The sequence below is a fragment of the Salvelinus namaycush genome, chromosome 9 (genome assembly GCF_016432855.1).
Source record: "Salvelinus namaycush isolate Seneca chromosome 9, SaNama_1.0, whole genome shotgun sequence".
Classification (NCBI taxonomy): domain Eukaryota; kingdom Metazoa; phylum Chordata; class Actinopteri; order Salmoniformes; family Salmonidae; genus Salvelinus; species Salvelinus namaycush.
This window is the reverse complement of record NC_052315.1, coordinates 22,248,958-22,309,905: the sequence shown is the minus strand read 5'-3', so window position 1 is coordinate 22,309,905 and position 60,948 is coordinate 22,248,958. Positions and strand designations below refer to the sequence as shown.

Sequence of the window (60,948 nt, the reverse complement as noted above, 5' to 3'; positions counted from 1 at the left end):
TGATCTTTCTTTTGCTAGAAAAAATATTATCTTATGTGTTTATTTGTACACTTGGGACTTTTGAGTTCAATACCATTAATAAATAGACTAGGTTCTATTCAATGTGTATCTTGAAAACACATATGACTTTTCATTATCTGGGAAATACCTGAGGACATAGCATTAACCACAGAGCGATATTCTTTGTATGTAACAGGAAAGGCTTTGACTCTTAAAAAGACCTTGTAACTTAACATTTGGCCACCACTATCAAACATGTCACCTACAAAGATGATATTTTAAAAATAAATATGAAAAAGTAATTGAAAAATAATTTCCATGCCATAAAGGCTTGCTGATTACATTTTGATAACATTAGTGGCAGTTTGGTTATGTTGTAATTACAAGACAACCAAATTGTGAACCCCCAATTTTCTTACAAATATAATGAGGAATAATGAACCTGTCACGTTCCTGACCTTATTTCCCTTGTTTTGTCTTTATTTAGTATGGTCAGGGCGTGAGTTGGGGTGGGCAGTCTATGTTATTTGTTTCTATGTTTAGGTTTGTTCGTTTGGCCTAATATGGTTCTCAATCAGAGGCAGGTGTTTGTCATTGTCTCTGATTGGGAACCATATTAAGGTAGGCTGTTTTCAATGTTTGTTTGTGGGTGATTGTTGCCGTGTCTGTGTTTGTTCGCCACACGGTACTGTTTTCGTTTGTTATTTTGTCAAGTGTTTTTCGTCTTCGTTGCTATAATTAAAATATGTATTCAAACCACGCTGCGCTTTGGTCCGATCCTTGCTCCTCCTCAGACGAGGAGAAAGACGAGCGTTACAGAACCATAAAGATTCTGGAGATTCTATGCATTTTTCAAACACTTAATCTTAAAGATATTATTCATATCGACAAAATCACATAACTCCAAACCTTTTTTTCCCCTAGTTGCCCTAATAATTCCCCTAATAAAATAATATCTGCATTGCTACGTCTACTGTAAATTAAAATTGCTTTCCTTTTTATGCTGACACGTATTCCTCTAACATTGAGTGAAGTTACTTTCAAAGAACTGAATTTGGAAGTCTGTCATAGATTAACAAAATATGATTGAACTAGATGTCTGTACAACAAATTAAGGATTGTAACTGAGATAATCTGAGAGTAAAGGCACTTGCGAGAATAGAAAAAACCTCTGAAAAAAACGAGGTACCACATATAGACCAAAAATTAACCATGTAACAAAATGGTCATTATCAATGTGAATCTTGCCTGTCTGCGCCTGCTAGGTCATCCTGGGTTGGTTGGATCTATTGCTGAGGTCGTCAAATTATCACGTTCTTCCCAACGATTATAGGCGTATCCAGCCCTTTTCCCTTCCTTACGTGCCTTATCGACCAGTGGCCATAGTTTGTACCTTAGCTGCCTCAAGATGGAAGATCCTTTCACACAAAGCTTTCTCTTTCAGGATTTCTGCGTCACGGAATGCTCTCCACATCTTGTTTCTGAATGTGCGCATGGTGAATTGCATGATAACTGGCAGGGTTGTCTTGTCGTTTCGGGGGTATCCGACTCTGTGCACAGTGTCCACCAGGAATCCAAGTTTTTCCCTGTCTTTGGAGCGATTTTGGCCAAAACATTGAAAACCTCTTTCCTCACATCTTCATTGCGGGTCTCAGGAAGGCTGTATAGAGCCGTAAATTCCACCTCCTACTGTACCTTTCAGCCTCCTCACTTCTTTCTTGCAACTCTGTAACACGGCTTGTAATTTTCTTCACATTATCCTAATTTATGTTAACTTTAATTTCCACCCCTTTCAGCTCATCACATATGTTGGTAATAGCCTCTGTTCTTTGATATCTTTTGTTTGAGGGCTGTAAAATGGGTCAACAGCGCCGTGACCGCTTTCAGGATGTCAGCATTTGAAACGGTATCCTTCATAATCTCGCCCTTCTCCCTAGTGCAGCGCACTTTCTTTGGGTTAGGACTCTTGATAGGTGTGTCAGTTAAAGGAGTACAAAGTCCTTCAAAAGCAGCTTTTCTGACCTTACTAGAATCCCTCTTTGGCATCATCACTCGCAAAGCTAACGTTAACTAAACAAATAGCTAGCTAAAAAAATAGTTAGTTTTTTATAGTACAGGCAGTAATTTAGATATCTAGCTACTTGGCTAACCAGACTGGCTAGCCAACAGATGCACAGAGAAAGTTTGCTTTTGGGTCTCAACCAGCGCTTAAATCTTAGTGATTTTGGTTCAAAAGTCACATTGTTAAATTCCTTTCATAATGTAAATATGTTTGTGGTTCAATAAATCAATGAAACATGTGGTACTCCATAACTGTCTCAGAGTTCACAGGGATGCTGCTGCTCTCGTCGCCATCTTGTGCGACTTCCTCCTTCTAGAGCTTCAACTTTCCGACCTGTAGATCACTGAAATCATGATTTGACATCGTATTTTTCTGAGTTCCCATTTGTCTTGAAAGCACCCTCAAAACGCATGGTACCCTTCACCAGCTCATATCTGTGTGAAGCTGGATTCAGTGCTCTCAGCTGCATTAACACCAGATATCAATCCAGGTTGGATGTGACAGCAGAGATGAGTTGAACACTGTTGACCACGCCCCTTGACTTTGAGAATCTCCGAGGCGACATACATCAATCACACCCATCTCATTAGTGGTGGTGAGAAAAGATACATTAATTCAGACTAATTTGCAATTGACTGTTAGAGCCCCACATTAACATTATGTTTGAATACTGTTTGAATGTGTTTCAATTGACTGTCATAGCCCAAATAAAAAAGTTCACATTGGCTGTTAATTATCTTTTTAAATTCCACATGGTTGGGGTTGAGACCATTTTCAGATATCAAAATAGGGTCTTGGGACAAAAAAGTTTGCGAACCCCTGCTATAAGCTTAGCAGGTACTTCTATGCACACAACGCGCGAGTTCACACAACATTAGGCCTACCTGACTGAGAGCCAGAAAAATAAAAACATGTACAGATGTTATCGCAGGTACAGCGAAATGCTTGTGTTTCTGGCTCCAACAGTGCAGTAATAATAGCCTACCGAGCAATACAAAAAAAAATATAATCCAAAAAGTTAAAATAAATAGGCTATCATGCACACATGAAGCACTCCAAACCAAAGACAACTAAGAAATGGACAGAAAACTGGTAAATATAATTAAATAAACCTTATCTCCTTTCACACAAGTGTAGCACAGTTTGTGAGCTATCCAAATAACGTGTCCACTTAAAGAAATAAAGCCGTAGGCTAAATGAATGTAATAATATGAACTATGAGAAATGACTGGAAATGGCAAAGATTAACGGGATATTGGTTAAACATTAATAAACAAAGGACAAACAATTCACACCATGGAACAATTAATTCGCACGGATTGGCGGGAGATAGTGAGCGCATTTGTGGAGAAAGAGGCACGTACTGTTTCTTCGCCACAATGCCCTTTCTAGTATTACAATTCACTAATGCCTTGAGGGTACCAATAAAACCAGTTCAGCTAGTCTGGCAGTTTGGCCCTGTCTGAGACATCCTTTGAGGCCAAAGCATCACTAGAGGGCGCAAAAACTTTGGTCTCGCATTGTGCAGTATGTGGGGTGGATTTGTGACGCTGTCATGAAAGGAGAAAAGGAAGAGGCTGTCCTAGACAGACCATGAAGCTTTATACTAAAATCCTTTATACACAGAGTTCCGTTGACACAGCACAGAGCACGTGTTTCTGTGTCAGCATCGTGTCTTTGCGCTTCAGGAGCGACAGACAGGATCATAAACATTACATCGGAGAAGAAAAAAAAAACAAGGAGAGACACAGACACCAAGCAAAAAGCCGTGTCCCCACAGGAGCGAGCAATGTCAAGTTTAAAGAAAAGATATTCGAATTCGTCAGCCGAACGGGATGTGGAAGACAAGGAGGTTACGGAGAAGATGCTCTCTCCAGTCGGAGGAGAGAATGGAAACTCAAGCCGGATGGGAAGCCCGGATAAGGTACCCGGGGAAGAGAAGGTTGTCCTAGAAAGAACCATTACCCTGGTGAATGGCGTAGCTATCATAGTGGGTACCATCATCGGCTCGGGTATCTTTGTGACCCCGACTGGAGTGGTGAAGGAAGCCGGGTCCGTCGGACTGTCCCTTGTCGTTTGGGCAGTGTGTGGCGTGTTTTCAACCATAGGTGCACTGTGTTATGCTGAGCTGGGCACCACTATTTCCAAATCAGGTGGAGACTATGCTTACATCCTTGAAGTGTATGGTTCCCTGCCGGCTTTCCTGAAACTGTGGATCGAGTTGCTCATCATCCGCCCGTCATCGCAGTACATTGTCGCGTACGTCTTCGCTACCTACCTTCTCAAGCCAATCTTCCCTGACTGCCCTGTACCCGAGAATGGAGCGAAGCTGATCGCCTGTCTTTGCATCTGTAAGTTACTATTCGCAAACTCAGTGCTACTATATCAGGTGGTTGATACACACGTTGCATCTTCCTTTACGCATGGCGCCACGTCAGGATTTCGTAGTATGCAAATGTATCTTCCAACAGACACTGTTTTATAAAAGTATTTTTAATGAAACTTAATTTTGTAATTTCCTGGACTATGTTGATATATGGTGCCAAAATCTTGAAAACAGGTAGCCTAGGCCTACTCACTGCGACACTGTTCTATTGGCAGTGCGCACGCCACTCACCCAAACGGAAACTCTGTAGGCTAGGTCTACTGTAGTTGAATGGAACTGTTGAAAAAATAGCGCGTTATTTCATCATCTTTGGTTGGTAGAGGTCGGCGTTTTGGCAGCTTTACCCAGGCGCCATATGGTCTGATCACACTCACATGGACATTTTATTTCTCTCCAGATAATTAAAATTAAAATAAGGAAAATAATGTAAATACAATACAAATATAAAACATCATCTACAATAAATGATTGTTTCCCCATAATATGCAAATAACATTAATTCAGTTACACATCTTGCGCACATTATTCTCATGGACCCTTATTGCGCGGGGTATAAACGACAGTAATTATAAAATAAAAGAAAGGCGTGTGATGTGACTCACTATGTTCAATATCAGTATGATGAAGGGATGTATTAAGTTTTGACACTATACTTTATCACTTTGTTGATATCATATGCTCTGGTATACAAATAAACAATCTTGTATTCTCCAACGAACCAATTTGGACAGCTTATAGGCCTACACATTCAGTAAGAGTTGTTCTATAAATGTTTTTGTGAGTCAGGTGGCACTGTGAAGTTCAACACGTAGATGATCCAGCCTGAACTGTATGATGTTGTAGTTTCCAACAGGCCAATATTCTACATAGTTTAGCGCATAAAACGCATTTGTAGTCTGTGTTTATTTTATGCCTGCTACGGAAGAGGCAGAATAATGCACGATCGTGAGGGGATATAGAGAGCAGCTGTTGCTTCGCGAGGTACAGTATCTCTACCTGAAAAAACATCATCTAAGTGATTAATAGTTGTCATTCAGCAGTCATAAAAGCATGCCTTATTTACTTTGGAGTACTACAAAATAGTGATTTTTGTCAAAGTGCATATGCAGCAGCTCTATAGGGATGAGATGACTTGGAATGAAATAAGAAAGTCATCAAATAAAACAAATGTAATACACACAACAACTGAAATATTTGATTAAAGTAAAGTAATGTGAATAATGATGGTTAATAAGTGATAAGCAGCGGTGAGCAGTCACTACCATCATGGGACTTTGTTTTATTGTTGCATTCTGTGTTACAGCATTCAACCCATATAATAGAAACCGAAATGGATAACCTTTTTTTATAATCGAACCAAAACCGAACAGACCTTAAAAAGCACTTATCGCTCAGCACTACTGTTGTGCAGTGTTGGATAGTAGTTAGTCAGTTGGGATTATGGGTGGATTAGTTTGAGCTCTGCATTAATTAGCCAACAAATCAAAAACATTCTCACATTGTGGAGATTGCTAGTTATCTCAAGCAGACTTTTCTTTCTGTGCTCCAATTCCATCTCTCTGTTACAGACTTTTGCCCATTTTGTACCCATCTCTCTTGTAGCATACATTTCTCTGTTGGGGGTATGAATCAGTGGAGGCTGCTGAGGGGAGGACGGCTCATAATGAAGGCTGGAATTGAGTAGAATGGATGGAATGGAGTGAATGGTATCGAACACATGAAAACCATGTGGTTGATACCATTCCATTGACTCCATTCCAGCCATTATTATGAGCCGTTCTCCCCTCAGTAGCCTCCACTGGTATGAATGCCTGATTAAGGTGCAGGAATGTGTGTGTGAACGTCATATGGTATAGTGCCTGCTCTAGTCTCTAATCCCTTTTCTGAGTGTGTAATCCCCAACAGTGACCACATGATACAGACTGAGATAGAGTGGCAGCCAAGCCAGGGCACATATATAGATTAGAGATAGGGTTGAAGCCAAGATGTTGTTGGTCTAGACTCTAGAGTTGACATGGTCAGTCAGGATAGCTAAGCTTCTATTATCCACAATACTGTTCCATGCAGTTTTGCTAATCCATTGAGTTGTGCTAGGCTATGATGTTTGTCTGACCGTCTGTGTTATTGTTCCAGTGATTGATTTGGTGTTTAGTAGTTATTAGGTCGCCGTGCTTTAGTTTAATGTATAGTTCCACAGTAGTGAGGTTTAACACAGTGGCCCCCTGGCTGGCTCTGTCTGGCTTCTTTAGCGGGTTGTGGGTTGAAACCTCAGGTTCAGTCCATGTCATTTGTTTGGGAGGCTGAGACTGAAGCCTTTTTGCCTTGGTAGTCCCTTTACTCTGATCCCAGTGGCAGAAGGTCTGCTCTCTCATTCTCACTCTGTGTGAGTGTGTGTTTTCATGTCTGTGTGTGTGCCATTCCTCCCAATCTATACTGTACTCCCACACAGGCCCTCTTTGTTCTGTTTGGTTCCCCATTGTTGCCCAGGCTGATTTTATTTATGGTTTTTTGAAGTGTTCGTTAGTTAATCTTTTTTAATGGGGAGTCAGAGGGACAGGGGGAGGGCCTTGATTTTATTCCAACAAGAATCTGTTTACTGGGTCTCTGAACTATTCCACCCTCTGTGCCACATGACACACCTCACAGCGGTCCAGCGCACTGATCATTTACATTTTAGTTATTTAGCAGACGCTCTTGTACAGAGTGACTTACAGGAGCAATTAGGATGAAGTGCCTTGCTCAAGGGCACCTCAACATATTTTTCATCTAGTCGGCTCTGGGGGTTCGAACCAGCGACCTTTCGGTTTACTGGCCCAACACTCTTAAATGCTAGGCTACCTGCCGCCCGATCACATATATAATGTGGGCTGGGTGCTGGGGTTTCCCAACCCGAGCCTCAGGGTCCCGCTGTGCGTGCTGAGGGGATGCTACGCGAACATTTAGTACCTTCAGCAGGATTTATTGGGCTTACTGAGCTTAGAAAAGGTCGGAGAATTTGTAAAGATTTTTTTTAGCTCATTCATGTAGACAGTAATAAAAAGGCATAACTCTCACACACTGTCTCTTTCTCTGTCTTTCCCCAGTGCTGTTGACTGCTATAAACTGCTACAGTGTGAAGGCAGCCACGCGGGTCCAGGATGCCTTTGCAGCTGCCAAGCTCTTTGCCTTGGGCCTCATCATCATTATTGGTTTTGTGAAGATTGGCAAAGGTAAGATACAGCCACACAAAATCACTAACACACTCATCATAATGCACTTTACAGGAGGAGGTACACAGTGAAAACTAAACAGACAAGCCATAAAGTGCCATGCGACGGGAAAGGAAGTGGTCATTTGTAGCTCAGTTGGTAGAGCATGGCGCTTGTAACGCAAGGGTAGTCCGATTCCTGCTTCGGATAAAAGTGTCTGCGAAATGGCATATATTGTTATATATTATAAGTCAGGCCCAATAACGATGTGTCAGGTGATCCAGTGCAGGAAGTTGGCGTGGCCTTCATTGCCAATAAGGTGTTTCCCCATAGATGGAGGGTGTCCCCAAGAGAGTGAAGTAACTGGCTTAGCCTAGGGCCCAGTTTTTCTAAAGTTATCTATCCGGAATTCGGCTATCGGATAGGATTAAATGTATAGAAATAGAATGTAAAGAACATGAGTCCCCATTCAAGTCAATGATTCATCCGTTCTATTCATTCTATTGTTATGCATTTAATCCTATCTGATAGGTAACTTTTAAAAAACTGGGAGCTGGCAAATAGAAGTCTTCTTCCTGTTGACTAGCAGGATCAAGCATTATCATGATTGATTTTATTTCAGTTTCATATGACCTTATAAAACACTATATCTTGAAGAATCATGTGCACAAAAAAAAAAAAAAAAATTAAATACAATTGACATGCATGCAAAAATAATCATAGCAAGTACAGCTACCATTTTGTAACATTATACAAAATGGTAGCTGTAACATTTTTTTATGAGCAGTATCAAATACGCCCTATAATTTCTAGACGCACAAAGGCAGCTTCATATCTCAGCAGCTTAAACATGAGTCAGTCTTTGAGAGCACAGGAAACTGCTGCTATCACAGAACCAGGAAAAACACCTCATGTTGCACTAAGTAAGAACAGAATGGATAAAAGAAATGGCAAACAAATAATCAATATTATACCCATCCTGTTCCCAACTCAAGGGTCCCAACTGGGGTCCTAAGGAAAGTTATTTTCATAAGATTATGATCATTAACTTTTAGCGATATAAGTCAAACAGACATCACCATTCAATCCACTAGTGTTTTGGTTCAATTAAGATGTTCAGCCCAAATGAGAGGCATAAAAAACAACGTTATCATGTTCCAACAGTAAAACACTACTCCATTGTCCTGCGGGAGGAAGGAGAGCTGAGGGCCAGTCAGTACTGATTGAGAGATCAGTGTGGACTGATTCAGTGCCCAGACTGGGCTTATGGGCCACCTTGAAGGAAAACAAACAAGTCTTCCAGTCAGACTGATTTAATGTTATGTAAAAGTAATTATGTTAGAATAATAGGTACTGTTGAAGTGCAAGGAATTGCACTTTTTAAAACCTTTGTCCTGGAGATGCCTGAGATTTTGTAGCCTGATGTTTTACTGTAGCAAGTTAGCAAATGAGAATTCCTTTACAGAAGTGTGTGGTTAGTGCATGGGAGCAAATGAGTGATTCAAGCTTAACTAAACAGCTTCCAGAGAGGTGCCACCCTACTTACCAGAGGCATGCCCCCCCCCCCCTTCAGTGTACCAAGACTGCAATGTTTAAGATGCATACATTTGCAATGCTGCTCAGGGAACCGTTTCTGAGACTGCTAACCTTTCCCAGGTAACCCTGTGGCCTTAGAAGCCAGATACCCTCTGTTGGGTGAATATGTGTAGTCATGGCCTGCTGTGTAACCATGGCTGGTCCTGTTCTTTCCTGTTGGCCTCCTTGTTATCACATCTCTTTCCCTTCTCCTGGTTGTATATTTGGATGCATTTGAAGTTGAGCTGGCACATGAAGTTAAGGGTGAAGTGTATGAGAGAGAATTTCTTTGCAGGCCAGAGCACTGGGGGAAAAAATGGTTTAATCAACGTTGTTTTCATGTCATTTCAACCCAAGAAATCAATGTGATGACGTTAAATCAACGATGAAAACTCATTGGATTTGTAAAAAGTCAATGTAAGGTCATTTTGTGTTCTTTTTCACACAACTTTGAACCTAAATCCAATGGCATGGTGAAATGTTTTGTTGATTTCGCATTGAATTCACATTAGTTGAATGTAAATCAAAACTAGATGTTGAACTGACATCCTTGTCCAGTGGGGGAGCTCTTGCTTAAAGTACCAGACTAGATTGAATCAACCGTAACATTGGTGGTGGACTTTTAGCTATTTTTGTCAGACACTATAATACGGCTAGGTAGATTTAATACTATCAATCATTCAGAGTTAAATATGGTTCCCCGGCTCTCTATCTTCTGTCTTCAACAGCAGCCCCACTCTCCTCCCCTCCATCTGCATGGTCCTGTCTGACTCTGCCAGTGGTCACAGACAGATGAATGGCAGGCTCTAAGGGGGAAAAATATATTTAAATAAAGAAGAGCTATGGGTGTCTGTGTCTGCAGGGTCAATATGTTAGTGCTGGGTGGGAGTGGAAGTTGGTGAGGGGCTTATGTCAGATGGGCGTTTTCTCACAATGCATTTGTAAATTAATCTCTTGTAGGCCCCAATGATCATTGGTTACAGTCTGCTTTTCACAAAAAGTTTCACAAAAAACAGCAACTTTAAACACTTAATTGTTTCTTGTTCATTCTTACACTGACTGATCTTTCTAATAGAGGACATTTTTGATGGTTTTACTTGCAATGATCATGGTAGTGGTTGTCTTTACTTGAATGAACTTGTTGTAAGTCCCTATGTGTCAGAGCATCTGCTAAATTACTTAAGTGTGTCTATATCTGTATTTCTTTGTCTGTCGGGATGTGTGCGTGTGATAGTTTTATTGCCCTGTGACAAACTCAGTGTTGTGAAATAGCATGTATCGAATTATCACGGTCCTCCTGCTGCCAGCTCATGGCTGTGGTATGGAGGAGGCTCTTCCAGAGCTGGACTGCTCTGGTCTGGTCTTGTCTTATCTGGGTGGGACACCACTGGGTTGGAGAGATACATCTAACGACAGAGGTCAAATGAACACTCCTCTTGTCCTTTTTCTCTTTTCCTGACAGAGACATGCTCACTTCAGTGCATTTTAAACCACCTGTTGTCTATACTGGGCAGTCACCTAGGGTAAACGGATTAAGTATAAGATTCTGGGTCATTCCTTCATTTGGCAATAGGCTCAAGCAGGTTAATGGCAACAGGATTGTTAAAAACTAATCTGATTAGGCTACTGCAATAGTCCAGTTCCTTTTCAATCAAGTGTTTTTGTTTGTCTTTTGGAGCCAGTCAGGAGGCTCTGTAGGGACATTCCTTGTCTGCGTGTCTTTAATGTGTGTTTTTCATGTGTACATCTCTGTCTCAGTGCATCTCCCCTTGGCTGCTTATGAAATAGGCAGCACTGCAATAGTTTTGCCATCACATTTCTTTCTGCTGGCTCAGTTGAAGGAACGGTAGTCAGTATTGTAACGGGATCTCTTAATGGTTTTTTTACAACCTGACCCAGCTGCTCATTGTGCTGCTGTGACCAACTTTAACCCCTCCCCAAATACAACACACATACGCCCACTTCCTGGCGGGTAGGAGCGATGGGCCAGTAACCAAAAGATTGCTGGATCGAATCCCCGAGTTGACAAGGTAAAAATCTGTTGTTCTGCCCCTGAGCAAGGCAGTTAACCCACTGTTCACCAGGTGCCGATGACGTGGATGTTGATTAAGGCAGCCCCCCGCACCTCTCTGATTCAGAGCGGTTGGGTTAAATGCAGAAGACACATTTCAGTTGAATGCATTCAGTTGTAAAACTGACTAGGTATCAAATCAAAATCAAATTCCCACAGTCTCCCTGTAGCTAATCACGTAACTGCCAATCATATCTACCTGTCAAGCCACTCCGACATTGCTCGTCCTAATATTTATATATTTCTTAATTCCATTATTTTACTTTTAGATTTGTGTGTACTGTTGTGAATTGTTGGATACTACTGCACTTTTGTAGTTAGCGAAATGCTTGTGTTCCTACACCCGCAATAACATCTGCTAAATAAACTCAGTAAAAAAAGAAACTTCCCTTTTTCAGGACCCTGACTTTCAAAGATAATTTGTAAAAATCCAAATAACTTCACAGATCTTCATTGTAAAGGGTTTAAACAATGTTTCCCATTGAACCATAAACAGTTAATGAACATGCACCTGTGGAACGGTCGTTAAGACACTAACAGCTTACAGACGGTAGGCAATTAAGGTCAGTTATGAAAACGAAAGAGGCCTTCCTTCTGACTCTGAAAAACACTAAAAGAAAGATGCCCAGGGTCCCTGCTCATCTGCGTGAACGTGCCTTAGGTATGCTGCAAGGAGGCATGAGGACTGCAGATGTGGCAAGGGCAATAAATTGCAACATCCGTACTGTGAGACGCCTAAGACAGCGCTACAGGGAGACAGGATGGACAGCTGATCGTTCTCGCAGTGGCAGACCACGTGTAGCAACACCTGCACATGATTGGTACATCCGAACATCACACCTGCGGGACAGGTACAGGATGGCAACAACAACTGCCCAAGTTACACCAGGAACGCACAATCCCTCCATCAGTGCTCAGACTCAGCAATAGGCTGAGAGAGGCTGGACTGAGGGCTTGTAGGCCTGTTGTAAGGCAGGTCCTCACCAGACATCACTGGCAACAACGTCGCCTATGGGCACAAATCCACTGTCGCTGGACCAGACAGGACTGGCAAAAAGTGCACTTCACTGACGAGTCGCGGTTTTGTCTCACCAGGGGTGATTGTCGGATTCGCGTTTATCGTCGAAGGAATGAACGTTACACCGAGGCGGTGTGTCACAGCATCATCGGACTAAGCTTGTTGTCATTGCAGGCAATCTCAATGCTGTGCGTTACAGGGAAGACATCCTCCTCCCTCACGTGGTACCCTTCCTGCAGGCTCATTCTGACATGACCCTCCAGCATGACAATGCCACCAGCCATACTGTTCGTTCTGTGCATAATTTCCTGCAAGACAGGAATGTCAGTGTTCTGCCATGGCCAGCGAAGAGCCCAGACCTCAATCCCATTGAGCACGTCTGGGACCTATTGAATCGGAGTGTGAGGGCTAGGGCCATTCCCCCCAGAAATGTCTGGGAACTTGCAGGTGCCTTGGTGGAAGAGTGGGGTAACATCTCACACCAAGAACTGGCAAATCTGGTGCAGTCCATGAGGAGGAGATGCACTGCAGTACTTAATGCAGCTGGTGGCCACACCAGATACTGACTGTTACTTTTGATTTTGACCCTCCCTTTGTTCAGGGACACATTATTCCATTTCTGTTATTCACATGTCTGTGGAACTTGTTCAGTTTATGTCTCAGTTGTTGAATCTTGTTATGTTCATACAAATATTTACACATGTTAAGTTTGCTGAAAATAAACGCAGTTGACAGTGAAGTGACGTTTCCAATAAACGTGACCAATAAAAAGTTGCTGTTAACTATCCACTGATATTGTATTAAGAAGTTTTAAACTATTAGGCCACTTTTATCTTGACCAAATAATACAGCTGGCTCCAAATTAGGAGAACCTAGTGCTGTGGGCCAAGCCAGTATCTCTTGACAAAGAAAACAAAGAAAAGGATTCCAATGTTAGCCTTATCTGAGTGGGGTTTGTAGATGTACCTTCTCTAGTGATAAAGATGGGGGCAAATAGTGAAAAACCATTTGGCAGTACGTCCAACCGGATTCACAACCGCAGACCATGCGTAACCACACCAGCCCAGGACCACACCCAGCTTCTTCACCTTTAGGATCGTCCGAGACTGTGGGTTTGCACAACCAAAGAATTTCTTCACAAACTGTCAGAAACCAGGGACCTGACCTGACTGCAGTTCTGCATCATAAACGACTTCAGTGGGAAAATGCTCATCTTCGATGGCCGCTGGCACCCTGGAGAACCGTGCTTTTCACGTATGAATCCCGGTTTCAACTGTACCAGGCAGACGGCGTGTATAGCATCGTGTGGCAAGCGGTTTGCTGATGTCAACGATGTGAACAGAGTGCCCCATGGTGGGGGTATGGTATGGGCAGGCAGGCATAAGCTACAGACAACGAACTCAATTGTGAATTTTGGTGCCATCCTTGACGATGCCTACTTCCTGCCATGGAGAGAGGAACGCCATGGGCATAAGGATTGTACCAAACTTTCTAACCTGCAACTCGGGACACCTGCATTTCACTATGGAACATGACGAGGGAGGTCTGAACTTCCTGGATGTACACGTCCACAAAACAGGTGTAGACATTGACCACAGTACCCCTCACCCTGAGGACCAACCTGTATAGTCTACCACACTTTCATTTGCACCACCAGCTGAATAGCGTTTTCTTCCTAATTGTCTTCCCCACGCCCTTTATGAACTTGTCCATTCCCTTGTTCTGATTATTCTGCTGAAGGCCATTGAAGGCCGAAAAGTTTATTTTAACCTTGCTTAAATAAAACAATGAATTCTTAATGGTGAGCGAGCGTTGAGCATTTTCCTTTTCAATTATGATTACATTCTTTGCACCTTGACTCACGCTGGTAAGAAGTGGAGGGCGCGCAACCAATATATATTTGTGTCATAGAGTTTCAATGGACTAGCTGACGTTGCAGAACTTTGGGAAGACCCTTACCATGTTGGGACGTCATGCAGGCTTTAGGCTTAGAGTTGGGGGACAATAAAGGTGGTAGGTCATGGTCCTACACGAAGAGGGACATGGGGGTTCTCACGGCCCAGTGTTTGTCCTGGTTAAGCATGGGCCCCTGTCTGAAACAACACTCTGAGAATTGTTTGTTCACAGAATGTCTGGCTCTTTGGGCCAGCTGGTACTGTTGGAATGTCCATCCCTGGTGTGTTCCCTCAGGCATACGCTTCACGTTTACCTTTTTTTAACAGGTAGCCCCCTGAGTTGTGGAATCAGTGAAATCCCCATTACTGTTGACGGTAGGGGATTAAAGTAGAGGTCGACAGATACCGATTATTGGAGGACAAAAAAAAAGCAGATACCGATTAATCAGACGATTTTTCTATATATATATATATGCAATAATGAGAATTACAACAATACTGAATGAACACTTTTATTTTAACTTAATACGTAAAATCAATTTAGTCTCATAAATAATGAAACATGTTCAATTTGGTTTAAATAATGCAAAAACAGTGTTGGAGAAGACAGTAAAAGTGCAGTATGTGCCATGTAAAAAAGCCAACATCTAAGTTCCTTGCTCACAACATGAGAACATATGAAAGCTGGTGGTTCCTTTTAACATGAGTCTTCAATATTCCCAGTTAAGATGTTGTAGTTATTATAGGACTATTTCTCTCTATACCATTTGTATTTCATACACCTTTGACTATTGGATGTTCTTATAGGCACTATAGTATTGCCAGCCTAATCTCGGGAGTTGATAGGCTTGAAGTCATGTGCTTCAAGCATTGCGAAGAGCTGCTGGCAAACGCAGGAAAGTGCTGTTTGAATGAAAGCTTACGAGCCTGCTGCTGCCTACCACCGCTCAGTCAGACTGCTCTATCAAATCATAGCCTTAATTATAATAACACACAGAAATACGAGCCTTTGGTCTTTAATATGGTTAAATCCAGAAACGATCATTTTGAAAAAAAACGTTTATTCTTTCAGTGAAATACAGAAAAGTTACGTATTTTATCGAACGGGTGGCAACCCTAAGTCTAAAGGACTATTTATGACACAACCTTCAATGTTATGTCATAATTATTTAAAATTCTGGCAAATTAATAAACGGTCTTTTTTTTAGGAAGAAATGGTCTTCACACAGTTCGCAATGAGCCCGCTGCATATACAAACTGCTGCACATAACCTGACTCTCCTTGCACTGAACGCAATTTCCCTAGTTAATATTGCCTGCTAACATTAATTTATTTTAACTAAATATGCAGGTTTAAAAATATATATATATTTGTGTATTGATTTTAAGAAAGTCATTGATGTTTATGGTTAGGTACATTGGTGCAATGATTGTTCTTCTTTCACGTATGCGCATTTGTTAAATCACCCGTTTGGCGAAGTAGGCTGTGATTCGATGATAAATTAACAGGCACCGCATTGATTAAATGCAACGCCGGACAAGCTAGTTAAACTAGTAATATCAACCATGTGTAGTTTAACTAGTGATTATGTTAAGATTGATTGTTTTTTTATAAGATAAGTTTAATGCTAGCTAGCAACTTACACGAGTGCAGCAAGGAGCCAAGGTAACAGGTGGTCAGCCTGCCACGCAGTCTCCTCGTGGAATCGGCCATAATCGGCATCCAAAAATGCAGATTACGATTGTTATGAAAACTTGAAATCTGACCAATTTGAAATCTGACCAAATTAAAAATCGGCCAACCTCTAGATTAAATTTTAAACCACGCATGCTCACAGCCTTTTGAACAAGCTCTAAATTATATTAGTGATATTTTGTCTGCGTACATATATCTAGCCCTGCACTATTTGAACGGTTTCAAGTTGGTCATGATGCATTTGTTATCTAGTGTTTTATCATTCCAGGACCCTGCTCTGACAATTTATAGGGATACTGATTCTGTCCACTTTGTGTTCAATGATTGTCAACTTTGGTCTTAACTTTCCAACTCCCTTTTTCTCCTTCCAGGTGACACAGTGAACCTCCTACCAGAAAATTCTTTCAAGAATTCAAATTATGACTTTGGGAACATTGGTCTGGCCCTATACAGTGGTCTGTTTGCATATGGGGGCTGGTAAGTACAGAGAACTAGAACTTGACTGACATCCAGGACTATTGAACACTAGGCCAGCATTGTCCATTCTAATCCCATTGTAAACACCCTCTTAGAGTTCTTAAGTCAGTCCTCCTAAGTGAATTGAAAAGTCTGTTCAGACTAATCCCCATGCCTGGTGTTCACTCCCTCTTTCCCCGTCCCGCTTTCTCCTCACTAGCTCAGCTTCCATCCAATTGGCAACATTTGCATGCAAATATTCTAAAATCTGCATAAAGGAAATATGCAAATTTTTCCACAAGTGGTGTGTTTCCACCGAACTTGAATCTAATGTTCAATGTGTTTCCATTTGTATTTTCAACTCTACCGATAGTTAATAGCAAATGCGCCTTGGTCTTGGCACACAGCTCCAGTCTACATGAACTTATTTTAATTTAACTAGGCAAGTAAGTTAAGAACAAATTATTATTTACAATGACGGCATAGGAACAGCAGGTTAACTGCCTTGTTCAGGTGCAGAACGACAGATTTTTACTTCGTCAGCTCGTGGATTCGATCTAGCAACCTTTCGGGTACTGGCCCAATGCTCTAACCACTAGGCTACCTGCCGCCCCTGTAGCCTGATGGATAAGAGCGAGAATATTTTTATTTATCAAAATGGCAGTCAAGCATTGATCATCATGTCATCAGAATAAGACCCTTGATATGTTATTGGAAAGGAGCATCAAGCTCATATCTTGCACTTTCACCACCCTGTAAAGGTCATTACTTGTATAATCTGCATGGTTTCCCAAGTCGTAGTGGGAGGAACACACACCATGTCATCGTGTGGTTTCAAGTTGACTTCGATATGGTAGCGTTTACATCAATATTTGCGCATAAAGGCATTTCCACCGCCATTTCTCGCATAATTCATTTTACAGACAAAGATCCCACTATGTCAAATGAACAAATTATCTGCTGGCATTTACCAAATTGTACCAAAACTTCCTGTTTCCATCACAGCTTTACTTGCATAAAAACTGTGGATGGAAACTTGGTTACAGTCTCACTCTTTACTCCCGCCTGGTCTTTTTACCACTGTTATGTTTTGTTCATCTGGTATGGTATATGAAAGCAATGATTTAATATCCTCTCACCCTCAATGAAATCACAGCGTGTCTACGTTACAATAGATTTACAGTGTTCTGTTCTGATTGTGTATCTAAACCATGTCTTCTTTATCTTGCAGGAATTACTTGAACTTTGTTACAGAAGAAATGATTGAACCTTACAAGTGAGTGTCCAAACTGTTCCATGGCTGCGGTCCAAATACAAAAGATACACCCTCGTCCACTTACCCTCGCCTTATGCCCTTGGGGGAATCCGTCGCCATTTTGGAGGGTGGTCCAAATGATTAGCCAAGCAAGGGAAGTTTAACGTAAGACCCTCAGCCCTCGTTTTTAGTCGGCTTTGCGAGTGTACAATTATGTTCACGCCGGGCCTGAAACTCCATTATTCAAACCACGACAATTGTACATACGCTAAGAAAAGTATGCAAAAAACTTAATGGAGAAGTCAACAAAAACAAATGCAAATAAGTTAGACATTTAGCTACTACGTAAAAAGTAAATGTGTTTTGGAAATTGTAGAAATACATTTTTTTCCTTTTTCAGAAGTTCCAGCTAGGCAGGCTAATGTTAGTTAGCTAATTAATTTGCTAGCTATCATACAGTAGGCGTATATTAATAATTATATTTAATATAAGTAGACATTGTCACAGGCCGGCTCATAGCCTGTGGCAAAAAATGAGGGGACACGAACAGGTATAGGCCAATCAAAAAGGTTCTTTATTATAAACCAAAAACTTTTAACTTCTTATGGCTGCAATCCCGTTACCGGGATGATATGACAACAGCCAGTGACAGTGCAGGGCGCCAAATTCAAACATTATCTCATAATTAAAATTCCTCAGACATTCATGTGTTTTATATCATTTTAAGGGTAATCTTGTTAATCCCACCAAAGTGTTCAATTTCAAATATGCTTTTCAGCGAAAGCACTATAAACGATTGTTAGGTCACCACAACCACAATAAGCACAGCCATTTTTCCAGCGAAAGATAGCATTCACAAAACCCAGAAATAGAGATAAAATGAATCACTAACCTTTGATTATCTTCATCAGATGACTCATAGGACTTCATGTTACACAATACATGCATGTTTTGTTTGATACATTTCATAATTATAACAAAAAATCGAAGTTTACATTGGCGCGTTACATTCACTAGTTCCAAAAACATCAAGTGATTTTGCATAGCCACATCGTTTCAACAGAAATACTCATCATAAATGTAGATGATAATACAAGTTATACACATGGAATTATAGATATACCTCTCCTTAATGCAACCGCTGTGTCAGATTTCAAAAAACCTTCAGAAAAATAAACCATGCAATAATCTGAGACGGAGCTCAGAACAATAGCCAAATTAGCCGCCATGTTGGACTCAACAGAAACCAGAAAATACATGATAAATGTTTCCTTACCTTTGATGAACTTCGTCAGAATGCAGTCCTAGGAATCCCAGGTCCACAATAAATGCTTAATTTGTTCGATAATGTCCATTATGTATGTCCAATTAGCTACTTTGGAATTGTTTACCAAACGCGCTAACCAAAGTAACAAAGCGCGTCCACTATAACTTGACGAAATGTCCAAAAGTTCCGTAACAGTCAGTAGAAACATGTCAAACAATGTACTGTATCAATCTTTAGAATGTTGTTAACATACATCTTGAATATCGTTCCAACCGGAGAATTACATTGACTTCAGTTGACCGATGGAACGGAGCTCCCTCACGTGAACGCGCCAGTTCAATGCGTGGTCACCTTATGGCAGTGATTACTCATTCCTGTCTCCTTCGGCCCCCCTTCACATTAGAGTCAGACAAAGTTCTATTGACTGTTGACATCTAGTGGAAGCCGTAGGAAGTGAAAACTCATCCATATCTCGCTGTAATTTCAATGAGAGCTTGGTTGAAAATCTGCCATCCCCAGAAAAAATCCAAACAGAAAGTGGAACTTCTCAGGTTTTTGCCTGCCATATGAGTTCTGTTACACAGACATAATTCAATTTTTTTTTAGAAACTTCAGAGTGTTTTCTATCCAATACTAATAATATGCATATATTAGCAACTATGACATAGGAGCAGGCCGTTTACTCTGGGCACCTCTCATCCAAGCTACTCAATACTGCCCCTTCAGCCATAAGAAGTTAACTTTAAACAAAGAAAAAGGAATGAGGTGTGAAAGTATCATAATGTAGGGTGTATGTAAAGTGCAGGGATGCGTGAATCTGTGTGAATATGACTGAGTGAAAACTACGTAAAACTACAAAGGAACAAACAGGATCATACCTGGAGGAGCAGAGAGACAAAAGTGGTTAGTGAAGCAGCTTAACTTCTTATGGCTGCAAGGCAAAGTGTTGAGTAGCCAGTGAAATCATGCCCATTTCAAACGGCCTCCTACTCAAATCTTGCTCGTACAATATGAATATTATTATTCTATTTGGATAGAAAACACTTTCTAGTTTCTAAAACAGTTGGAATTATTTCTCTGAGTGAAACAGAAGCCCTTCTGCAGCACTTTTCCTGACCAGGAAGTGAAATGTCAGAAATCGATGCTCATTTCAACTTGATGCCTATACATGGTCTTGACACTTATGAGTCTGCTGACACTCTATACGCCTTCCTATTGGTGTAAAGAGGATGTCAGAGAAGAAATTTTTGTTCTCATCTTGTCTGTGGTGGAAAAAAACCTATTTCTTTGACCTGAGCGTCCACTTCCGGTACTCTGAAGGAAGTGGGATTGACTTCTGTTTTGCCTTCATAACGAACGGCTAACATCTCCGGCTCGAATTTTTTTTGATACATGTGAACATATCATCGTAATGTATGTTTTTTCAATATAGTTTAATCAGATTATTGACATTTTTTCGGGAGTTTGACCGTGTTCCGTCGCCTGACTGTGTTTAGGTCTGAGAGATTTGGGACACTCGGATACTGGAAATGGTAAATGAATAGGGATATTTCTCATTCTGAATCGAAACAACGACTCATCTGGACAGAGGACCCCCTTTTCAACATTCTGATGAAAGATCAGCCAAAGTAAGACTCATTTTATGATGTTATTTCATATATCTGTCGTGCATGTGAACGTGCCGTGGGCGCCCAAGTGTTTCCCTCTTTTGTGGCTACGCTAATATAGCGATACATTTTGTTTTCGCTGTAAAACATTTAATAAATCGGAAATATTGTTGGGAATCACAAGTTGCCTATCTTTCAATTGCTGCAAACTATATATTTTTCGGAAATGTTTTATGATGAGTAATTAGCTATTTGACGTTGGTGTCTGTAAATATTATGGCTGATTTCCGTGCACTTTCTGATTGTAGCTGAAATGTAAAATATGATTTATACCTGAAATATGCACATTTTTCGAAAAAAAATATGCTATACAATAAATATGTTATCAGACTGTCATCTGATGAATTTGTTTCTTGGTTAGTGGCTATTTATATCTTTATTTGGTCGAATTTGTGATAGCACCTGATGGAGTAAGAAACTGATGGAGTTAGAAAAGTGGTGTCATTTGCTAACTTGCTTAGCTAATAGATTTACATATTTTGTCTTCCCTGTAAAACATTTAAAATCAGACATGTTGGTTTGATTCACAAGAAGTTTCTTTCATCTGGTGTCTTGGACTTGTTAATGTGTGAAAGTTAAATATTTTTAAAAACTAGCTTTTGAATTTCGCGCCCTGCACTTGAGCTGGATGTTGTCATAAGTGTACCGGTGTCGGGCTGCCCCCGTAAAAGGTTAAATACCCTGAGCCCAGGTGGCTCCAATCACTAACGCCCCTCCTCTGCCTGCAGGAGGAACCGCCCCTGCAATGCAGAGGGGCTGTGACACCCCCCTCCTTAAAATGAGGGTCCCACCCTCAACCCAAATTTCAGCCCAACATATTCAAAACAATCCAAAGTTCACCAAAAAGATAAGAAAAAAGGATACAGTCCCGGCTCCTAGCAGTAGTCCCGTGTCCCCCAGCTGACTGTCCGCCCCTCAAACTCGGCAGCCCTGGTACCCGGGGAGCAATTTAAGAGGAAAGAGGCGCAGACAGCCCATTGGGGTCAGCAGAGAAGATACAAACTAGGTTAAAGGAGCACGGGACAGAGCATCAGCAATGATATTATCCTTACCACTAATGTGTCTAATATCAAGGATGAATGGTTGCAAGAACAAAGCCCAACGCATCAGGCGCTGGTTGGGATTTTGCAGGGACCTCAGAAAAATTGGGTTGTGGTCAGTGAACACAGTTAAGGGTCGAACCAACAGACTTCGAAGTGCTGTAAAGCCCAAATGAGACCTAAAGCCTCCTTTTCAATTACAGAATAGTTTTGCTGATACTCATTACATTTCCGGGAGAACAAACTGACTGGACACTCAACATTGTCATCATTCTCCTGGAGAAGCACAGCCCCAGCACCGATTTGACTGGCGTCTACATGCAATTTGAAATGTTTACCAAAATGTGGTGCTACCAACACAGGTGCAAAACAAAAGAGCCTTAACTGCATCAAATGCCTCTTGACACTGGGTGGACCAGAATTTCAGCCTTGGCCTTCAGATTGGTCAGTGGGGATACTACTACCAAAAAGTTTACAGAAATCACGGTAGTACCCCGCCATTCCCAGGAAGCGCATAAGTTCTTTCTTTGTGGAGGGCTGTGGTAACTGCTTCACAGCCTGGACCTTGGCTTCCACGGGACAGACAAAACCCTGACAGACAACCTTGCCTAGGTATGTGACTGTAGCTTTGGCAAACTCACATTTAGCCAAATTGATAGTCAACCTGGCCCACACCAGTCTTTCGAACAGGGCTTGCACTCTCCAAACATGCTCCTCCCAGGAGTCTGAGTAGACGACCACGTCGTCCAAATACACGGCACACCCTTCCAGACCTAAGACAACCCGATTCATCAGCCTCTGGAAGGTGGCTGGAGCATTCCGCAAGCCGAAAGGCATCACTGTATAAGAGAACAAACCAGATGGAGTTATAAAGGCAGCAATCTCACAAGCTCTTTTGGTAAGGGGTACTTGCCAATATCCCTTTAAAAGATCAAATTTGCTAACATACTTTGCTGACCCAACTTGATCAATACAGTCCTCCATCCTAGGAAGAGGGTAAAGGTCTGCTTTAGTAACATTGTTAACTTTTCTATAATCAGTGCAAGGTCTGAAAGTGTAATCAGACTTTGACCGAAAGACAGGGTGAAGCCCAATTTGAACATGGCTCCGCAATACCATTGTCCAACATATACTGCACCTCTGTTTCCAATTGCAGTCTCTTCTCAGATACACGATAAAATCTGTTTGATAGGCTTAGCATCTCCGATGTCTATATCATGCTTAATTAAGTGGGTTTGCGATAGAGTGTCAGAAAACAAAACAGGGTAGTTTCTAAGAGTTACCAATTCATCACGTTTCTCAGAGTCTAAATGATCTACCAAAACCAAAGTTTTGCAAAGTCTGGGAGTTTTTCATCCGAAACCCTAACTACCTCCTCTTCTCCCCCCTCCACCAAATGAAAGCCACAAGATGCAGTGACTGGAGCAGCAGTCAACATTGACCTCACCGCTGGAGTGCCTTCAACTTTGCTTTTGCAACTTTGCTAACATTGTAACAGGTTCACATGGCATAATTGAGGACTTCCTATGACTAGGGGTTTCAATAAGAGTTCAAATCTGACACTTTACGCAACAGTGAAGGACCACAGTATTTTGCCTGAAAAGGTGAACTTACAAGAGGCAGAAGAGCAAGTACACGATCACCGGGACTAAACTCACGCAGCTCAGCCTGTCCGTCATATTTCAATTTAATTTTCTGTTGAGAACATTTGTTTCTTACGCCAGTTCACCAGCCCTATACAACTTCAACCTAAAACCATTTACATAGTCAATAAGGTTCCGAGGTGGTTCCTCAGGCAAACAACCATCCTGCAACACTGCTAAAGGCCCACACAACTTATGACCAAACACCAAGTCATTTGGGCTAAACCCTGCTTTCCTGCAATACTTCACGAGCAGCTAGTAACAGCCAAGGTAACCCCTCCTCCCAATCTGCAGACAGTTCTGTACAGTATGCACGAAGCAAGGATTTTAAAGTTTGATGAAAACGTTCCAAAGCTCCCTGGCTCTGGGCACGGAACGCAGTAGACTTGTTGTGTTTAACTTTAAGCTGTTTGAGAACCTGAGCAAATAAATGGGAGGTAAAGTTAGACCCCTGATCTGACAAGATTATTTTTGGAATCCCAAATGTTGAAATAATTTGAGTTAACGCTTTAACTACTGATTTTTAAGTTATGGTACGCAAGGAAAACCTGCCTGATATCTAGTTGCTTGACACATAACCATTAAGTAGCTATGACCTGACTTGGACCTTGGTAAAGGCCCAACACAATCGATAATAAGATACTCAAAAGGTTGCCCTACGGCTGGTATTGGATACAAAGGTGCTGGCTTTACAACCTGGTTTGGCTTACTTGTGCGCTGACATGTATGACAAGTTTAATTAAACTGAGCTACATCCCGCTTTAAATGTGGCCAGAAAAAATTACGGAGTATGCGATCATAAGTTTTACGAACACCCATATGACCTGCCACATCACCATGTGAAGTTTGCAACACTATTTCGCAAAGTAGTAGGTACAACTATTTGAAAGACTGGTTCTCCTAGACCCTGATCATAGTGTGGAACCCATTTCCTGACCAACAGCCCATCAAGAAGAAAATAACACTATTCCTCACCACTGAATCAGGAACAACTTTATCAAACAGATCAGCCAAGGTAGTATCGGCCTTTTGCTCAGCCATCAATGAATCTCTAGAACTAGTCAACTGTTCTGTCTGGAGTTTGACTGGCAACTCAAGACTTTCTGGCTTACGCTCAATCTCCTTACGAGAGGTCGCGCGGGTAACCGCACAAACTGGAAATACCTCAGGAGACAGTTTTGATCCGGAGATTCCCTTACAGGGGACACAAGGTTGCTTCTTATAGATGTTTAGTTTGCCATCTGCCCACGCCTTACTACCTGCCAAGTCAATCCCCAAAATCATGTGGACTCCCTCTACTGGCAACTAAGCCCAACATCTACATCACCCTCTACCAGACCACATTTTAGGGTAACTTCATGTAAAGGACAAGAGAATGGAACTAAACCCATACCACGTACCATTACACAACTGCCAGTATCAGACTCTTTAGAGAACGGCAAACAGATTCCAGAGTAAAATAATCTAAAGCTACAGTGTCTCTTAAGATCTTGATTGAAACATTTTGGTTGCCATCTACCAGGGACACTACACCATCTGAAATAAAGGCTGGAAAATCAGTGGGAAGACTGAGAATCAAACTCAACTAGTGGCTGAAAAAGCTCACCCTGGTGGTCAGAGGCTGTAACAGGAGCTGCCATCACAGCAGGTTTAACTTGACCTGACTTGATTTAAGCAGAGGAAAATCTTTCTTCCAATGTCCTTCAACTAAACAGTAGCGACAGGTATTAGCATACACCGGTGCTTTAAGTCCTCCAGACCCAAACTTCTGTTGAGGCCTTTGGAAAGAAGCTCCAAAAAAGGTGACCTACTATTCCTAGAAGTAAAGTTATTTTTAATTTTTTTACATTTTACCTCCTTTTTCTCCCCAATTTCATGGTATCCAATTGTTAGCAATTACTATCTTGTCTCATCGCTACAACTCCCGTACGGGCTCGGGAGAGACGAAGGTCGAAAGCCATGCGTCCTCCGAAACACAACCCAACTGCTTCTTAACACAGCGCGCATCCAACCCGGAAGCCAGCCGCACCAATGTGTCGGAGGAAACACTGTGCACCTGGCAACCTTGGTTAGCGCGCACTGCGCCCAGCCCGCCACAGGAGTCGCTGGTGCGCGATGGGACAAGGATATCCCTACCGGCCAAACCCTCCCTAACCCGGACGACGCTAGGCCAATTGGGCGTCGCCCCACGGACCTCCCGGTCGCGGCCGGCTGCGACAGAGCCTGGGCGCGAACCCAGAATCTCTGGTAGCACAGCTAGCGCTGCGATGCAGTGCCCTAGACAACTGCGCCACCCGGGAGGCGTAAAGTTATTTTTATGGTACATGTCACCGTTTGACTCAAAATGGCTTTTATGTGTTAGCCTGTACTCATCTGCAAGGATTGCTGCATCACTTGGAGACTTAACTTTACGTTCATTCATGCATGTAGCAACCTGGTCAGACAAATAATTTTTTAGCTGTTCTAACAATCAAATTAGACAGAACCTCAAAAGTACTAACTTCAGAAGCTGTACACCAACGATTAAATGCAGAAGTCAAATCACAAACAAACTCAGAATAGGTTTGTGAATCTAACTTTATTCTGTAACGAAAACGTTGACGATATGCCTCTGGCACAAGCTCGTAGACCTTCAGAACTGCTGATTTAACTTTAGCAAAAACTTTACTGTCAGCTACACTCAGTGCTGCAAAAGCCTCACGTGCTTTACCTGTAAGTACACATTGCAACAACATAGTCATGTCCAAATCTGACCAAGCTCTAGCTTCCGCAATACGCTCAAATAAAGCAAAGTATGTGTCTGGATCTGACTATCAAATTTAGGCAGAAAACAAAGATTCTGTGAAACATCAAACTGGTAGACCTTCTGGTCTATTAGCATTTCTCAATCGAATTCTCTAACTGCATTTGCAACAGCTCCCTCTGCTGCTCAAAAGTTGAAGGGCTAGACTGAAAACTTGCACCCTCACTACTAGCAGACTGACCCCCAAAAACATCCAGCTTGAATCTAGTTAACAGTCTCTTTAATTTTCTTTTCAACAGTCTCAATCTGATAATGTTCAGCAAATTCAATTAACTGCTCCTTAGTACACAACTCTAAGGCTGCCTCTGGAGCTTGAACAAAACTACTCAGAATGGAAGACTATTACAAATGTTTCAAAAAAAACACAACTCACCTGCTGTCAGTCTGGGTTCAAGGACAGGAGCCACACCCCACTATCCTCCAAAAACAACTAACTGGCCCTGGTCTTCATGCAGTCACATGTGGTGGGGTTTTATGCACACAAAACCAGTGGAGTGGAAAAGATATCTGAAACTGGCATCCCCCCCCATAACCACAGAGGTGCTCCCAAGCCAATGTAGGGGAAAAGGGGTGCTCTACCCACGTTCACCTAAAACAAAACACCACGAGCCTCCTATTGACACTCGCTGATAAAACTGAACAGGAGAGGACTCCCACCTGAACAAAACCCAGAAAAACCCAGAGTGAATTGCTAACCAAATTTAGTTACCAAGCTAACTGAACCAAAAGAACACATGGCTCTCAACACTCTTCAACAATATTGGCCCAACCAAAACATCCCCTCAAACAATTCTTTTTGGCAATCTGAACTAACCCAAGTTAACTACAAAACAATAATCAAATAAGCCAAATTACAAAAAAACAAACGTATCAATAGTAAGACAAACTAGACAAAACCTTAACCAACTATGACAAAATGTTAAAGTAAACTAAAATACTAAAGACTAAAGTACAATTAACTTACGGATGAGCCCCCACTTGTCACAGGCCGACTCATAGCCTGTGGCAAAAATGAGGGGACACGAACAGGTATAGGCCAATCAAAAAGATTATTATAAACCAAAAACTATTAACTTTAAACAAAGAAAAAGGAATGAGGTGTGAAAGTATCATAATGTAGGGTGTATGTAAAGTGCAGGGATGCGTGAATCTGTGTGAATATGACTGAGTGGAAACTACGTAAAACTACAAAGGAACAAACAAAACAGGATCATACCTGGAGGAGCAGAGAGAGAGACAAAAGTGGTTAGTGAAGCAGCTTAAATACCCTGAGCACAGGTGGCTCCAATCACTAACGACCCTCCTCTGCCTGCAGGAGGAACCGCCCCTGCAATGCAGAGGAGGGGCTGTGACAACATGCACTCATAATTGACTGTAGCGCATATAAAGCACCCACAAGCTACCAGTGGCTGAAAACACAATCATTGCGGGATGATTGTGTGGTCCACTTAAAAATAATTCCTTCCTCCCTTGCCCTGCAAGTGTATACTCGTCAGACGTCATGATACATCATCAGACAGACAGTGACAACTTAATTTGAGGGCTGAGGGGATAGGGTGTGTCTTTTAAGTGTTTGGACCGCAGCCCATGTTCCTTGTAACATACTATAGGTCAAGAATGACTACCTATTCATTTTGAAAAGAATTACTGGTACATGCATGTTTTATGTTAACACGATTCCTGTGTCAGCCCGTTTCAAAGTTAGAATTACTTCAGATTTTCTTCCGACGTAGGTAAACAAAGGAAGTATTGTCAGAGGTGGCGTGTTAAACTCTATAACCCACTGCCCCCCCCACACCCACAGGAACCTGCCTCGTGCTATCATCATCTCCCTGCCCATCGTCACTGTGGTGTACGTACTGACTAACCTGGCCTACTTCACCACTCTGAGTCCAGAAGAGATGCTCAGCTCTGAGGCTGTGGCTGTGGTGAGTTCTCCCCCATACTGAACCGGCCTGTATTAGTCTCTCGTGACGGATTTATGGTGTCGAGATTAGCCTGTACATACAGTACAGAACCGTCTGTCTCCACTGGTACACACTCAATATCAGGTTACGTACATCACTGTATGTCTCAGTACACACAGCCCAGTGACTGGTAGACAGACTTTGTTTGCTGATATTGTTTGTGTTTCTGTCCTTCAGGACTTTGGAAACTACCACCTGGGCCCCATGGCTTGGATCATCCCTGTGTTTGTGGGACTGTCCTGTTTCGGCTCTGTTAATGGCTCTCTCTTTACATCATCCAGGTAACTCACAAACACACACACACTTACACCAGTGGAGGCTGGTGGGAGGAGCTATAGGAGGATGGGCTCAGTGTAATGTCTGGAATGGAATTAATGGAACGGTATAAAAAGTATAAAGCCATGTTTGACTCCATTCCAGACATTACGATGAGCCCGTCCTCCTATAGCTCCTCCCACCAAACTCCTCTGACTTACACTAATTAATTCACACACAAACTCCAATGCTATATACAAGTATGCTCATTTGGTTTGTGTGTATGTATAAATACTATAACCCCTGTTCTCTTTGTCAGGTTGTTCTTTGTGGGCTCAAGAGAAGGCCACCTCCCCAGTCTGCTGTCCATGATCCACCCCGACCTGCTGACCCCTCTGCCGTCACTCATCTTCACAGTACGTAACCTCTCTCTGACCAGGTGCTTCTCAAAACTGCACCACCATCGAGGGCTCTCATCATTCAATATGCTAAGTAAAACATAATATTGGAACTTGTAGTCAAACATTGAGCCTGAGGATTGAAGCTCAGTATTATGGTCATTATTAGCAATTTTTCATGCCTGTCGACAATAGTCACTGCTGTGTGCTACGTTCACAAATCTCTCTCTCATACTTCCCTCACAGTGCCTCATGACGCTGCTGTACGCCTTCTCCAACGACATCTTCTCTGTCATCAACTTCTTCAGTTTCTTCAACTGGCTCTGTATTGCCATGGCGATAATCGGCATGATGTGGCTGCGCTACAAGAAACCTGAGCTGGAACGACCAATTAAGGTGAGAATATGTGTAATGTCTCTAACCTATTTTCAACTGATCAGGCACCAAAGAGAGAGAGCTCTTTGTTTGCGGCTGATGCACGTTCATTTTCAATTTAGTCATGTAAAAACTGTCACACTGGCGTTTTCCAGTCCTAATGCCAGGTTCAGCAGTTTACTTGTCTAACATCGGCTCACTTGCGCTGATGTGGGAGGGGTGGCAATATTTGAAGTATGTCCTTAAAAACACGTGCAAAAGTGAGAATTTCATGCAGCGATAATGGGAAGTTAAGACCCACAAAATGCAGGTCTTAACGGTAACTCAGTTGATAATGGCATGGATGGTGAGAGCGGAACAGAGGCCTATCCAGACATGACACACAGTGCCCATGGAAGAGAGGAAACTGTTGGTTTCCTCTCATTTTGTTTAATATGATTAAAAAACAAGAATGCCTACCCTCCCCTTAATCAAGGCTGGTTTAGCAGCATCGCATAGGTGTGTCTTTTAATGCTGGCCATTAACCAGGTAGCCTATGAATAAAGGGCTTTTAAATGGTCTACTGAGAGTCCTTTGAAATATATATATATATATATATATATTTGTTTTCCTCGTGTTTTCATTATTCACAATTCACATACAGTGGGGAGAACAAGTATTTGATACACTGCCGATTTTGCAGGTTTTCCTACTTACAAAGCATGTAGAGGTCTGTAATTTTTTATCATAGGTACACTTCAACTGTGAGAGACGGAATCTAAAACTAAAATCCAGAAAATCACATTATGATTTTTAAGTAATTAATTTGCATTTTATTGCATGACATAAGTATTTGATCACCTACCAACCAGTAAGAATTCCGACTCTCACAGACCTGTTAGTTTTTCTTTAAGAAGCCCTCCTGTTCTCCACTCATTACCTGTATTAACTGCACCTGTTTGAACTTGTTACCTGTATATAAGACACCTGTCCACACACTCAATCAAACAGACTCCAACCTCTCCACAATGGCCAAGACCAGAGAGCTGTGTAAGGACATCAGGGATAAAATTGTAGACCTGCACAAGGCTGGGATGGGCTACAGGACAATAGGCAAGCAGCTTGGTGAGAAGGCAACAACTGTTGGCGCAATTATTAGAAAATGGAAGAAGTTCAAGATGACGGTCAATCACCCTCGGTCTAGGGCTCCATGCAAGATCTCACCTCGTGGGGCATCAATGATCATGAGGAAGGTGAGGGATCAGCCCAGAACTACACGGCAGGACCTGGTCAATGACCTGAAGAGAGCTGGGACCACAGTCTCAAAGAAAACCATTAGTAACACACTACGCCGTCATGGATTAAAATCCTGCAGCGCACGCAAGGTCCCCCTGCTCAAGCCAGCGCATGTCCAGGCCCGTCTGAAGTTTGCCAATGACCATCTGGATGATCCAGAGGAGGAATGGGAGAAGGTCAAGTGGTCTGATGAGACAAAAATAGAGCTTTTTGGTCTAAACTCCACTCGCCGTGTTTGGAGGAAGAAGAAGGATGAGTACAACCCCAAGAACACCATCCCAACCGTGAAGCATGGAGGTGTAACGAACGTCGTCGGGAGAAGAAGAAGAGGACCAAGGTGCAGCGTGGTAAGTGTCCATATTACTTTTAATAAATATGAAACACTTGAACAAAACAACAGAACGACAAACAAACAGTTCTGCAAGGTGCCAACACACAAAACAGAAAACAACTACCCACCAAGCACAGGTGGGAATGAGGCTACCTAAGTATGTTTCTCAATCAGAGACAACGATTGACAGCTGCCTCTGATTGGGAACCATACCAGGCCAAACACATAGAAATACAACACACAGAACAAAACATAGAATGCCCACCCCAACTCACACCCCGACCAACCAAAATAGAGACATAAAAAGGAACTCTAAGGTCAGGGCGTGACAGGAGGTGGAAACATAATTTTTTGGGGATGCTTTTCTGCAAAGGGGACAGGACGACTGCACCGTATTGAGGGGAGGATGGATGGGGCCATGTATCGCGAGATCTTGGCTAACAACCTCCTTCCCTCAGTAAGAGCATTGAAGATGGGTCGTGGCTGGGTCTTCCAGCATGACAACGACCCGAAACACACAGCCAGGGCAACTAAGGAGTGGCTCCGTAAGAAGCATCTCAAGGTCCTGGAGTGGCCTAGCCAGTCTCCAGACCTGAACCCAATAGAATATCTTTGGAGGGAGCTGAAAGTCCGTATTGCCCAGCGACAGCCCCGAAACCTGAAGGATCTGGAGAAGGTCTGTATGGAGGAGTGGGCCAAAATCCCTGCTGCAGTGTGTGCAAACCTGGTCAAGAACTACAGGAAACGTATGATCTCTGTAATTGCAAACAAAGGTTTCTGTACCAAATATTAAGTTCTGCTTTTCTGATGTATCAAATACTTATGTCATGCAATAAAATGCAAATTAATTACTTAAAAATCATACAATGTGATTTTCGTTTTAGATTCCGTCTCTCACAGTTGAAGTGTACCTATGATAAAAATGACAGACCTCTACATGCTTTGTAAGTAGGAAAACCTGCAAAATCGGCAGTGTATCAAATACTTGTTCTCCCCACTGTACCTGCGTACTTCATTTTTCGTGTTCGAGTAGGCTATCCAACCTCATTTTCAAAGACACGCCCGCTCCTTCAAACTATTCAATCTTCCGATAATGCCATAACAATTGCAATTCGATTTTTTTTTTTATCTGCCTTGAACATAGGCAACGATACAATTGACAGGGGCCTAGTATTTTGTATAGATGTGCAAATGTTATGCGCAAAGACATTTACGCCTTTTTGTGCACAGTGCCATGGAACGAGATAAGCGATTTGTGATATCATGCATCTGACCCGATCCTATTTCAAAATATTGTTGTTGGTTTACATTTTTTTTGTTGTTTAATTTTATTTAAACTAACTTATTAGAAAGATTCACCGTCCATGGGTTTTTGGTGAGTATGTACATGGCTCGAATGCAATGCAATTTCGTCTGCTATTTCTGGAGAAGTGCAAATATGGTAACTTCGTACTGAATCTTTATCCAGCTTCTTTGAAAAGTTTGGATCTGGGCAAAATTCTCTAAATTGCCTTATCTTATTTCTAAGTTGCCCCTGTATCTCACGGGGAGCAATTATGGTGCCTGTAACTGTATATAGACATAGCTTATTTAAAACCGGTTTTACATTTTTAGAATATAGAATTATTCATACCTTATCAATAGCCAAGTGAATTTAATCTGATTATTGACTACGTTTTGCATGTCCATGTCTGCAATTTACAGTAGGTCTAGTCCCTATATACACACAATGCCGTCGGGGGTACGCCAAATAAAAATTCTTTACATTTTCAAACAGTCCATTTATATTTTCCAACAGGGCTATACATTTGGGTGAGGTTTTTTTCTCGCCTTAGTAGCCTCATTTCACTATCCAAAATAAAATGAAACCATCTAGTTTTCAGCAAAATAACAACCCAATGTCAAATACAGGTAGCCTAGTCAAATAATTAACATCCAATCACATTAACCGTTACTCTCTCGTGGGAATTCCAGTAACGGTCCAAATGTAGCAAAATGTAGCTGCTGCTCATTCCGTTTGCTCGAAAATTGATTAATGGTTAAAAAAAATTAAGGCCCGCATCCATAGAGACACATACCAGCTCTACTGGTAGTACTGCTACTACCAGCAGTACTACACCTGCACCTGTCGACGACGCAAGTTGTTCTGCTTCCACAAGCACATCCAATGCTAGCATCAGTAATTCTACATTTGTTGTTAACCCAGCTACCATGGACACGGATAGTTGTGAATCTGCTGCAGCTGAAGAGCTACTGCCCCCTTACCCGGGAAAGCACCGAGCAACAGACAGGGACGTTGGGGAGCTACTGCCCCCTTACCCGGGAAAGCACCGAGCAACAGACAGGGATGTTGGGGAGCTACTGCCCCCTTACCCGGGAAAGCACCGAGCAACAGACAGGGACGTTGGGGAGCTACTGCCCCCTTACCCGGGAAAGCACCGAGCAACAGACAGGGACGTTGGAAAGCACCGAGCAACAGACAGGGACGTTGGAAAGCACCGAGCAACAGACAGGGACGTTGGAAAGCACCGAGCAACAGACAGGGACGTTGGAAAGCACCGAGCAACAGACAGGGACGTTGGAAAGCACCGAGCAACAGACAGGGACGTTGGAAAGCACCGAGCAACAGACAGGGACGTTGGAAAGCACCGAGCAACAGACAGGGACGTTGGAAAGCACCGAGCAACAGACAGGGACGTTGGAAAGCACCGAGCAACAGACAGGGACGTTGGAAAGCACCGAGCGACAGACAGGGACGTTGGAAAGCACCGAACGACAGACAGGGACGTTGGAAAGCACCGAACGACAGACAGGGACGTTGGAAAGCACCGAACGACAGACAGGGACGTTGGAAAGCACCGAACGACAGACAGGGACGTTGGAAAGCACCGAGCGACAGACAGGGACGTTGGAAAGCACCGAGCGACAGACAGGGACGTTGGAAAGCACCGAACGACAGACAGGGACGTTGGAAAGCACCGAACGACAGACAGGGACGTTGGAAAGCACCGAACGACAGACAGGGACGTTGGAAAGCACCGAGCGACAGACAGGGACGTTGGAAAGCACCGAGCGACAGACAGGGACGTTGGAAAGCACCGAACAACAGACAGGGACGTTGGACCATCGAAGAGGCACAAATATGATGAACTACATTGATTTGGGGTTCACTTATATTGGGAGTAGTGCCTTTCCTCAGCCACAGTGTGTTATATGTGTAAAAATACGATCTCACAACTCGATGGAACCTTCATTCATGTGCAGACATTTTGAAACAAAACATGCCAATTTGAAAAATAAGAATTAAGATGATTTTTGCGTAGTAAGATGTATAAAAGCAACAGATACTATTAATAAAAGTGGTCTAGAAGCGTCTTATATGGTGAGCTACCGAGTGGCTAGGACAGGCAAGCCCCATGCTATTGTGGAGGACTTAATTCTTCCTGCTGCCGCGGATATGGCTGGGACAATGCTGGGGGGGAAAGGCACAAAAAACTGTACAGACTGCCTTCATCAAATAACACTGTTTCACAATGCATCAGTGACATGGCAGGAGATGTTTTGAAACAATTACTGCTTCGCATACAAGCCAGTGAGTTCTATGCATTACAGCTGAATGAGTCAACAGACGTGGCGGGCCTGGCTCAGCTCCTGGTATATGTCCGCTACGTTTATAGGGGGTCAATTAAGGAAGACATCCTCTTCTGCAAACCACTGGAAATCAGGACAACAGGAGAATATATTTTTAAAGTACTGGACAGCTTTGTGACATCAAATGGACTTTGAGATGTGTTGGTATCTGTACTGATGGCGCAAAAGCCATGACAGGGAGACATAGTGGAGTGGTAATGTGCGTGCAAGCAGTTGCTCCCGACGCCACTTGGGTACACTGCAGCATCCACCGAGAGGCTCTTGCTGCCAAGGGAATGCCTGACAGCTTGAAAGACGTTTTGGACACTACAGTGAAAATGTCTAAATTTGTTAAAGCATGCAATGATATAGGCAGCGACCATGTAACACTTTACAACATACCGAAGTGCGGTGGTTATCAAGGGGCAAAGTATTGACACGTTTTTTTGAATTGAGAGACGAGCTTAAAGTTTTATTTACTGACCATCATTTTCACTTGTCTGACCACTTGCATGATGACAGGTTTCTCACACGACTGACCTGTCTGGGTGATGTTTTTTCTCGCCTAAATGATCTGAGTCTAGGATGACAGGGACTCTACGCAACTATATTCAATGTGCGGGACAAAATTGAGGCTGTGATTAAGAAGTCTGCATTAACAAGGACAACACACAGGTCTTTCCATCATTGTATGATTTTTTGTGTGTAAATGAACTCAAGCTTATGGACAATGTCAAATGTGATATAGCGAAGCACCTGTGTGAGTTGAGTGCGCAATTACACAGGTACTTCCCGAAACGGATGACACAAACAAATGGATTCTTTATCCCTTTCATGCCCTGCCTCCAGTCCACTTACCGATATCTGAACAAGAGAGCCTCATCGAACTTGCAACAAGCGGTTCTGTGAAAATGGAATTTAATCAGAAGCCACTGCCAGATTTCTGGATTGGGCTGCGCTCCGAGTATCCTGCCTTGGCAAATCGTGCTGTTAAGACACTGATGCCCTTTGCAACCACGTAGCTATGTGAGAGTGGATTATCGGCCTTCAATAGCATGAAAACTGAATACAGGCACAGACTGTGCGTGGAAAAAGACAGACTTTTACCAATACAACCCAACATTGCAGAGTTATGTGCATCCTTTCAAGCACACCCTTCTCGTTAACTTGTGGTGAGTTATTCACAATGTTTGATGAACAAATAAGGTTTTCTATGTAAGATGGTTAAATAAAGAGCAAAACTATTGATTATTATTATATTATTTGTTCCCTAGTTCTATAAGAGCTCTTTGTCACTTCCCACTAGCTGGGTTGTGACACAAACCCACACTCATTCTTATGTTTAATAAATGTATCGTATGACCCTGGTGCGAGAGGGGGTACGCAGCTGGAGGTTGAATGTTTTGTAGAGCTATAAAAAGTTTGGGAACCAATGCTCTAGCCTATGTTTAACAATGTATTTCCAAATGGAAGCAATTCAATTAGAAAAATGTAGACTGCAAAAATGTTCAACATATTTAGCAAATATGGGGCAGGCTATTTAACGGACTAAGCTATAGCAGAATAATATTCGTAAATACATTACTTGAAGCAACCACATATTTAGCCATGGAGCACGCTCCGATTGGCCAGTGAGGGGCCATGCGTCGACACACCCACAACTTGTTTATTCATCAAAACCTACAGCGCGACTGCCAACAGTAAGATTTACCATTGCAAGGGAAGGGGGATGCCTAGTCAGTTGCACATCTGAATTCATTCAACCAAAATGTGTCTTCCGCATTTAACCCAACCCCTCCGAATCAGAGCAGTGCGGGGGGCTGCCTTAATCGATGTCCATGTCATCGACACCCAATAGAGCCCAGAGAGAGAGAGGGAGGACGATAGAAGAAAGAAAAGAAGGAGCTTGAACTGGTTACTTGGCGGCGTAGATCGCAGTGTGACCTGCCATTGGCATGAGCTGCTGGCTAGAGAAGGTAGAGCAGCATGTGCACTGACAGTCGCCCTAGGACTGTTGGACACACAGAGACCCTTTGTGTGACTGTGGGTCCTCTGCCTGCCCCCAAAATGGACCTATAATGGCCTGAACCCATCTGTCTGGTTGACATGGCGATGTGTTAATGAGAGGAGTGGCCGAGAGGCAGTGAAGTGAAAGAGGCCAGCGCTGCACAGTTCAGATCTCTCTCGATCTCTATCACAGATAAATCTGTCCTGTGTGTTTGTGTTGGGACTGGGTTTGGGACAGATGACCCTACAGTGGCTCTGTGCCACAATAAAGGAGGGGCTGGAGGGGTTTTCCAACATTGACCATTCAACTCTCTGCCTTTGAATATCTCACTCTCATATACCCGCTTGCTGGTACTCATTTAGTTAGTTAGCCTCTGAAAATGTCAGTTATTGGTCCAATGCTCCACATTCAGCTGGATGTGAGTCAGTGTTCTGATCGGAGTTTGACTATAGTGCACAAACACTCCCCTTCCCTCTCTACTCAGCATTTCACATCTAACCCTCCTCAGAGTTTTAACCTTTAGCATTTACCTCAGTAAGACTGATGAGAGAAGCCCATTTGCTATATATTATCTTCTACTTTTAAAATATTGTATTTTAAATATTCTATTTAGTAGATGAAGATGCTTTGCGAATTACTGTCATACAATTTCACAATATTTTCCTATTTTAATTCCCTCAAGATGGGTTTAGTTTGAATCCAGTCATTCTCTGTGTGTTTTGTTAACGGTAGTGTCAGTGTGTCTGTCTGTCCTGGTTTATTTATTCAGTGTCACATTTAAATGTTTCCCCCAGGTGAATATCCTGCTGCCTATCAGCTTTGTCCTGGCTTGTATGTTCCTTATCGTGGTGTCCATCTGGAAAACACCTGTGGAGTGTGCCATTGGCTTTGGCATCATTGCCACTGGAGTGCCAGTCTACTACATTGGCGTTTGGTGGCAAAACAAGCCCAAATGGCTCCTTCAGTTTATCTGTAAGTTTCCGTTATGAATTGCTTCAATGCACTCTCTGGACCTATCTGCATGATTGTAGTCTGTTTCTGATTATACAGTGATTGTGACTTACGGTGTGTTTCTCTCTCCAGTCTCTTCCACGGCGCTTTGCCAGAAGCTGATTGGGGTGGTACCACAGGAATCCTGAAGAGGAGCTAAAGCGACGAAGCCCCTCGACATACAACCCCAGTGACCACTTTTCTACCCCTCACCCCTGGAGGCACCTGCTCCCAGTCTACACCCTCACTCAGCCCCCATCAATGTTTTTAGGTCTAATCATTCCTTCTGATCTCCTAGTGTTCTAGTGCAGGAGAGCCATGCTGCTAGACTGCTGTGCCCAGCACGGTCCCCCTCCACCCTGCTCATACTGTAGCTGTTGGGGTACCTTCAGACAGGTTTTCACTGCAAACGTTGTTTCGTTCTTCTTGATTTAGTTGATTTTGTATTTTTGAATGTCTTTCTACCGAACCACGGCTCACAAGTGTTGTATTTATGAGGATTATGTTACTTCTGTTTGCAGAGAAATGTCCTCTCGTTCAAACTATTCTTTTACTGAAGGTTTGGCATCCCTGTGTTCATGTAGTTGCAATCTGTGCTTTCAGTCAATTGTGATAGACATGTGTGGCCTGGCTTGGTGCTACTTCCTGGTAGGCCAAAGCTAGAATTGTTGTTCAGATTTCCAAGGTAGACTCACTGTTTCACAGTAGTTCTGCCATTTACCCAGTTAGTGAGTCAACTGCTTCCCAGAAGGGCGTCATGTCTGTTTGTTGCCATGGCTTCTATTTCAGCAGCTTACAGGCTGTTGAACGCAGACATTATGTGTTGTAGTCTGGGTGTTTGTTTTTTTGTATGATTTTGTTTTCAGCTTTTTTGGGGAAAGGTTTAATGTATCTGTAAAGGATAGTGAAATATACATTTGATTATACTAGTGCCTCTGATAAAGCCAAGGCTATTCAGTTCCCTGACTACAGACACACTTGAACTCATCTGACCCCAGAGAAGCTGACGACTGAGGGTAGACAGGGAAATGGATGTGTAACAGTGACTGGAGCGTCAGTGTTATAATTCTTATATGATAGCACCCCTCCCCATCTACGGCAGAATAGACTGGCTCACTGCACCATCTTGTAAATCCCTGCTTTGGCTGTTATTTTTTAAATCTTTGTAGATATGAATTTCTACTTTCATGAGGTAGATGCAGTGGAGCTTTTTTTTAATGCTGTCAATTAACTTTTTTTTGTATATCCAAGGACGTCTTAGTTTCCCGTGAGATTTCTGGTTCACAAATAGACCATGCGTGGGACATAATTATTATAATTATAGTTATTTTTACAACTATTCCGAGTATACAAATTACAGAGATCCTTTTGCTTGTGTGTAGATTTGTCATTAAATCACCAGTAGCCTTCCGACTGTACCATGTCTTACCTCAGTGGACCTATAGTATCACAGGAATATAATATAGCTGGTTGTAAATCTTACAAATATAACATCATGTTTTTTTTAATGCTGATGTAATACAAACTTGTGAACATAATAGTTGCCTGCTTGAGCTCAATCCAGACTACATACATTACGAGCAAGGATTTAATTTGTTCTTAGATCACAATGATCTTGTGGGTATCATCAGATGCACATGGGTATTGTTGCTATTAACTACTGTTATGTCGAAGAGTTTTAAAACAGGACAGGTTGTAACAAAGGCCCCCAATAGGAGCACTGATGTCACAGTGACTACTTTTTACCTGTGACAAGTCTGGCTAATAACCTCAGAATTTTGGGTTAGAATGGGCTATTGTGGGTGTGTATATGTCTTAGAATAGGGTCACAGCTGTAAAGATGATTTCATTGTTTTAGGGTTTCTGTGCTTGTGTGTGTCTACTGTACGTTGTCACTACTGTCAGCAACTATCAACTTCATAAAATGATTTCCACATTTAAGTGTGATGATGAGATTTGTGCGGTAAAGGTTTAATGAGGTATGGACCATGGTGTGGTTTCCCCGTCAAAAAGTGGGTAGGCAGGCAGGGCATAGCAGAGCAAAGGTTAAAAACACAGTCTTTGGATACAGATGCCTCAGAGGGTGGGACAGGGGAGACGTAGGACTGGAGGTGGATGGTTGACGAGATTATTAATTCATTGTTATTCTTATTTTTTTGCTGAAAAAAACTGTTCAGCGTACTGTATTAACAAAAATCATCCTGCAGAAGCTTGTCCAGACCTGTTTATTTGAATGTGTTCCTCCACATTGTAGCACAGTAAAGCTTGGTAAAGCCAATGACATGTGTTGTGCTATAGACCACGTGGTCACTGTGGTAACCATACAGCTCATAAGTCTGACCTCCCATTGGTTTCCTGGAGGATGTGTCATTGTATGTAGAACAGCAGAATAGCTTGCTAACACTCCAGCCATCAGAAGATGTTAACTAATTTAAATAATACTGTAGAAGGTTTTATTTATTTATTGTAGGAACTGTTAGTCCCCACATTTTTTACAGGGCATTTGTGAAAGTGCTTTATGAATAAATCCAGTTTTTTTCCCAAACATGTATGTATTCTCAATTTTTTTTGTCTCCTTTATTCTGTGTTCTTATCTTGTTAATAAAATATGTTTCAATGCGATCCTCTTTGTAACTGATTTTTTAAATGCATTTGTCCAGACTACTTGTCTGGACAAACCCACTGGGCACAAACATCCGTTCAACATCTAGTTTTGTAGAGTTGTCAACTAACGTGACTTCAACTTCAAATCAACAAAAATATAAACCATGTCATTGGATTTAAGTTTAAAGTTGGGTAAAAAACTTTGATTCAATGTCGTCACATTGTATTTTTTTGTTAAAGTGACATGGAAACAGCATTGATTAAAATCTAATTTAAAATTTTATTTCTCACATGCGCCAAATACAACAGGTGAAACACTTACAAGCCCTTAACCAACAATGCAGTTTTAAGAAAATAGAGTTAAGAAAATATTTACTAAATAAACTAAATAAAAAATAAAATAAAAAGTAACACAATAAAATAACAATGAGGCTATATACAGGGGGTACCAGTACCGAGTCTGTGTGGGGGTACAGGTTATTCGAAGTAATTTGTACATGTAGGTAGGTGTAAAGTGACTATGCATAGATAATAAACAGCGAGTAGCAGCAATGTAAAAACAAGAGGGGGGGGGGGGGGGGGGTCAATGCAAATAGTCTGGGTGGCCATGTGATTAATTGTTCAGCAGTCTTATGGCTTGGGGGTCGAAGCTTTAAGGAGCTTTTGGACCTAGACTTGGTGCTCCAGTACCACTTACCGTGCAATAGCAGAGAGAACAGTCTATGACTTGGGTGACTGGAGTCGTTTACATTTTTTTGGGCCTTCCTCTGACACCATCTAGTATATAGGTCCTTGATGGCAGGAAGCTTGGCCCCTTGATGTACTACCCTGTGTAGCGCCTTACGGATCGGATGCCGAGCAGTTGCCATACCAGGCGGTGATGCAACTGTTCTGGATGCTCTCGATGGTGCAGCTGTAGAACCTTTTGAGGATCTGGGGACCCATGCCAAATCTTTTCAGTCTCTCTTCACAACTTTCTTGATGTGTTTAGACCATGATAGTTTGTTGGTGATGTGGACACCGAGGAACTTGAAACTCTCAACCCGCTCCACTACAGCCCCGTTGATGTGAATCTGGGCGTGTTTGTCCCTCGTTTTCATCCCTCGCACCACACGTGTCCCTCGCACCACGCGTGTTCGTCCCTCGCACCACACGGCGAGGTCGCTGACCTCCTCCCTATAGGCTGTCTCATCATCGTCGGTGATCAGGCCTACCACCGTTGTGTCGTCAGCAAACTTAATGATGTTGCTGGAGTCGTGCTTTGCCACGCAGTCGTGGGTGAACAGGGAGTACAGGAGGGGGCTAAACACGTGCCCCTGAGGTTCCCCCGTGTTAAGGATCAGCGTGGCAGATGTGTTGTTGCCTACCCTTACCACCTGGGGGGCGGCCCGTCAAGAAGACCAGGATCCAGTTGCAGAGGGAGGTGTTTAGTCCCAGGGTCCTTAGCTTAGTGATGAGCTTTGTGGGCACTATGGTGTTGAACACTGAGCTGTAGTCAATGAACAGCATTCTCACGTAAGTGTACCTTTTGTTCAGGTGGGAAAGGGAAGTGTTGAGCGCAATAGAGATTGCGTCATCTGTTGGGGCGGTATGCAAATTGGAGTGGTTCTAGCGTTTCTGGGATGATGGTATTGATGTGAGCCATGACCAGACTTTCAAAGCACTTCATGGCTACAGACCTGAGTGCTACGGGTAGGTAGTCATTTAGGCAGGGTACCTTGGTGTTCCTGGGCACAGGGACTATGGTGGTCTATTTGAAACATTTAGGTATTACAGACTCGGCCAGGGACAGGTTGAAAAGGTCAGTGAAATCTCTTGCCAGTTGGTCAGCGCTTGCTCGGAGTACACGTCCTGGTAATCCATCTGGCCCTGTGGCCTATGTTGACCTGTTTAAAGGTCTGGCTCACATCAGCTACGGCGAGCGTGATCACACAGTCGTCAGGAACAGCTGGTACTCTTATGCATGCTTCAGTGTTGCTTGCCTCTATGTGTGCATAGAAGTAATTGAGCTCGTCTGGTAGGCTTATGTCACTGGGCAGCTCGCGGCTGGGCTTCCCTTTGTAGTCTGTAATAGTTTGCAAGTCCTGCCACATCCGACGAGTGTCGTAGCCTCTGTAGTAGGATTCAGTCTTAGTCCTGTATTTATGCTTTGCCTGTTTGATGGTTCGTCTGAAGGCATAGCGGGATTTCCTATAAGCGTTTGGGTTAGAGTCCCGCTCCTTGAAATCGGCAGGTCTACCATTTAGCTCAGTGCGGATGTTGCCTGTAATCCATGGATAGACTAAGAGTTGGTAACAACAATTGTAACAAGGCACACCTGGCCTTGCCACCTTGTTCAACTACTTAAGATATTGGCTGGAATCTAGGTTATGCCTTTAGAAATCGAAAGAATGAACAACTAAGGAAGATTCTTTTCACCTCTCTCATTGACTACCCAAACCCTGGCCTGGTCTGTCGAGTCTGCTTCGCGAACCGTTCCCAGAAATATCGCAATGTTGGGCCTCTAGGTTTAGAAACTCTGTGACCCAGCGTTCTTTTGCCTTATTATTCTTTTGATTTGAATGTGAAAACATAGAATGTCAGTAGTGAACAAAAAGGTTAATTAAAATGTTTCATTTTTTGGACAATATTTTAGAAGGTTGAGGTCATCAGGTGACATCACACAGACCTCTCACCTCTCACACTCTCCTCTGCAGCCAAATTACAATAACTACAGTAATTGCACAATCCTTGTTCCAATTGTCCAATAACTGATACAGCTAAAACCCTATCAGCATGTAATTCCATAGTAACAACTATGCAACTACTATGTTATTACTGTGATACATAGTAATAGAGGAAACTTTCCATATACAAAAAAAATTGGGTTTAGATCAGCTTTAATATTGCAGTTGAAGTCGGAAGTTTACATACACCTTAGCCAAATACATTTAAACTCAGTTTTTCACAATTACTGACATTTGATCCTAGTTAAAATGTCCTGTCTTCAGTCAGTTATGATCACCACTTTATGTTAAGATTAAGAATGTGAAATGACAGAATAATAGTAAAGTGATTTATTTCAGCTTTTATTTCTTTCATCACATTCCCAGTGGGTCAGAAGTTCACAAACACTCAATTAGTATTTGGTAGCATTGCCTTTAAATTGTTTAACTTGTGTCAAACATTTTGAGTAGCCTTCCACAAGCTTCCCACAATAAGTTGGGTGAATTTTGGCCCATTCCTCCTGACAGAGCTGGTGTAACTGAGTCAGGTTTGTAGGCCTCCTTGCTCGCACACACTTTTTCAGGTCTGCCCACAAATTTTCGATAGGATTGAGGTCAGGGCTTTGTGATGGCAAATCCAATACCTCGACTTTGTTGTCCTTAAGCCATTTTGCCACAACTTTGGAAGCATGCTTGGGGTCCTTGTCCGTTTGGAAGACCAATTTGCGACCCAAGCTTTAACTTCCTGACTGATGTCTTGATGTTGCTTCAATATATCCACATAATTTTCCTCCCTCATGATGCCATGTATTTTGTGAAGTGCACCAGTCCCTCCTGCAACAAAGCACCCCCACAACATGATGCTGCCACCCCCGTGCTTCACGGTTGGGATGGTGTTCTTCGGCTTACAAGGCTCCCCCTTTTTCCTCCAAACATAACGATGGTCATTATGGCCAAACAGTTCTATTTTTGTTTCACCAGACCAGAGGACATTTCTCCAAAAAGTACAATCTTTGTCCCCATGTGCAGTTGCAAACCGTAGTCTGGCTTCTTTATGGCGGTTTTGGAGCTGTGGCTTCTTCCTTCCTGAGCCGCCTTTCAGGTTATGTTGACATAGGACTCGTTTTACTGTGGATATAGATACTTTTGTACCTGTATCCTCCAGCATCTTCACAAGGTCCTTCGCTGTTCTTCTGGGATTGATTTGCACTTTTCTCACCAAGGTACGTTCATCTCTATGAGACAGAACGTGTCTCCTTCCTGAGCGGTATGACGGCTGCGTGGTCCCATGGTGTTTATACTTGCGTATTATTGTTTGTACAGATGAACGTGGTACCTTCAGGCGTTTGGAAATTGCTCCCAAGGATGAACCAGACTTGTGGAGGTCTACAATTTTGATTTTCCCATGTTGAAGGTAGGCCTTGAAATACATCCACAGGTACCTCCAATTGACTCAAATGATGTCAATTAGCCTATCAGAAGCTTCTAAAGCCATGACATCATTTTCTGGAATTTTCCAAGCTGTTTAAAGGCACAGTCAACTTAGTGTATGTAAACTTCTGACCCATTGGAATTGTAACACAGTGAAGTAATCTGTCTGTAAACAATTGTTGTGGAAATTACTTGTGTCATGCACGAAGTAGATGTCCTAACCGACTATAGTTTGTTAACAAGAAACAAGTTTTAATGACTCCAACCTAAGTGTATGTACATTTCTGACTTCAACTGTATATAATACATATATATTGTTTTTGTAAGTATATTTTCCTTTATTATTTTCCCCTAACCCTACCACCCCTCCCCTATTTGGAGTAAACTAATGGACAGCAACACATAGGCTTCTACGTCCAGCTTATACATACTATATACATTTTACGGACACAGTATATTTTACAATAGTTTAAAATTTTACAATAATCTTTTGTTTGTTTTTAGTCCCATCCTCCAGCTACCCTCAACCCATCCCATCTAACTCTGAAGACCATCCGGTTTCAATTTCTATTTGCTATATATTTTTCAACTGTGCTGTTTCACAAAAATTCTGAATCCATATACTTTTTACAGACACAGTATATTTTACATTAGTTATCTTGTTATTTTTAGTCTCAGCCTTCAGCCTTCAGCTCCACTCAACCCCTCCCATCTATCTTTGAAAACCATCCAGTTTTGATGTCTAGTTGACATATATTTTTCAACTGTGCTGTGATGTTTCACAAAAGTTCTGAACCTTTCTATTCTCACTTTTTTACAGATTGTAAATTAAAGATTTTTTTTTTGCTAAGAGTATTATATTTTTATTCAATTGACTATGACATTTTATATCCCCCAGCAGTGCTATTTGCAGAGTTAGCTCCAGATAAATGTTACAATTCTTCAGCCATTCCTGAACCTGTGAACAAAAACAAGCTACATATGGACAGCAAAATCTGTACCCCCATATATATATATATATTGTCACGCCCTGACCTTAGAGATCCTTTTTATGTCTCTATTTGGTTTGGTCAGGGTGTGATTTGGGGTGGGTATTCTATGTTCTTTCGTTCTATTATTTATATTTCAATGTTTTGGCCGGGTAGGGTTCTCAATCAGGGACAGCTGTCTATCGTTGTCTCTGATTGAGAACCATACTTAGGTATCCCTTTTTTCCACTTGTCTTTGTGGGAAGTTGACTTTGATTTTGGCACATAGCCTTAAGCTTCACGGTTTGTTTTGTAGTGTTTATTGTTTTGTTCGGCGTCTTTTCTAATAAAAAGAACATGTATGCTCACCACGCTGCACCTTGGTCCACTTCCTTTGACGGCCGTGACATATATATATAACATTCTATTGGTTGCAATAATTTTGTATAATCAAATTAAACTATTCTGTTTTGAATCAAACGTCATTTTGTAAATCAGTTCATAAACCATGTGTTAATCGGTACATCGCAAATATCTTCCCTACTATTTTGCAATCTATATGGCACAGCTGTTAATTTTTTGGTCATTAAATTAAACTGGTATACTTTTATTTATCACAAGTTCCTTACTTTCTCCCCCTTCCACTTGCCTCTTCCATTTTTGCATTAATGCTACAATTAGTTGGTTGTAATTTTGAGTAGAGCAGACATTTCCATATATTTTGATAGACGCATGTGTGACATAACTTCACCAGTCCTATTTATGATATAATTTACAAAGTTAATGCCTTTAAAAATATATATTGAGTTTAAACATAATATTTGTTGAAATATATGTTTTTTCTTTTCTAGTGGATTAAACTGAAATTGCAACCAACTTTCCATGGCTTGTTTTAAATATAGCGATATTTTGGAGATGATTTTATTTTAAAATAACAGAAAGAGAGGTTGTAATCTGAATAAAGGGAAAAATAGAGGCAATTTAATGTTGTTACCCATGCTGGTATTTGAAAAAATTGTCACGCGGGACTAGGTGGGTGAGGGAATCAGACGCAGAGAGTTCCACTGGGGAAAAGTGCTTTTTACTTCGGCACACAAAATGATAAGCCCAACAATACAGGGCGCAGACAACAACGTGACAACCCAAAAACACAGGGTGCCAAGGAAATAGAAAATAAATCCACCTCTACCTAAAACGCACACACGTAACATAAAGACAATCCCGCACAAAACAAGGGCGGGTCCACCTACTAAAAATAGGGAAGCTTATTAAACCAAACAACAGAAACACAGGTGAAACTAATTAGACAAAACAAACAGACAAACGAAAAAGGGATCGGTGGCGGCTAGTAGGACGGTGACGACGACCGCCGAGCACCGCCCGAACAGGCAGGGGAGCCAACTTCGGCGGAAGTCGTGGCAGTACCCCCCCCCCCCCGACGCGTGGCTCCCGCAGCGCGCCGCCACCGGCCTCGAGGACGACCCGGAGGGCGAGGCGGCGGGCGATCCGGGTGGAGGCGGTGGAAGTCTCTCAGGAGAGAAGGATCCAAAATGTCCCCCACCGGAACCCAGCATCTCTCCTCCGGACCATACCCTCCCAGTCCACGAGGTACTGTAGGCCCCTCACCCGGCGTCTCGAGTTCAGAATGCCACGTACTGTGTACGCCGGGGACCCCTCGATGTCCAGAGGGGGCGGAGGGACCTCAGGCACTCACCTTCCTGCAGGGGACCAGCCACCACTGGCCTGAGGAGAGACACATGAAACGAGGGGTTAATACGGTAATACCTAGGAAGTTGTAACCTGTAACACACCTCGTTTATTCTCCTCGGGACTTTAAACGGCCCCACACACTGCGGCCCCAGCTTCCGACAGGGCAGGCGGAGGGGCAGGTTTCGGGTCGAGAGCCAGACCCGGTCCCCCGGTGCGAACACGGGGGCCTCACTGCGGTGCTGGTCAGCGCTTCTCTTCTGCCGTTCTCCCGCTAGTCTTAGCGATTCCTGGACGGCTTTCCAGGTGTCCTTGGAGCGCTGTACCCATTCCTCTACCGCAGGAGCCTCAGTCTGGCTCTGATGCCATGGGGCCAGGACCGGCTGGTAACCCAACACACACTCAAAAGGGGACATGTTCGTTGAGGAGTGGCGGAGGGAGTTCTGAGCGAGCTCAGCCCAAGGAACATACTTCGCCCACTCACCAGGCCGGTCCTGGCAATATGACTGCAGAAACCGGCAGGACTTAGAAAACCGATCCACAACGACCAGGATCGTAGTACTTCCCAGGGATGGGGGAAGGTCGGTAAGAAAGTCCACCGATAAGTGTGTCCATGGCCGTTGTGGAACGGGGTAACTTCCCTCTAGGCAAGTGCCGAGGAGCCTTGCTCTGAGCGCACACCGAGCAGGAGGAGACATAAAATCTCACGTCCTTAGCCAACGTGGGCCACCAGTATCTCCCTCTAAGACTCCGCACTGTCCTCTCGATGCCAGGATGACCCGAGGAGGGGAGAGTATGAGCCCAACGGATTAGCTTATCCCGGATCCCCCTCGGCACGTACTGAGCCCCCGCTGGACAGTTAGGGGGGGCCGGCTCCAACCGTGAGGCCCTCTCTATCTCCGCGTCCACCTCCCATACTACCGGTGCCACGAGACATGAAGGTGGAATGATGGGAGTTGGCTCAACGGACCGCTCCTCGGTATCATAGAGGCGGGACAGCGCGTCGGCTTTGGTGTTTTCGGAGCCTGGCCGGTACGAGATGGTGAACCGAAACCAGGTGAAAAACATGACCCATCTAGCTTGACGCGGATTTAGTCTCCTCGCTGCCCGGATATACTCGAGATTACGATGGTCAGTCCAGATGAGAAAAGGGTGTTTCGCCCTCTCAAGCCAATGTCTCCACACCTTCAGAGCCTTGACTACAGCTAGCAACTCCCGGTCCCCCACGTCATAGTTCCGCTCCGCCGGACCGAGTTTCCTCGAAAAGAAGGGCGGAGCTTGGGTGGCACGCCCGAGCGCTGGGACAGCACGGCCCCGACCCCCGCCTCGGACGCGTCCACCTCCACTATGAACGCTAAAGAGGGGTCCGGATGCGCCAACACGGGCGCATTGGTGAACAGCTCCTTCAGACGACTGAAAGCTCTGCCCGCCTCTGCTGACCAACGCAAGCGCAACGGTCCTCCCTTCAGCAGTGAGGTAATGGGAGCAGCCACCTGACCAAAACCCCGGATAAACCTCTGGTAGTAATTGGCAAACCCTAAAAACCGCTACACCTCTTTCACCGTGGTCGGAGTCGGCCAATTACGCACGGCTGTAACGCGGTCACCCTCCATCTCCACCCCGGAGGTGGAAATACGATAACCCAGGAAGGAAACGGCTTGTTTGAAGAACACACATTTCTCTGCCTTGCAATACAGGTCATGCTTCAGCAGTCGCCCAAGTACCTTACGCACCAGAGACACATGCGCCGCGCGTGTGGCAGAATAGATCAAGATGTCATCGATGTACACTACCACTCCCTGCCCGAGCAGGTCTCGGAGAATCTCATCTACGAAGGATTGGAAGACGTCTGGAGCATTTTTTAACCCATATGGCATGACGAGGTACTCATAATGGCCAGATGTAGTACTAAATGCGGTTTTCCACTCATCTCCTCACCAGATTATACGCACCAGATTATACGCACTCCTCAGGTCCAGTTTTGTGAAGAAGCGCGCCCCGTGAAATGATTCCACCACTGTAGCGATGAGAGGTAGTGGGTAACTAAACCCCACTGTGATGGAATTTAGACCTCGATAATCAATGCACGGACGCAGACCTCCCTCCTTCTTCTTCACAAAAAAGAAGCTCGAGGAGACGGGTGATGCGGATGGCCGAATGTACCCCTGTCCCAGCGATTCAGCAACATATGTCTCCATAGCTACTGTCTCCTCCTGGGACAATGGATACACGTGACTCCTAGGAAGTGCAGCGTTCTCCAGGAGGTCTATCGCGCAGTCCCCTCGACGATGGGGTGGTAATTGGGTCGCCTTCTTTTTACTGAAGACGATAGCCAAATCGGCATATTCAGAGGGAATGCGCACGGTGGAAACCTGGTCTGGACTCTCCACCGTAGTCGCACCAACGGCAACTCCTATACACCTGCCTGAACACTCCTCTGACCACCCCTTAAGAGCCCCCTGTCGCCAGGAAATCACCGGGTTGTGCTGAGCTAGCCAGGGAATTCCCAACACCACTGGAAACGCAGGTGAATCGATAAGGAACAGACTAATCTGCTGCTTATGACTCCCCTGCGTTACCATGTCCAGCGGCACCGTGGCCTCCCTGACCACTCCTGACCCTAATGGTCTGCTATCTAAGGAGTGCACGGGGAAAGGTAGGTCTAACGACACAAGGGGAATCCCTAGCCTTAACGCGAGCCCCCGATCCATGAAATTCCCAGCTGCGCCTGAATCGACTAGCGTCTTATGCTGTAGAGAGGGAGAAAAACCAGGGAAAGAGGTTAACACATACATATGACCGACAGGAAGCTCTGGGTGAGTCTGGTGCTGACTCACCTGGGGTGATCGAGTAGTGCTCCGCCTGCCCTCCCGACTCCCAGACGAGGTCCTGCAGCACCGGTTGGCCGTGTGTCCTCGCCGACCACAACTGGTGCAGGAGAACACTCCTCCTCCGGTCCCCCTCGAAGCCGCCCCTCCTAACTCCATAGGGATAGGAGCAGGAGGGCTGGGAGGTGGAAATGACAGGACCTGTTCCGAACGCCCGCGGGCAGCCAGCAGGTTGTCGAGACGGATGGCCATGTCGATGAGCTCATCCAGCGTGAGGGTGGTGTCCCGACACGCTAGCTCCCTGCGGACGTCCTCCCTGATGCTGCATCGGAAATGGTCTATCAAGGCCCTGTCGTTCCACCCCGCTCCTGCGGCCAAGGTCCTGAACTCCGCGCTCCTCGTCTCCTGACGCAGGTGGAACAGCCGTTCACCCGCCGCACGACCCTCTGGTGGGTGGTCAAATACATCCCTGAATCGGCGGGTGAACTCGGGGTAAGGATCCCTCGCCGAGTCTGGACCATTCCACACTGCGTTTGCCCACTCTAGGGCTCGTCCAGTCAGACAGGAGACGAGGGCGCTCACGCTCTCCTCTCCGGAGGGAGTAGGGCAAACGGTCGCCAGGTAAAGTTCCAGTTGTAGGAGGAAACCTTGACACCCTGCCGCCGTTCCATCATACTCCCGTGGGAGCGCCAGCCGAAGAGCCCCGGAGCCGGATGCGGTAGCAGGAACAGGAGGTGCTGGAGGAGGGGGTGCTGGAGATGAGGCCACTCCTCTCCCATCGATCCATCCTCTCCATCATAAGATCCATTGCAGAACCAATCCTGTGGAGAACACTGGTATGGTGGAGGACCCTTTCCTCCATCGATGGGAGAGGAGGTGCGGCTGCTCCTGCTGATTCCATTGTGAGGTGCGGGATTCTGTCACGCGGGACTAGGTGGGTGAAGGAATCAGACACAGAAAGTTCCACTGGGGAAAAGTGCTTTTTACTTCGGCACACAAAATGATAAGCCCAACAATACAGGGCGCAGACAACAACGTGACAACCCAAAAACACAGGGTGCCAAGGAAATAGAAAATAAATCCACCTCTACCTCAAACGCACACACGTAACATAAAGACAATCCCGCACAAAACAAGGGCGGGTCCACCTACTAAAAATAGGGAAGCTCATTAAACCAAACAACAGAAACACAGGTGAAACTAATTAGACAAAACAAACAGACAAACGAAAAAGGGATCGGTGGCGGCTAGGAAGTCGTGACAAAAATCTAATAAAGATGATAAACCATTATGTAGTTCTCTTAAAAGACAAGAGATGTGTTGTAAATGGAGCGTTGTGCATTAAAAAAAGTTGTTTAGTGGTCTGTAATCTTTGTAAATTCAGTAGAGGGGATTCTATGTTCTTGCATTTAAACTGTAACAGATTAAACATGGGTGGTGTATACTGCCCTACAAAGCAAAATAGCAGTAACTGCACATTTGGTAAAAAAATGTGTTATTGACATTTTTGATCATTTAAATACATGCTTTATCTTTTGGAGAAAAGGTTACAGTGAAACCAAGGAAAAAAGTTTTTCTACGGTTTACCTTTCTATTATTTATTGTTTGCTGATTCAAATGTGAAACTATATAACACTGATATCCACACACAAATCTATGAACACAAGTTTTGTAAAAAAATATATAACAGAAATGTATTCCAGTGGGTGTACCAAGCAAGAAGGCAGAAACTGCCTCTCTTGAAGCCTCTCTTGAAAAAGCCAAACCTTGACCCAGAAAATATGAAAAACTATCGGCCTATAGCGAATCTCCCATTCCTCTCAAAAATTTTAGAAAAAGCTGTTGCGCAGCAAGTCACTGCCTTCCTGAAGACAAACAATGTATACGAAACGCTGCAGTCTGGTTTTAGACCGCATCATAGCACTGAGACTCCACTTGTGAAGGTGATAAGTGACCTTTTGATGGCATCAGACTGAGGCTCTGCATCTGTACTGTGCTCCTAGACATTACATGGGCTTGCTCCTAGCCTATCTTTCCGGTTTGGTCCTGCAGTACCTACCTACAGGTACACTACGGTCACAAGAAGCAGGCCTCCTAATTGTCCCTAGAATTTCTAAGCAAACAGCTGGAGGCAGGGCTTATCAATAGTTATCTTATCATGAACATATCAAGACTGTTTCAAGGACATATTTTTTACATCTACGTAACATTGCAAAAAATCTGAAACTTTCTGCCCAAAAATTATGCAGAAAAATGGAATCCATGCTTTTGTCACTTCTAGGTTAGACTACTGCAATGCTCTACTTTCAGGCTACCTGGATAAAGCACTAAATAAACTTCAGTTAGTGCGCAACACGGCTGCTAGAATCTTGACTAGAACCCAGAAATTGTATAATATTACTCCAGCGCTAGCCTCCCTACACTGGCTTCCTGTGAAGGCAAGGGCTGATTTCAAGGTTTTATTGCTAACCTACAAAGCATTACATGGTCTTGCTCCTACCTATCTTTCCAATTTGGTCCTGCCGTACATACCTACATGTACGCTATGGTCACAAGACGCAGGCCTCCTTACTGTCTCTAGAATTTCTAAGCAAACAGCTGGAGGCAGGGCTTTCTCCTATAGAGCTCAATTTTTATGGAATGGTCTGCCTACCCATGTGAGAGACGCAGACTCGGTCTCAACCTTTAAGTCTTTATTGAAGACTCATCTCTTCAGTAGGTCCTGTGATTGAGTGTAGTCTGGCCCGGGAGTGTGAAGGTGAACGAAAGGCACTGGAGCAATGAACTGCCCTTGCTGTCTCTGCCTGGCCGATTCCCCTCTCTCCACTGGGATTCTCTGCCTCTAACCCTATTACAGGGGCTGAGTCACTGGCTTACTGGTGCTCTTCCATGCCTTCCCTAAGAGGAGTGCGTCACTTGAGTGGGTTGAGTCACTGACGTGATCTTCCTGTCCGGGTTGGTGCCCCCCCTTGGGTTGTGCCATGGCGGAGATCTTTGTGGGCTATACTCGACCTTGACGGAGGATGGTAATTTGGTGGTTGAAGATATCCCTCTAGTGGTATGGGGGCTGTGCTTTGGCAAAATGGGTGGGGTTATATCCTGCCTGTTTGGCCCTGTCCGTGGGTATCGTCGGACGGGGCCACAGTGTCTCCCGACCCCTCCTGTCTCAGCCTCCAGTATTTATGCTGCAGTAGTTTGTGTCGGGGGGCTAGGGTCAGTCTCTTATATCTGGAGTATTTCTCCTGTCTTATCCGGTGTTCTGTGTGAATTTAAGTATGCTCTCTCTAATTCTCTCTCTCTCTCTCTCTCTCTCTCTCTCTCTCTCTCTCTCTCTCTCTCTCTCTCTCTCTCTCTCTCTCTCTCCAGACAGCAGGAGCGGTAGAGATACTCTGAATGATCGGCTATGAAACGCCAACTGACATTTACTCCTGAGGTGTTGACCTGTTGCACCATCGACAATCACTGTGATTATTATTATTTGACCCTGCTGGTCATCTATGAACATTTGAACATCTTGGCCATGTTCTGTTATAATCTCCACCTGGCACAGCCAGAAGAGGACTGGCCACCCCTCATAGCCTGGTTCCTCTCTAGGTTTCTTCCTAGGTTCTGGCCTTTCTAGGGAGTTTTTCCTGGCCACCATGCTTCTACACCTGCATTGCTTGCTGTTTGGGGTTTTAGGCTGGGTTTCTGTACCGCACTTTGTGACATCAGCTGATGTAAGAAGGGCTTTATAAATAAATTTGATTGATTGATTGAATTGCTGTCTCGGGTCAAAGGTCATGTCAGAGGTCAGGGTCTCTAACCACATCTCCAATGATTAGACTACAATTCATTTGGCTGGAAATGTAACAACGTTGAAGTCCTTTTTCTCAGTTTAAATCAATGAGCAGTTACTGCTCTTTTACTTGGTAGGGCAGTATACTGTTGTTGTGTTTGATGCTTCAGGCTTACAATCAATACTCTGGATGTCTTATATGACTTGGCATTGATGGATTTTGGTGGGAATGTTCAGAAGATGGCCACATTGGCTTTTGCCACACTTAATTTATAATAAGAACACTGTGTACCCGGGGGAAATGGGCTTGTTGGAAATGACATGGGTGAGTTTTGTAGGCATCAAGTTGATCCATGTATTCCCAACCTTGAAGATACTTGGAAATCTAAAGCATGGCATTGGGGGTTGTCGCCACATTTCACATCCAGGCCCTAGTTGTCTCTCTGCCCCTACTGACCAAGGGTCTCTCCACCATTGTCACACATTGAAGTGATGATGAACATGATGCTAAGCCTGTAAGAGAGAAAATAACCCAAAATATGAGTGAATGTGTATTGCATTCAAGCAGTTGTGGCCTACAAGTGCAGGTTATCTTGCTAAGCATTCACGTGGCATCGGAGCAATGAGTTTGCATTCCTAATATTTCGAGAAAATTTGATAAACTGGATTAAATATGTTGGTCAGCAAAGAGAGCGGACATTGAAGCATTTCTCATTAGAGTGCATAGAGTGAATTCACTGAAGTGCAATAGAGGTTAGTCCATGTATGTACTATACAGTGTGTCCATACTGATAATCTCTCTTTAATTGATTGTTATAACACCCTTTCTCAGGGCTGTATATTGAGTGGGGACCTGCACTGATCAGTTGATTGGACTGTCTTCTCCATAACCCAACAACACAAAGACAGTTGAGAGGGAGGAAACAATTGTAGGATCAAGCTCTATCCCACACTGTGAGCTTGCTGGTGAAACGTTGCCTGCTGCACGTGAGGGGGAAATGAGATACGGTTCAACAATAGCCACCCAATATTGACTCTGCAGGAAGGGGATTGTCACAGGTGTGAGGGGCAGAAAGAGTTGCTCTGATTTTCACTTCCCTGTGTCAACACAAACAGAGGGTGCTCTGGGGATCAAACATTGTCTGTTTACTGGGATTTGTTACAGTCTGTTGTTGAGCTCTGTTGTTGGGCTGATTTGAAGGGGAGACAGAGGAGGAGGCCAGTCTCAGTTCCAGTCCCAGTGCACCAGGAGTCTTCCTGAGATCTGGGGTTGAACTGGAACTGACTGAGACTGAGAGGCGTTTCATATTTTGTTATTTCTCTCATCCTCTCCTGTATGTAAACTCCAGCACAACATTTCCTCTGAGGAACACCCAGTGGGCAGAATTGGCAGGTGCTACAGTCTGGTATCTCCACCATGAATAGGCCTTCCCTTCATATCCTCCTCATATCCAACCACCTACACTCATAATTTAACCTGCCTTGCTCATCACACAAGGACAAGGCAATCTTTCTGGATGCAATTAATGAACACCATTAGACTTGAAAGGGGTGGCTGTCATCATAAGATGAGTGTGTGTGTGTGTATGGAAGGGAGAGAAAGTGATATTGTTTAGATGAGTAATTGAGCGTGAGCACCTCTTACCTTGTGTCTGGGCAACAAGGCAATAACAGGTAATTTCCTCTGTGTGTATGGGTCTATATGCGATAACATTCATATTTAAGAAATGGAACAGTTATCATGTCAGATAACACTATCACTTCTGATCTCCCCTCTTTATTCCAGCCCCTTCCCCTCAGTCATGGCCAGATAAATGAGCCTGTTAGCTCTGAGAGGACAGATACCAGGGACCAGCGCTGATCTATTGACACAGGTTGTACTGACTCATATATACGTGTGTGAGCACAATTATTCTCAACCACCGCCGCCCTCACTCCTCGCAAACAAACACTCAAAAAGAGGAAACAAGCTCTTTGAATCTGAAACAACAAGTTAACCCGATGGTTTGCAAAGCAGATTTCTGCCCATCTTCATTGGAGGATGTAGGGGAGGCATGGAGAACAGTCTCCCCCCCAAGGGCACCCACAGGGCAAGGTGAGCGGAGCATGTGATGAAATGTGTGACTAGCATAGTTCCACAGACAGAAACGTTTCCAGATACTCACTCATACACATCCATCCCACACACACACACAAACTCTGAGTTAACACACATCCCCTCTGAGCACAAACACTCTCTCACACAAATCTCACAATGTCGCCTTCACAGGAAAAGGTTAGAAGTCAGTTAGGAGGCAGAAACAGAGAGCAGTCATGTGGTCTATTGGGAAGAAAAGGGGAAAGAATATTCACTTTCTTTTTTATAAGGCGTTTTCAAGTTATTTGAAATGGATTGATGGACAGTCATATATGTTTATTGAATGATTTCAAAATCATGCAAAGGAGCTCTACCTAACTAGTCTGAACTATCATTACAGGTCATTTGTCGTCCTCCTACCATTCATAGTTTCATTACTTGTGCTGCCGCACTGTGCCAGTTTAGTGTACCGCATCAAATAATTCCAGGTCAACTTCATAGATGTGTTAATAAGGATCGGCGTTCCGTTAACGGGACAGTTGTAAATCATGCAGCGCGTTATGTCAAGATCGCAGATTTTAGAGAAACAACAGACAGATGTCGGTACATATAAGTGTCCTATATCGGCTGAAAGCTTAAATTATTGTTAATATAACGGCACTGTCCAATTTATAGTAGTTATTACTGCTAAAAAATGCCATGCTATTGTTTGAGGAGAGCTCCTAACAACAAAACACTTTTTTCACTGCGATAGGTTTGATACATTCACCTCTGAAGGTGAAATGTATACTTACATTCTGAAATTTTGCTCTGATTTATCATCCAAAGGGTCCCAGAGATAACATGAAGTGTCGTTTTGTGGGATAAAATCATTTTTCATATCCTAAAAAGGTCCATATAGCATGCACAATCGATTTTGTATTTCCACTCGTTCAATTTGCAAAGAAAGGAATCTGTGAAAATCTCACCCTAAACATTGTTTCAACGAGTCAAATCACGTTCATATGTATTCCTCAGAGATCCTAGAAGGTAACAAGACTTCACTATATCATTAGGGGTGTAGTATATCCTATAGCACACCATATTTGGTCAGAGAGCAACGCCTTCATGGCATGCCGATTATGCGGGCGGCCATCACTTGAACAACTGTATCTTTGTCAAATAAGCACCAATCGGGGTCAAACAAAGCTAGCTAGATAGCCAATGAGCTGGGCTTTACGGGTGTATCCGGAATCCATGTATATGTCGTAAAATTGAGCTACTAACCTTGTACGACAGCATGCCTTTTCATTTTGGACAAACATTATAAGCATATTCAGAGTTATGAAGTTATGAAAACTGGTTGTTTTGGAAATGTTGAACTTATAATATGGCTACAGATACTTGGAAAGCTAAATCAAAGTCCAAGTATACAGATTTGACGATCTTCTTGCAGAAAATTGTAATATGAATGTGAATGTCTCCTTCACGATTTGCCCAAATGTACCTGGGGACTTCACACTAAAAGTATTGTAGTTCACTCATACTTTAAGTTATCCATCTGAAACTTTGCACATACACTGCTGTCATCTTGTGGACACTATCGGAATTACAACCAGAGTAATGGCTAGAACTGTGACCTTTCTCTTGCATTTCAAAGATGGTGGTAGAAAAACACTGGTTGGTTTTGTCTTTGTATTTTCTTCTACCAGATCTATTGTGTTATATTCTCCTACATTCAATTCCCATTTACACAAACTTCAAAGTGTTTCCTTTCAAATGGTACCAATAATATGCATATACTTGCTTCAGGGCCTGAGCTACAGCTACAGGCAGTTAGATTTGGGTATGTCATTTAGGTGAATTTTGAAAAAAAGGGGGCTATCCCTATAGTGATGTGTCACATAACGCATTGTGATAGTGTTATCACATCATATTACATTATCACACATACATCACCACGACTTCATCACATAACACACAGAGACACAGCCATGGGCACGCAGACACAGTGGCAGTTGTGATAGATGGTAAATCCAGGGGTCTCCTACATTCAGTTCATTCAGACTGCCACAGAGGAAATTCCAAGAAGATTCTGATTGTTTCAATTTCCACTGGGCCTAGGGAGACATCTTTATATCCTCCTCACAAACATTGGATCTACAGTATTTTGTGTGTATCTCTGTGTGTGTGTTGTTCATACATACCCTACCTTAGTGTTACTTTCTTTGTCTGTAGATCTTGTGTTTAAAAGTAAGAAAAAGGAGGGTGACAGATAGACTACATGACCAAAAGTATGTGGACACCTGCTCATTGAACATCTCATTCCAAAATCATGGGCCTTAATATGGAGTTGATCCCCTTTGCTGCTACAATAGCCTCCACTCTTCTGGGAAGGCTTTGACGGAACATTGCTGCAGGGACTTGCTTCCATACAGTCACAAGAGCATCAATGAGGTTGGGCACTGATGTTGGAGGATTAGGCCTGGCTCGCAGTCAGGGGCCAAATCATCCCAAAGGTGTTTGATTGGGTTGACGTCAGGGCTCTGTGCAGGCCAGTCAAGTTCTTCCACATTGATCTCAACAAACCATTTCCGTATGGACCTCGCTTTGTGCATGTGGGCATTGTCATGCTGAAACAGAAAAGGGCCTTCCCCAAACTGTTGTCACAAAGTTGGAAGCACAGAATTGTTTAGAATGTAGTTGTATGCTGTAGCGTTAAGATTTCCCTTCACTGGAACAAAGGGGCCTAGCCCAAATCATGAAAAACAGCCCCAGACCAATATTCCTCCTCCACCAAACTTTACAGTTGGCACTACGCATTCGGGCCGGTAGTGTTCTCCTGGCATCCGCCAAACCCAGATTTGTCAGTCGGACTGCCAGATGGTGAAGCGCAATTCATCACTCCAGAGAACAAGTTTCCACTGCTCCAGAGTCCAATGGAGGCCGACGCTTGGCATTGCGCGTGGTGATCTTCGGCTTGTGTGCGGCTGCTCGGCCATGGAAACCCATTTCATGAAGCTCCCGATGAACTTGGTAGTGAGTGTTGCAACCGAGGACAGATGATTTTAATGCCCTACGGCATTCAGCACTCGGCGGTCCCATTCTGTGAGTTTGTGTGGCCCACCAGTTTGCGGCTGAGCCGTTGTTGCTCCTAGACGTTTAAACTTCACAATAACAGCACCTACAGTTGACTGGGGCAGCTCTAGCAGGGCAGAAATTTGACTAGGTGATTTGTTGGAAAGATGGCATCCTATGACAGAGCCACGTTGAAAGTCACTGAGCTCTTCAGTAAGGCCATTCTACTGCCAATATTTGTCTATGGAGTTTGCATGGCTGTGTGCTCGATTTTATACACCTGTCAGCAACGGGTGTGGCTGAAATAGCTGTATCCACAAATTTGAAAGGGTCTCCACATAGAGTTGTGGCCAAAAGCTTTGAGAATGACACAAATATTAATTTACACAAAGTTTGCTGCTTCAGTGTCTTTCGATATTTTTGTCAGATGTTACTATGGAATACTGAATTATAATTACAAGCATTTCATAAGTGTCAAAGGCTTTTTTGACAATTACATGAAGTTGATGCAAAGAGTCAATATTTGCAGTGTTGACCCTTCTTTTTCAAGACCTCTGCAATCTGCCCTGGCATGCTGTCAATTAACTTCTGGGCCACATCCTGACTGATAGTAGCCCATACTTGCATAATTAATGCTGGGAGTTTGTGGGGATTTGTTTGTCCACCCGCCTCTTGAGGATTGACCACAAGTTCTCAATGGGATTAAGGTCTGGGGAGTTTCATGGTCATGGACCCAAAATATCAATGTTTTGCTCCCCGAGCCACTTTTTCCTTATGGCAAGGTGCTCCATCATGCTGGAAAAGGCATTGTTCGTCACCAAACTGTTCCTAGATGGTTGTGAGAAGTTGCTCTCGGAGGATGTGTTGGTACCATTCTTTATTCATGTCTGTGTTCTTAGGCAAAATTGTGAGTGAGCCCACTCCCTTAGCTGAGAATCAACCCCACACATGAATGGTCTCAGGATGCTTTACTGTTGGCATGACACAGGACTGATGGTAGCGCTCACCTTGTCTTCTTCGGACAAGCTTTTTTCCGGATGCCCCAAACAATCGGTACGTCCCAAGGATCCCCAATAGCACTACACTTAAGGTGATAGGCCCAGAATATTTGTTTTAACTGTTACACTTCAATGATACAACTGTAGACCAGGGCATGACTCAAAGGGAAAGCAAGGAAATCCGTTAGAGCATTGGCCAAAAACACAATCAAGATTAGCTTCCCAATTAGATGGTTGGTGTGAGAGCCTTCAGGGTGCACATGGTCTATGCTTGTCACAGGTTTTCCACAGTCAACAGATGTTTCTCTCATCTGCAGAAATGTTACATTCCACACCCCCAGAAGGAATATGGAGGGTACGTGAGTGATTTGGACTCCACTCCTGACCAGCTTAATTAATCATATTACAACACGGAAGAGATGTGTGCTTTCTAAGAGTTTGAACTTGAGCATACTTCTTTGCAATGGCAGAAACAAAACGTCTCAGGGGAGAGTGGAGTAATTTGAGCCAAAGGGGTAGGTTGAGCCACCCTTGTTTCTAGGAAACCATACACAAAATGAATAATTTTACCAAATATTTAGGAAGAGGTTATCATTTTATGTGACTGTGAAGGAAGAAACCACATGGAAAAAGTGGTAAACAAGTTAGGTAAAAAAACAATTTTCACCAAGTTATTGTGTTAGAGATTTCATGATACTTGTACTTGATTTAGATTTTTATTAGAATCCCCATTAGCCGACGCCAATGGGGACAGCTAGTCTTACTGGGGTCAGACGCATAACGAAAAACAATTTACAGACAAAAGACTTTACATACGTTTAAAAACATTAGCATGTTGTGTGTGTGAGTGTGTGTGTGTGTGTGCATCTATCAGTTACACATACAGTTGAAGTTGGAAGTTTACATACACCTTAGCCAAATACATTTAAAGTCAGTTTTTCACAATTCCTGACATTTAATCCTAGTAAAAATTCCCTGTTTTTGGTCAGTCAGGATCACCACTTTATTGTAAGAATGTGAAATGTCAGAATAATAGTAGAGAGAATGATTTATTTCAGCTTTTATTTATTTCATCGCATTCCCATTGGGTCAGAAGTTTACATACACTCAAATAGTATTTGGTAGCATTGCCTTTAAATTGTTCAACTTGGGTCAAACGTTTCGGGTAGCCTTCCACAAGCTTCCCACAATAAGTTGGGAGAATTTTGGCCCATTCCTCCTGACAGAGCTGGTGTAACTGAGTCAGGTTTGTAGGCCTTGCTCGCACATGCTTTTTCAGTTCTGCCCACAAATTGTCTATAGGATTGAGGTCAGGGCTTGGTTGAACAATGAGTTTTAATAACTCCAACCTAAGTGTATGTAAACTTCCGACTTCAACTGTATATACACACACTACCGGTAAAAGTTTAAGGAGACCTACTCATTCAAGGGTTTTTCTTTATTTTCTACTATTTTCTACATTGTAGAATAATAGTGAAGACATCAACACAATGAAATAACACATGGTATCATGTAGTAACCAAAAACGTGTTAAACAAATCAAAA

General features: G+C 43.3%; 1 protein-coding gene across 1 annotated transcript; it reads left to right on the top strand.

The window, feature by feature from the left end:
* Positions 1–3,700: 3,700 nt before the first annotated feature.
* LOC120053195 (large neutral amino acids transporter small subunit 1-like) lies at positions 3,701–37,399 on the top strand. Its single transcript, XM_039000354.1, has 10 exons — positions 3,701–4,413; positions 7,532–7,657; positions 16,262–16,367; positions 17,578–17,622; positions 27,826–27,949; positions 28,166–28,269; positions 28,563–28,659; positions 28,888–29,037; positions 37,055–37,232; positions 37,344–37,399. The coding sequence occupies exons 1-10, from the start codon at positions 3,852–3,854 to the stop codon at positions 37,397–37,399; spliced, it is 1,548 nt and encodes a 515-aa protein (XP_038856282.1). The 5' UTR covers positions 3,701–3,851.
* The last annotated feature ends 23,549 nt before the right edge of the window (positions 37,400–60,948 follow it).

Excerpts from the sequence above, each read along its gene's own strand:
- LOC120053195 (XM_039000354.1), top strand. The coding sequence starts at position 3,852 with ATGTCAAGTTTAAAGAAAAGATATTCGAATTCGTCAGCCGAACGGGAT. Across the intron at positions 27,950-28,165 it reads GCTCTGAGGCTGTGGCTGTG|GACTTTGGAAACTACCACCT; the intron begins GTGAGTTCTCCC and ends TCTGTCCTTCAG. Across the intron at positions 37,233-37,343 it reads ATGGCTCCTTCAGTTTATCT|TCTCTTCCACGGCGCTTTGC; the intron begins GTAAGTTTCCGT and ends TTCTCTCTCCAG.